We start from the raw sequence: 68,021 nt of genomic DNA, 5'->3' as shown, positions 1-68,021 counted from the left end.
GCAGGCCTTGCCAGACAAGCAGCTCGGAGCTGCAGAAGGCACTTGGTTGAGGCCTCCTCGGGGGCGGTTCCAGGGGCCAGGGCCACACCTGCCCCCGCGAGAGCATGGGTGGGACGCAGTCTTCCCTGTACACTCAGACCCTCCAGGTCGGGGACCTTCAAGGGCTGGTGGGTGCAGCCTGCTGAACACATGGAGTGATGAAGACCCCCTGCCTGTGATGGGTGGACTCTAATATTTAATGAGAAAACTTAATTGCTAATCAGGGCTTCCCAGACGGCTCAGCAGTAAAGAACCCGGCTGCCCGTACAGAAGATGCAAAAGCCTTGAGGTCCATCCCTGGGTCAGGAGGATCCTCTGGAGGAGGAAAGGGCAGCCCACTTCAGTATTCTTGCCTGGAGCATCCCAGGGACAGAGGAGTCTGGTCAGCTACACTCCATGGGGTCACATACAACCGGACACAAGTGAGTGACGGACCACACAGCATCCATGTATTTCTCACAAATCCATCCCCTGTTCATCACGTACACTGCGTCCAGCCTAAGCTGCCGTTTCTCTGCGCATCTCCGTATATCCACCTGCTGTAGGTATGTATGTAGCTATGATTATTTATCATGGATCCATCCCCTGTTCATCACCTACACTGCGTCCAGCCTAAGCTGCCGTTTCTCTGCGTATCTCCGTATATCCACCTGCTGTATGTGTATTGATGATCTTTCTATCTGCTCAGCTATATATCATCCATCTGTCTGTCTGTCTATCTACCACGCATTTCCCTTCCGTGTGGTGTCTGGAAGGAAACTCGAGCTCAATACGTGACTCAGTTTTCAAGGGTTCCAACACCCACCGCGCCAGTGCGTTCACATAGAAAGAATTTGACTGATTTGGGCAACGTGGTCTGGCTTCGGTTTACAGAGAGTCAAAAACAGAGCCCCAGTGAGTAATCCAATTCCTCTGTGAAACCCAGGCTTCCCTGGTGGCTCAGACGGTAAAGAATCCACCTGCAATGAAGGAAATGCGGGTTTGATCCCTGGGTCAGGGAGATCCCTTGGAGAAAAGAATGGCAACCCACTCAATGGAGAATGGCAACCCATTCTCCATTCTTGCCTGGAGAATCCCATGGACGGAGGAGCCTGGCGGGCTGTAATTCATGGGGTCACAAAGAGTTGGGCATGACCGAGCAACGAACACTTCTGACGCAGAGATCTAACTGTGCCCTAGTCCCGGGGGCACGGCAGTCGGCAGAGAAGCTGAGACAGCCCAAAAGAAGGCCCACGTTGACCCCTGGTGTCCCTGACAGTGGTGATGGGATGGGCAGTGGAGGGGCCGGTCTTCAGCTCCCACTGACGGCTCCGTGCGACCGCTCCATGTGGCCATCAGTGGTGCCACTGTCTCTTTGAGCTCCTGTAGAAAAGAGTCTGCTTCCCACACCGCCAGGACAGCCCTTGGGGAGACGGGGAAAGACATGTGCAGACACCACGGAACTATCTAGGCTCCTCCCAAGCCTGGCCCCACACATCCAACACCAAACTCCACGTCATGAGCGGAAGCCTCGCGGGCTCTGCGTGCCCTGCTTGCGGCGAAAGCCCCCCCAACGCCCGGGGGCCTCTGTCCTCGGAGAGCCTCACTGCCTCAGCCGCTCAGCACAGCAGCTGCAGTTCCACGCGTGGTTGTCATTTCCTGAAATGTGCTGGGATGTAACCTCTGGGGCACGCACGCGAGCCCTTAAAATAGCGCGACTTATGTGCTGCCAGATGCCAGCCTGTTGCCAGCTGCCCCCTCCCCAAGGCTCCTGGGGGGTGGGGGACATGGTGGCCCAGACGGCCGCCTCCTCAGCCTTGGGGGTGGTGGCCAGAGGACCACAGCGTCCGGGCAGCCTCGCCCGAACCACCTGCCACAAGACGCCAGGCGTGCTGTTTAGACAATCATCACGACGCCTGCTCGCAGCCAGGCTCCAGGCCGACGGGCTGTGCTCAGCCCCTGCTGTCCCTACTGCGGGGGCTCCCACGGCCAGCAGATGCCTGCTAAGTGGGCACCTTAAGAGCACAGGTGTCTGTCCTCCCCCAGCCCTGGAGACCACGCATCTGAGCTCAAGGGTGTCCCTGGGCTGAGCTCCGTCCAGAGGCTCCAGGGGAGGGTCCTCCCCTCCTCTTCCAGCTCCTGGGGCCTCTGGGCGTCCGTCCCTGGGCTGGTGGCCGCCTCCCTCCCGTCTCCGCCTCCGTCTCCACGTGGCTTCTCCTCTGCGTCCGTGTCTCTGCTCTCCTGTGTCTTATAAGGACCCCGTCCTTGGGTTTAGGGCCACCCCCACCCAGGAGGACCTCATCTCAGACCCTTCACTCCATCACAGCTGCAGAGACCCTGCTTCTTAATAAGGTCCCATTCTGAGGTTCTGAGGGGACATGAATGTGGAAGGAAGGGGAGGAAAGGAGGCCACTGAGTGCATCTGGGCCCCCGGGCCCTGTCGGTCCAGCCCATTGTCTGGGCTTCTCTGATGATCTTGCTTCCCCATCGGTCCGCACAAGGACAGCCCCGACCCCCTTTTGTATCAGGGACCCTGTGGACATCACATGAGTCCCAGCGAGACTTTGGTGAAAAGCTAAGTCTTACTACTCTAAACACCTCCCAGGAAGGCATGTCCCCTCCCCAAGGCCCCCAGCCCCTGCTGTACACCCCAAATCTCTCCCAGCAGTGTGTTCGGCACGGTGATCAAGGAAGAAACACACCAAGCACCTGGCTTTTGCCGCATAAATAAAAGACAGTCCCAATGTGTGTGCTTACCCAGGACAGGTCAACCACAGCGCACAGCCCAGGTCCCTTGCAGGCTGTGGATCTCTTCATTTTCAGCACAAATTGCCCACCCAACACTCTCCAGTGCCCAGGAATCCCTGCCCTGCCTCCCATGTCGGGATGGCCCAGCGTCTGATGGCCCAGGCTGTCCATCCTGTGAAAGTCCACCCTCGTCTCTACAAAGTGGGGCTTCCCAAGTGGCTCAGATGGTAACAAATCCACCTGCAGTGTGGAAGACACTGGTTCAATCCCTGGGTTGGGAAGATCCCCTGCAGGAGGAAATGGCAACCCACACCGGTATTCTGGCCTGGGAAATCCCACATAGGGGAGCCAGGCAGGCTGCAGCCCCTGGGTTTGAAAATAGTGGGACACAGGACTGAGCAACTACGCACACACTCTACTGTGTCAGCAGTTCTGTCTCCTCCAGGGCTCCATCTTTCCCTTGGAGTCCTTAGGAGACGCGTCAATATCTTGCATGACCCCCAGTGAAATTCGCTCAGTCACGTCCAACTCTCTGCGACCCCATGGACTGTACCCGCCGGGCTCCTGTGTCCACGGGATTCTCCAGGCGAGAATACTGGAGTGGGTTGTCACGCCCTCCTCCAGGGGACTGCCCCCACCCAGGGATGGACCCTGGACCTCCTGCACTGTAGGCGGACTCTTTACCGTCTGAGCTTGTGTGACCCGCAGCTCACACTCATTTCCCACAGGGACATCCGTCTTGTCCGTGAATGCTGCAGCAGGCGCCCCCTGCATTTCCACACCCCCTTGTACATCAAGTCGTAATCTGTGACCAAGCGCTTTCCCCCCTCCAAGACGGAGCCCTCACGGGGCCAGTGACAGGAGGATGCAGGGCCTCGCGCTGTAATGTGCAATTCCGCACTTGTGGGGATGTTCAATCGACTTCATTATTTCCTGCACTCTGGCCGTGCATCCTGCGGTTTCATTACCTGCCCCAGACACATTTCCATACTCCATCCATCACCCTGACCTGTTCACAGTGCTGAATATTCAGATTAAACCGCAGCTGTTTCCCCATGAATAAGGAATTGGATTCGATTCTCTCTCTCTCTCACACACACACACACACACAGACACACTGTCTCTTGGGATGGGAAATTGAGTTGAAGGTGGCGGAAGGCAAGTCAGAAAATTTTATTATCCAAATACCAAAGTCTTTTCTGTATCATCAAAAAACCTTGAAATGGAGCTGGCGGCAGGGAGGGGAGGGTGAACTGGCAGGGCTCGTCAGGGAGGGAATTCAGTGCAGACATGAAACCCTAACAGGAGCATTTGCTGACATTTTTGCTGCCACGCAGGTGGCAGTGAGGGTGGGGGAACCCAGGACAGAGGGGCGTCTGTCTGGGGCCTCCTTCGGCGTGTGACACAGGTGAGCAGTGGCTGGAGGAGCTGCGTGCTGAGAGCCGCTGCCAGCTGGCCTGTCTTCTTCCTGTCCTCTGGAGTGCCTGCCCAGCCACTCAGTCGTGTCCGACTCTTTGCGACTCCACAGACTAGCCCACCAGGCTCCTGTGTCCATGGGATTCTCCAGGACACTCTAACACGGGAGTGGGGTGCCATGCCCTCCTCCAGGGGGTCTTCCCGCCCCAGGGATCGGACCCGGGTCTCTTTTGTGTCCTGCACTGGCGGGCGGGGTCTCCACCACCAGCACGGTGTGGGAAACCCCTTACGGCTATTAGTGATCGGTACAGACTCTGCGCAAACAGCACTGCCCCCACTCCCAGGCCTGTCCTCTCTCCCTGCGCTTTCCTGCGTCACACCGTGGAACTGAACGCTGAGTTATCTAACTAAGTGATTCCCGTCTCCCACGCCATTCACCACCAGATCTCCGAGATCACGGGCTGCTTTATTCACCCATGTTCTTGTAGCACACACTCAGACGACCCAGTGCCAGCCCGTTTAGTTATGCCACGTCCCAGCATACCAAATCAGTTGTCACTAAATTAAAAGAGGAGGGACCGAGAGAGGCGGCAAGCTGAGGGCGAGAGGTTACAACTGATCACAACCGTGACAGACCCGGGATGAACAAAAAGAACACAGAACAGGGCAGGGCCAAAGTTCCTTAATAGGCCAGGGTCCTGAGTCCACGGTTACAACTGGTATACTGAATGGAGACCGTCCGTGGGTGTCTGGAAGTTTCACTGGAAACAGTACAAAACAGGGACACATATAACTTCTGTAAAACTCTTTCATGTGGATAAAAGGGCAGATTATTTGCACATGCCCCAATTCTTTTTTTTTTTAAGTTTTTTTATCTTATACTAAAATTTTACAATTTCCAAATATTATTTTAGAAATTGTTATTATTTTTCTTTAGTTTTATGCTATAATTTGGGATTTTGCAAATTTTATGCTAAAATTTGGCTGGAACAGGGGTGAGTTCATGTCATTTTTTCTATTTCATTCAACATTCTTATTCTTTGGATGCTTATCAAAATGCATACTAGCCAAAAAAGACTTGTTTTTTTAATTTTTGGTTACACCATACTGCTTGTGGAATCTTAGTGCCCCAACTGGGGACTGAAGCCACAGCCTCAGCAGTGAAAGCACCAAGGCCTTCCCACCGGCTGCCGTTGTTCAGTCACTAAGGTTGTGTCCAACTCTTTTTCACCCCATGAACTGCAGCATGCAGGCTTCCCTGTGCTTCACGATCTCCCAGGGATTGTTCAAACTCGTATCCATTGAGCCAGTGATGCCATCCAACCATCTCATCCTCTGCCATCCCCTTCTCCTGCCTTCAATCTTTCCCAGCATCAGGGTGTTTTCAGGCAACAGGTGGCCAAAGTATCTGAGTTTCAGCTTCAGCATCAGTCCTTCCAATGAATATTCAGGACTGATTTCCTTTAGGATTGACTGGTTTGATCTTCTTGCAGTCCAAAGGACTCTCAAGAGTCTTCCCCAACATCACAGTTCAAAAGTATCAGTTCTTCAGCGCTCAGCCTTCCTTATGGTCCAAGTCTCACATCCGTACTAGACTACTGGGAAAACCATAGCTTTGACTAGATGGACCTTTGTCAGCAAACTGATGTCTCTGCTTTTTCAGATGAGATGGCAAGTGTCCTTGGCTTCTAGAATCTTCCTCTTCACCCCCACCCTCTGCCCTGAGACCTCAGGCCACCCCTGGGAGGCAGATGCCGCCAGCAGGGCTTTCGCTCCTATCCTCAGCAGGGCCCTGCCCCCGCTTAGCTGTGGCTGTGCACTGCCCAGGCCCCACCGGCCTCGGGCTCACAGCACCTCTCTGTCCCCTGGGGCAGCCTCCCGCCCCACCGCACAGACTGAAGGAGGTTCTGTTTCCCTCCCGGAGTTTGTTAATGTTCCACTGGCAGACACACAGGCCTTGCAGACCCCGGGGTATAAAGCCGTCTTGTGCAGGGACTGAAAAATGCCATCCCCTCCTCAAATCCCCGCCAAAAAGAAAAAAAACAAAAACCACACGGATGAGTGGCAGCTCATTTACAGACCCAGAGTGAAAAGCCCGTTTGTGCTCTGAGAAGACATCTGTGTGTGATAAACGCAAACAGAAACATGTATTAATTTCTGCCTCCCTCCACCACTGACATGGGCTTCCCTGGTGGGTCAGATGGTAAAGAATCTGCCTGCAAGGCAGGAGACCAGGGTTCAATCCCTGGGTCGGGAAGATCCCCTGGAGAAGGAAATGGCAACCCACTCCAGTATTCTTGCCTGGAGAATCCCATGGACTGAGGAGCCTGTGGGGCTAAAGTTCATGGAATTGCAAAGAGTCAGAGACGACTGAGTGACTAACACTTCCACAGAACTGACAACCTGCACACACAAGCATCAGCTTCCCCAGGCTCAGAAGTAACTGCACAGAACGCCTGTGTCGTGGCCTTCTCGTGACCCAGGATACTCACGTTTCTATCTGTAGCCGCACAGCGTGGACAGAACATCGCCTGCCCTCTCGTGACCCAGGATACTCGCGTTTCTATCTGTAGCCACACAGCGTGGACAGAACATCGCCTGCCCTCTCGTGACCCAGGATACTCGCGTTTCTATCTGTAGCCGCACAGCGTGGACAGAACATCGCCTGCCCTCTCGTGACCCAGGATACTCGCGTTTCTATCTGTAGCCGCACAGCGTGGACAGAACATCGCCTGCCCTCTCGTGACCCAGGATACTCGCGTTTCTATCTGTAGCCGCACAGCGTGGACAGAACATCGCCTGCCCTCTCGTGACCCAGGATACTCGCGTTTCTATCTGTAGCCGCACAGCGTGGACAGAACATCGCCTGCCCTCTCGTGACCCAGGATACTCGCGTTTCTATCTGTAGCCGCACAGTGTGGACAGAACATCGCCTGCCGTATCGTGGGCAAAGGATGTTGAGGCCGCCAAGCCCTTGGCCGCTGCAGCCCCCCCCACCCCGCCCCCGCGGTGCACCCTGAGGCTTTGGGTGAAGAAAAGCAGAATTCTGGTATACCAGATGGCGCGCTCTGCCGTGTCTCACCATTTCTGAGCAGCCTCCCCAGTAAATGTGCGGTTCCACCCACGAGGGGGGCACTGAGAGCCCAAGGGGGGCTTCGGGCAAGGACCAGGGCTACGGGTCTGCAGCAGCTTCCACTTGGACGTCAGCATTTTCCCTTTCTCAGGACACACTGGCTCATCCTGTCATTAATCCCTACAGAGTGCAGTGGAATGGTATTTCCTCAGCTGTGTCTGACTCTTTATGACCCCATGCACTGCAGCCCTCCTGGCTCCTCTGTCCATGGAACTCTCCAGGCAAGAATTCTGGAGTGGGTTGCCATGCCCTCCTCCAGGCAATCTTCCAGACTTTTAGATCTTCCCACACATAGAAAAGCGCTAAATTCATTAACTTGTAATGTCTGGTTTTCTTTAAATTACTGTCATCGTTTGATGTTCTAACCTTTTTTGTTGTAAAAAGTCCTATATATCACGCCCCTTCCCTTACGTCTTATGAAAAGTCTCCCAGAAAGATGAGAGGATACTTCCTGAGCTTAAGTCTTCAGCAAGTCCTCAAATTAAAACACAATTCTCAGCTTTGAGATGGTGTATTATTTTTTTCGATCTCTGGGTCGGGACGATCCCCTGGAAAAGGAAATGGCAATCCACTCCAGTACTATTGCCTGGAAAATCCCATTCACAGAGGAGCCTGGTAAGCTACAGTCCATGGGGTCGCAGAGTCGGACACGACTGAGGGACAAAAGAAAAATAATTAATTTTTTCAGTAGACAAACACAAAGTTTGCAATCATTACAAACAGAAAATAAAATCACAGTTTAACACGGGTTATTTAGCCGATGGCTCAGAAGTAAAGAAGCCACCCCTGAAAGGCCAGCTTGAAAGCAGTTAGACGCCTCCAATGCATCACTAAGATTTAACACACTTAACGTTACAGGCTATGGTTTTTCCAGTAGTCACGTACGGATGTGAGAGTTGGACTGTGAAGGCTGAGCGCCGAAGAATTGATGCTTTTGAACTGTGGTGTTGGAGAAGGCTCTCGAGAGTCCCTTGGACTGCAAGGAGATCCAACCAGTCCATTCTGAAGATCAACCCTGAAATTTCTTTGGAAGGAATAATGCTAAAGCTGAAACTCCAGTACTTTGGCCACCTCATGCTAAGAGCTGACTCATTGGAAAAGACTCTGATGCTGGGAGGGATTGGGGGCAGGAGGAGAAGCGGACGACAGAGGATGAGATGGCTGGATGGCATGACTAACTCGATGGACTTGAGTCTGAGTGAACTCCGGGAGTTGGTGATGGACAGGGAGGCCTGGCGTGCTGCGATTCATGGGGTCGCAAAGAGTCGGACACGACTGAGCGACTGAACTGAACTGAACTGAACTGAACGTTACCGCGAACTTCGTGGTCCGCAGTGGCCCGTTTCATCTAAAAAAATTGCACTGGCCTCCGACGCCGCCTTGCGCTCGCTCCCGCGGCGCGCGTGCCCGGTCCCGCGCTCGGCGGGCACGCACTGAGCATGCTCCCGCCGTAGCAGCCCTTCGCCTCCAGGCACACGGCCGGGCCCCCGGCTCGCTCCCAGCGGGCACGCACTGCGCATGCTCGACCGTCAGGCCTCCGGAACACCGCCACCACAGACCCGCACTGCGCATACTCGACCCCACCCCCCCAGCCCCGCGCGTGCCCCTCCCGACGAGCTCTCACCGCGCATGCGCGCAGCCCCCCGGCGGTTGGGGGAAGCTCGGGCGTCTCGCTGGCGCGGGGCCACACCCACCAAAAGCCTAAGAACTAAAAGGCCTCGAGCCCGGTGCCCGCCACCACTCGCCCCCGTCCACAGTCCAGCTCCTGAGCGTCCTTCGGAGCGCACACGCGCCCGGCACAACGTCCGGCCCACCCAAGCGCCCCGCACTGCCTCGGGGCGTTGACGGGCGGCGCCGTGTGATGACGCCACGCGTCGCGCTGACGCACGGCTGAGGCGACCTTCTTTGGGCGGTCGTCCTGGCGCGCCCGTTTTGAAGCTGCCCTGAGTTGGGCGGGTCCCCCCGCGGTCGGACCGCCCGCCTCAGCCGAGACCCCGAGTCCGCGCAGCACCCCCGCGGCGGGGCTTCGCCTCACCCCTGGCCTCCTGAACTCCGGGCCTGCGACCCCCTCCAGGCCAGGCGTCCTCTTCCGCGAACCCCAGGCCCGCGACCCCAACCCGTGCCGGGCGCCGCCTCACCCTCCTGAACCCCGGGCCTGCGAAACCCACCCGGCCGGACCAGTTCCTCCCCTAACGCGGGGCTCGCGGTCCCCGCCGGGTCCCTGTCTCCTCACCAGACCCCGGGAGCCCCCCGGCCAGGTTCCAGTCTCTTGCGCCGGGGCCCTTGGCCCCCACTGGCTCGTGCCCTCAGGGTCTGGTCGCCGGCCCCGTGTGTGGTCCGTTCAGGCCGGCCGTGGGTCCCGGCTCCAGGCACCTGTGCGCGAGGAAGGAGGGCCCCAGCCCCGGAGATGCCGCCCGGCAAGGTCCTGCAGCCGGTCCTGAAGATGAAGGTGGACGAGCTGTTCTTGTGCTGGCTCAGCGAGTCCAGCACGCAGGCGATGCTCCGGGACTGCTTGCGGAGGATCCAGATGCCCGCGAGGGCCGAGAGGGGCGCGGGAGACGCTGAGCTGCCGGGGCCCCGGCTCGCAGCCGCTGCCCCCGACCCCGCCTGGAGGCCGCGCGAGTGCGAAGGCCCTGGGGCGCCCGGCCCGACCCCCGCGCCCACCGCGCTTCCCGTGGGAGCAGCCTCCAGTGCCCGGAGTGGGCCGCCGGTTCGAGGGCCTCGACGATCCGGAGGGACGAGAGTAGTAAGTTCCTCTTGCTTCTGCTGACGCCTGCGAAGGTAACTGGGGGGTTCCCACCGACATATGGCTGGGGGTGACCGAGGCAGAGTGTCTAGGCTGTCTCCTTCAGTGACCAGTTCAGAAGCCCAGTTCGTGACCGACTCTTTGTGACCCCATGGACTGCAGCACGCCAGGCCTCCCTGTCCATCACCAACTCCCGGAGCTTGCTCAGACTCCTGTCCATCCAGTCGGTGATGCCATCCAGCCATCTCATCTCCTCCCCTCGCCCCCAGAAAAGTCCTGCTCACTGAAAAGTACTGTCTTCAGCGTCTTCCACGCTGATCATGGTTTTGGAGTTTGTTGACAGCTGGTGTTAGCTATGCACGCATGGCTGGTTTTTTTCCTGCTCTGCTCAGTTAGTGAACCTTGACGTTTTATCCCAAATTCGTCTACCTTTGTCCCTGAGTTTGAACAACAGGGCTTCCCTGGTGGCTCAGATGGTAAAGATCTGCCCACAGTGCGGGAGACCTAGGTTCATTCCCTGGGTGGGGAAGATCCCTGGAGAAGGAAATTGTTACCCACTCCGATATTTCTGCCTGGAGAATCGCGTGGACAGAGGAGCGTGGCAGGCTACAGTCAAGGGGTCGCAGAGTCTGACGTAACTGAGGGACTAACAGTGTTTCTACAGTAAGGACAGTTGGAGAGCAGTGCATTTAGAAGTAAAGCGCTTCTGTGTTGGTTAGATGTAATAAAGCGTCTCCAGGTGTTCGTGGAAAAACGTTCGGGGAGACAAAAGGGAAAGTGTGGCGGGTGCATACTGTTCCCCTTGTGTTGTTGTTTAGTCACGCCGAGCTCTTCAGGACCCGGTGGACTGCAGCCCGCCAGACTCCTGTGTCCGTGGGATTCTCCAGGTGAGAGCACTGGCGTGGGCTGCCGTGCCCTTCTCCAGGGGGAAACAGGAGGGAAAGCGCGGTGGTGCATGTTGCTCCCCTTCTTGTTTTGTTGTTTAGTCACGCCGAGCTCTTCAGGACCCGGTGGACTGCAGCCCGCCAGACTCCTGTGTCCGTGGGATTCTCCAGGTGAGAGCACTGGCGTGGGCTGCCGTGCCCTTCTCCAGGGGAGCTTCCTGGTCTGGGGACTGACGCCTAGTCTCCTACCTCCCCTGCATTAGCAGCTGGGTTCTCTGCTGCCAGTGCCGCCTGCGAAGCTCGGATGCACTGAGGCTGCTGTAAATAGACAGGAAGCTTGTGTTGCTCACCTCCTGCCGGGCAGCTCCGTTCCCAACAGGCTGCAGACTGGTACCAGCCCATGGCTCAGGTGTTGGGGACCCCTGCTCTTGACGTCTTGCCTCAGCGCCCGCCCCCTCCCAAAACGAGGAGGTGGCTGTGAGAGGAGAGCCAGGGCTTGGAGAGCTGCCTGCTGCAGTGACAGTCCCCCATCCTCCCACCGCCCGCCTGGTGCTCTTTCTTGGGTCCCCGGAGTCTCACGCGGTGAGCCATCCACGTGTCACTAGGGTGTGGTCTGTGACACGGCTCCACAGACACCACTGGAAGGTGACTTCTTGTGTTTTGTGACCCCATAAATTGTGTGGGTCCCCCTGGGACTGGAACTGTTTACAGAAAATTTGAGCAGGGCGGCTTTGATGCCTGAGACAGACCTCATTTATGCATGGCAGGCAGAAAGCCACAGAGTGTGGGCGTGAAATTCCTCAGGCCAGAGTGGTGTTTCCCCAAGGGAGACACCAGCTTCTGCCTGGAAGGATGTGACGTGGCCTCGGTGTGGGGCTGGAATAGTTGGGGGGCCCAGGGGGGCGTCTGTTGAATGAAAGAAGTGCTGACCGGGGTGGGTAAGACTGAAGACCCCTTCTCCGGTCTGCAGTTTCCGTGACCAGATAAGAGTAAGTCACCATGAGGACCCGGTTTTTGTTTTTTTTGTTTTAAATATTTACTTATTTTTATTTATTTATTTGATTGCACCAGGGTCTTACCTGTGGCCTGTGGAATCTAGCTCCCTGACTGGTGATCGAACCCAGGCCCCCTGCTTTGGGAGCCCAGAGTCTTAGCCACTGCGCTACCAAGGAAGTCCCCTGAGGACCCGGTTTTGAGGAAAAGCAGAATGACTCTCTTAACCATCCCAAGAGGTTTCAAAAAGGAGTGACGGGGATCTGCCTGGTGGTGCAGAGGTTGACTCCACACTGCACAGAGGGCACAGGTTCCACCCGTGGTTAGGAAACTAACATCCAACATTCTGCTGTGGCCAAAAAAAACTGTTGATGGGCCTTGTCTGGGGCCTGAAGGTGGCTTTAAACACGTCTCGGTGAATGTGGAGTTTATGGCTTCAGTTGAATTTTGAGAAGCCAGTAACCCAAAAAGGACTGTTGTCATTGGGACAAAATGATAAGACTTCTTTGGCCCCAAGAAATGGATAATTAATGTTAGGAAAATGTTCCTCCATAAAATGCCATAAGAAGAGTTCTGAGTTTGTGTTCTCTAAGAGCTAATAGGAAGTGGAGAAACCTCATGTGGAGCTTTCCTGGTGGCTCAGTGGTAAAGAACCCACCTGCCCATGCGGGAGACGCAGGTTCGATCCCCGAGTCGGGAAGGTCCCCTGGAGGAGGGGCAGCCCACTCCAGTATTCCTGCCTGGAGAGTCCCATGGACAGAGGAGTCTGGTGAGCTACAGTCCATGGGGTCACAGAGAGTTGGACACGACTGAGCAAGTCAACAGCAACATAAGGGCTCTTTGTGCAGAATCTGCATGCAGCTCTTTTGTGAGACTTATGTTTTCGCATATTTCTCTTCAGTCTTTGTCCCGTTTTGTTGTTGGTTTAACATGTATTTTGAACACAAAAAGCTGTTAGTTTTTTTTTTTAATTCTCTGAATTTCATTCTTTCACGGTTCTTATGCATTGCATCCAGTCTACGAAATGTGTGACTCTCCCAGGCTGTCAGGGTTGTCTTCTGTCTTCCTCCTAAAACGTTCTTGGTTTTCCCTTTTGCGTTTAGAGTTCTGATCCATTTCTCTTAAGTTTCTGTGTGTGGTGTAAGATATCCAGGTAACCGGCGGTCTTTGAAATCTCTCTTTTCCTGCAGAGCTGCACTGTGAGTTACATTGTTGAAATTCAGTCAGCCTTGTGCATGTGGGTCTGTTTCCTGATCTCTGATCACGTGATCTGTGTTTGAAATCTCACTCTGCAGCTCTCTGGGGATGAACCTGTGGAAAGCAAGTGGCGTACGGCCAACCCTCGTCTTTTAAAACGGTGTGAGAGTCTCCGACGTCCTCTGACCTCAGGCTGTCCTAACGTGCTCATCTCCGTGTAGCCCTGTCCTAACGTGCTCATCTCCCTGTAGCTCTGAGTACCGGCTCGTCAGCCCCCACAGGAAAGCCTGTTGGAGTTTTGACCGGGGCTGCGCTGAGTCTGTAGATCAGTCTCGCACCACTAACACCTTAAAAATGTCGAGGTTCGTGCCCACGAGCTCTGGATGTGCTCCTGTCTGCCTGCGTCTCATCATTTTCCGTCAGTGACGTTGCCTGCGCTCCAGTGCTTTGCCTCCTTGGTGAACTTGATTATCTGCTTGTTTAGACATTGAGTGCTTTGCCTCTGTTTGTAGACACGGGGTGTCCAGTTGCCTGGTGATTTGACTTGACCTTCCTCAGTACTGCTTTAGTCCTGGTCTAGGGTCATGGTTTAGCCCTGGTCGACGGCTCTGGTTCAGTCCGGGCCTCGTCCCTGTTCAGCCTGGATTCAGTCCACGTTCAGTTTGGTCCACATTCAGTTTACGTTCAGCCCGTGTTCAGTCCGGCTTCAGTGCACGTTCAGCCCACGTTCAGTCCAGGTTTAGCTCCCTCACCTCCTGGGACTGCCTTCTGCCCTGGGGGAAGGTGTGGGGTCCCCATGAGGAGGAGGAGGGGCACAGGGTCCCATAGGAGGGTGATGCAGGGTCTCATGAAGAGAAGAGGAGCTTTGAGGCGGCGCCCTGGTGAACAGCATCAGGTGGCCCGCGTCCTCCCGGTCCCCGGCACGGGCAGAGAGTGTCCGGGCCGTGCAGGGCATTTCTGCAGCGTCCCTGCTGGTGGAGAGGGGCTGGCTTAGTTTTGGAAGGCGAGGTGCTTTCCCGGCAGCTTTCACAGGACTAGGAAAGCTGTGCACACAACTCCTCTCATCTTGCGCGCGGCCCCGAGGCATCAAGGGCTCTGGGCCAGGGCACCCGTCCGAGGTCTCTTCTCCAGCTGCAGGGTCCCGTGCACCCCCCACTTCTCCCGGAGCGCTCCCCACGGTCAAGTGCCCGGCCCTCCTCCCGGACCCTGGCCGAATGCTGCTCCCGGCCCGCGGGGCCTCGTGCTGTGTCAGGTGGGCCCTGGCCCCCAGCTCTCGGGTCCTTGTGCCGAAGACGTCCAGGCTCAGTCCTCATGAGGACCTCTCCCTTCTCGTCTCAGCGTAGGGTCGGTCTCTTCCTCGTGCCCGACCCTGTGCGACCCCACGGGCTGCAGCCCGCCAGGCTCCTCTGTGCAGTGGATTCCAGCAGGGGCCCTGGAGTGCCTCCCTGCTTCCTCCTCCAGGGCATCTTCCTGACCCCAGGGATCGAACCCAGGTCTCCTGCCTCAGCAGACGGGTTCTTCACCCTTGAGCCACCTGGGCAGCCACTGTGGTCTCAGGGAGACGCCTGCGGAGTAACTGCTGCATTTTAAGGCTCAGAAGCATTTGCGACTCCTTTTAAAATTTATTTAGCTTTACTTGGAGGACAGCTGCTTTACAGTATTGTGTTGGTCTCTGCCGTACATCACCATGAGTCAGCCACAGGTATACACATGTCCCCTCCCTCTTGGACCTCCCTTCCACCTCCCTCCGCATCCCACCCCTCTAGGTTGTCACAGACCCGTTCTCTTTTCAACACCCCGTCAAGTGGTGTTCCAGAGCGGCTGCTCTGTGGGTGTTCCCTGGCCGAAAGCAGCCCAGGGTTCCAGCGACCCATCCCCGGCGGGCACCTGACCGGCCCCTGTCCGTAACACGGCTCTCTGGTGGCACCTCTGTGGCTTCCTCACAGTTTCCCTGGTGACCGTGGTCTCAAGCCTTCTTGTCCTCATATGCCTTCTCCACTGGGGTGTGTTTTCAGAGGCTCTTCTGTTTTACACACTGGTTGGTTGCTTTTTCTCATTCAGTTGGCAGGTTCTGTGTCTGCTCTGGGTACAGCTGCTCTGTTTATCACTGTGGGATTTGCAGGCTGTCTCTGTAGCAAGTGACTTGCCATATATTTCATCTCTTCCACCAGTTCTGCATGAGTGCTGAGTTGCTTCAGTCATGTCTGAGTCTCTGTGACCCTGTGGACTACAGCACGCCAGGCTTCCCTGTCCTTTACCATCTCCCAGAGTTTGCTCAGATTCATGTCCATCGAGACAGTGATGCCATCCGGCCATCTCCTCTGCCGTCCCCTTCTCCTCCTGCCGTCAGTCTTTCCCAGCATCAGGGTCTTTTCCAGTGAGTCAGTTCTCTGGATCAGGTGGCCAAAGGATTGGAGCTCCAGCTTCAGCATCGGTCCTTCCAGTGAATATTGAGGACTGATCTCCTTGAGGATGGACTGGTCGGATCTCCTTGCAGTCCAGGGGCCTCTCAAGTGTCTTCTCGAGCAGCACAGTTTCACAGCCTCAGTTCTTAGGCACTCAGCCTTCCTTATGGTCCAGTTCTCACATCTGTACATGGCTACAGGAAAAACCACTTATACTGGAAGTTTGTATGTCTCAACCGCCACCTTCATCCTCACACGTGCCCCCTTCCCCTGGAAACTGCAAGGCGGACCTGTTTTCCTCTGCGTTGGTTTCTGAAGCATAGTTGACCTACAACACCGTGTCAGTTCCTGGTGGAGAACATGCCTGTTGGTGGTGCTAAGTCACTCAGTCTGTGTAACTCTGCGGCCTCGTGGACTGTAGCCCGCCAGGCTCCTCTGCCCGTGGCATGCTCCAGGCAGGAGTCCTGGAGTGGGGTGCCGTTTCTCCAGGGGATCTTCCCCTCCCAGGGATCGAACCTGAGTTTCCTACATTGGCAGGTGAATTCTTTGCCACTGAGCCATCTGGGAAGCCCAGCACAGAACACAGTGATTTGATGTTTCTGCACGTTCCAACAAGTCTGTGATCTCTCACTGTACAAAGACATCACGTCATAACTGACCATGTTCCCGACACTGTACTTTCAAGCTTTTTTTGAATCTTGATGTGGACGACCTTTTAAAGTTTTTAATGAGTTTGTCACAATATTCCTTCTGTTTTATGTTTTGCTTTTTGGCCCCCAGGGCATGTGGGATCTTAGGTCCCTGATCAGGAATCGAACCCTCACCCCCTGCATTGGAAGGGGAGTTGTAATCATTGGACCCCCTCCCAGAGAAGGCAGTTCCCCTCACCTCCCGGCCTCCATGACGGTGAGAGGGCGTGGCCTCCCGGCCTGTCAGTCAGGACCCCTGGGGCGGTTCTGGGGGTGGGAGCACGCCCTGCCCCCCCTGGGAGGACCAACGCACCGGAGGGACTGGCCATTCCTCGGAGGGACTGGCCATTCCTCGGCTGCACTTCCCGTGGCGGGGCGGGGCGCGGCGGGGCGCGGCGAGAGTGATCGGCAATCGGCAGGCGACTGGCGGGCCGCGCCTGTCAGGCAGTCTCCGAGCCCCCGGTGCCCGTGCTGACACCCTGAAATGAGAAGTCCCGAGCACGGCCCCCCGGCGTGCTGTTGGGGGCCTTCCTGCGTGTTGTGAGCGGGTCTGACACGGCAGGCCTCGGGCACCCTGACCTCACACCACGTGAGGTCACTCTGCCCCAGACCGTCCCCGTGTCTGCAGAATTGGGGGATATGGGGGTCAGCTGCTGAGTCCCAAGTCCGTGAGGGGAATGGGAGGACGGAGCGGGGCCGAGAGAGAGGCAGAGGGCAGGCATACGACAGGGGGGCTCCTGAGCAGGAGTTTGGGGCAGGTGACACTGCTGCCGGAAGAGGCTGCATCCGTGTGGGGACACTCGGGACGAGCGGAGCACGGAGACAGGGAGGACGGACGGTGCTGGGGAGGGGGCGTGAATCGGCTGAGCCCAGGGACTCCAGGGCAGGGCCTGGGGGAGGGACCTCCCTGGCTGTCCCGTGCTGACACCTTCGCCTCCAAGGCAGGGAGTACAGTTTGATCGCTGGTCTGCGAGCTAAGATCCCACATGCCCCAGGGCCAAAAACCAGAAACGAATCAGACGGAATGTTGTAACAAATTCATTAAAAACTTTAAAAAGTGGGCCACATAAAAAATAATGTTTAAAAAACTTCAAAACTGTACAGTCCCCAGGACAGCAAGCCTGCTGAGTGACACCGCAGTGGTGGCCACACGGCGTTGTGCCTTTGTCCGAATGAACCCTCAGGGTGTGCGGGACCAGATGCACCCTGGGGAGACTGCGCTTCTTCAGGGCAGCCTTATCCGCGTGGGTTCCTCACCGCAGTGATGTGGGCTCCTATCTCTTAACAGAGGCAGTACCCGGCTCCGGGTGTTCCTGACAGGGGAACCTGGGCCCTGCAGGCGGTTCTGGACTTTCTGCCCTCTGTTTCTGTAAGACAAACACGACTGGAAAAAAGCAAGCCCCAAACCTGAAGTCCATTAGAGAGGCAGGAAGAGGGTGGGTGGGTGAAGAGGCTCCCGAGAGGCCATTTCCCCAGACAGCTCTGTCCGGGGGCAGGGAAGGGCGAGGGGACAGGTGTCCCTGGGGTCCTACGATGTCAGGGGTGGCATCCTCAGGCCAGAGGTAGACTCGTGTGTGTGTGTGTGTGTGTGTGTGTGTGTGTGTCGGGGGAGGGGGCGAGGGGAGCGGGCCTGGCTCTGCGGGGAGTCCACCCCCACGTCAGGGCCCGGGTTCCGTTTGCAGGGTTCCCAGTAAACGACGGTCAGAGTTGGATTCTGTCCATCCCCATGTTCCGGTTCTCATCACGCTTTGCACCCGTGTACACCCCGGAATGCGGTAGCACCCTCGCTTGCACGCGCACCCCGAGTTTCCACGGGAGAGCAGAGTGTTTCCTCTGCAGGTTGAGTGTACATCTTCCCAACTGGTGGTTCAGAGCGTAGAGAACGCGCCGCCAGTGTAGGAGACCTGGGTTCGATCCCTGGATGGGGAAGATGCCCCCTGAGAAGGAATTGGCCGCTCACCCGGATATTCTTGCCTGGAGAATCCCACGGATCCAGGAGCCTGGCGTGCTACAGTCCATGGGGTCGCACAGAGTCAGAGACGACTGAGCGACCAACACTGTGACTGTTTGTTTTTTCCTACACTCCTAAGTGCGCGTGGGTGGTGACCTCCAAAGCGCTTCTTTGCCGCCAGTTGCCCGAGGGAACAGCTCTTGGGCCGCAGGCGGGCTGTGGGCCGCTTGCTCTGTCCTAGGTTCCAGCTTAGTCCTGGGCTGGCGGCCGGCGTCTGGAGAGAAGGCCAGGTCCCTCCCTGGGGAGCCCGCGGGTGGCGGCCCCACAGCGGCGGGCCTCGGCGGCCTGTCTGCGGGCTGAGCCGAGCAAGGGTGCGCGGGGGCGGGGGGCAGCCGCTTCCCTCCGCGCGCAGCGAGCCGGCTCGGGGCGGGCGCCCTGCCTCGGGCCTGCCCCCCCGGAGCGCAGCGGGGCCCTGGGAGGGGCCGCCCGCCGCCTTGCTGGCCGCGCCTCCCCAGCCCGCGCCGTGCGCGCCCGCCCCACCGGAGGAATGCGCGCGCCCGGGGCCCGGCCCCCAGAGCGCCGGCCGGCGACGCATGGAGCGCGCTGAGCCCGGCCGCCCGGACCGCCCTGAGCCCGCCGGCCCCGGCCAGCCGCAGCCCCGCGAGCGCACCCGGCCCGGGCCGCGGCGGCCCACGCGAGCCGACATGCGGCTCCGCGACCTCTCCCTGCGCCAGGACCCCGACCTGCGGCAGGAGCTGGCCTCGCTGGCCCGCGGCTGCGACTTCGTGCTGCCCTCGCGCTTCAAGAAGCGGCTCAAGGCCTTCCAGCAGGTGCGGGCGCGGGGCTGCTGCGTCCACTCAGCCCCGGAGAGGCCGGCGCGGGGGGCTGCCCGTGCTGGGGGGTGGGGGCTTCACCTCCGCCAGGGAACCGCGCCCCTGCGCGCGGAGAGCAGGTGTGCGGCCCGTGGAAATTTGTTGGGACAGCCGCTCTGAAGAGAGGCGCCCACAGCTCCTTTCTGGGAGTTTCAGCCGCAAGGACCGCGGTGCCTGGAAAACGCCTGCGGAGTGGGTTGAGCGCGCTGGGGAGGCTTTAGCCCCGGCTCCGCAGGCGCGCAGGCAGCCTCCCCGCATGGTCGGAGCGCGGCGCCCGCCGCTGTAACGCAGCGCGCTCAGGACCGAGCGCGGTTCGCCGCGAGCGCCTGTGGAGTTTGAGCGCTTTGGAGGGAGCGCGTCTCTCGGCGGTTTCAGCAGGCACTCGGCTGTTAAACCTCTCGGTGCTTCTCCCCCGCGAGCACGAAAGCAAAGCCGGTGCCTCTGCCGGTGCCTCGTGCGTGGTTTATAAAGTCGAGTAAGGGGACCGGGGCATGTAGAACCCGCGGCCACCCTGGGGTCTTCTGGTAACGCAGGTTCGGCTGTCTTAGGGATGTTTGGCACTGTGAATCGCTTGTATTTTCTCCCAGGCGAGGAGTTAAGGTCATCTAGCCTCAAGAAAGCAAAAAGTCACCGAATTACATGCTGGCCTGTCTGGGGTGGGAAAAGCTTGCTTCCTGTTGGTCCTTTAAATCGAGTTTTTCCCCATCCTGGGACCATGTCTGAGCTTTTAGAGAGCTAGTTGGTCTTCTTTTTTTCTGTCTGACGGCTGTCTTTCTAACGTGTGAGCTTTGGTCTGCGAGTGGGTGACGCTTGTAAATTGGTGCCTCGTTTGGGCAGGAAAGTCTGTTCAGACTCAGAGCGTGCGATCAGATGAGGCTGGTCTCCTTTTACAGATGGAGCAGCAAGTCTGCCGGTTGCTGTTTAAGTGGTACACAGTAGTGCTGGGGTGTCCCGGGATCGGGGAGCCCTCCCCTGGTGGTGGCCAGGCCTTGATGTTCTTGGGTCGGGGGAGGGGAGCCCCGGCTACAGGCAGGAGCTTCAGGAAAGCCTGATTTTCCCAGGACAGCTGTGCCTCTTATCGAGTCACTCAGATTTCAGAGGAAGCAGTTTCAGATTACAGAAAACACATCCCAGCGATCTTTCCTGGGAATGAAGGTGCCTGCCCTGGGCAGTGAGTGCTCCTCAGTGGCGGGCAGTGAGTGCTCCTCAGGGGCAGGCAGCCAGTGCTCCTCAGGGGCGGGATTCAGCTCCTGAGGGGGAGTGTCCTGGGGAGAGTTGGGGAGGGGAGTGCCCCTGGCTGACTTCATGGCTTCACCTCTCGGTGTTTTCGTGTGGACTCCAGACATGCCTTGGGGGATCTGCAAACATCATGGTGTGTGGAGATGGGGTGTGGAGGGGGATGGTGGGGTGTGTGTGGAGATGGGGTGAGGAGGGGATGGTGGGGTGTGTGTGGAGATGGGTGTGGAGGGGGATGGTGGGGTGTGTGTGGAGATGGGTGAGGAGGGGAGGGTGGGGTGTGTGTGGAGATGGGTGAGGAGGGGATGGGGTGAGGAGGGACATGATGGTTGGGGGGTGGTGAGGACTGTGGCGGGGGTGGTGGGGGTGCGTAGGCGTGGAGGGCACGTGGAGATGGACTCGGTGCTTCACACGCATGCACCTGCAGCCTGGTGCGGCCGTGCTGGGTTCAGGGCCACGGGAAGGTGTGCAGTGTGGCTCTCGTGTTTGGGGGGCTCTCCTCTTCCTGCAGAGCCTTCTTCCTGTCCACCCCGTGCATGTGGACGCCTGGGCCAAGCGCTTGCTGAGCAGCCCTCAGGCCCCCAGCTTGTCCTCCACGGTGGCCCTCAGCGCGAGTCCCAAGCCCACGAGGACCCCGCCCGGCTGTGCCACCGCCCCGTCCAAGCTGAGTGCTGGCCTCCGTCCCCGGGCCTGAATCTGGGGTGCAGCACGCCGCAGGACGGGCTCCCCCGCTCCCCTCCGCCCATCCCTGGGTCTGGTCCCGCTCTCACCCGCCCAGTTTCCCTGTGGGCCCTTCAGGTGGACGCAGGGGCCCCACGGAGGGGAGACCGCGGCGCCGTGACAGTCCAGGCTCCCCCCCCCCCACCGCGGCTGACAGCCTAACCTGCAGACTCCACCCGTGTCAGACCCCGGGGGGTCACATCACTGTGCGGGGTGCCCCTGAGTGTGCCCCCTTGATCCGCACTCCGGGGACCTGGGGGTCAGACATGGTCCCCCCGGTCCCGGAGACTTGGGCCCTCGGGCTGCTCCCCAGCTCCACACCCCAGCCCTGCCTCCCGGCTCCGTGGGCCGCACAGCCCTCTGCCCAGGGGCGCACACGGTCTCATCTTCATTTTGGCGCCTCTGCCTATACTTGGACCGTTTGCGTGTCCATCGGTGGGCCTTTCGAGGTCCTAGTTGGCCCTCCCCAGCCTCGCCAGCCGGTGGGGAGGGTTCCCAGGCTCGGAGGAGGAGAAGCTCCGGCCTGCAGGGCCTCCCAGCCTGGCGCCGGCCTCCGTAGGGTGCCTCGGCCGCCTGTGTCCCCACACCCGGGTCTCCCCTCCGATGGGGCCCGCGTCTGGCCCCGCCCCCGGCCCCCGCTCCGCTCGCCCCGCGCCCCTCCTGGGTGCATAGACCCATGGTCATCCCCGCCGGCCCGGCGCGCGCCCTCCGTCCGCGGAGACGCCGGCCGGCTGAGGACGCGCTCGGAGAAGTCGCGCCGGGAGGGGGCGCCGGGCTGCTCCGAAGGCGGGCACTGTCCCTGGTGCGGCCGCTCCCGCCGCACAGGGACGCCCCGCTTCTCCACGAGGCCGTGTCCTCAGTCCTGTTCGGGGCCGCCGGCTGCACGTGTCCCGAGGGCCGCGGACGTCTCGGTCTCCGCAGTCGCGATGAGTCAGGGAGCGCGGGTGTCCGCACCGCCACAGAAGTTGCCGCCGGGCGCAGGGGCTGCGCTGACGGCCGCGGCGCCCGGAGGCAGGGAGGCGCCCCTGCTCTGCGGGCTGCTGAGGGGGCCCAGCCCCACTTGGGAGGCTGTGTGTGTGTGTGTATGTGTGTGTGTGTGTGTCTCTCACACACACAGACGCACGGCTGTACCCCCTCCGCCTTCGTCGCGGACGTCCAGCCGGCCGCACCGAGCTCAGGGCGCTGTCCTCCGCCGCTTCTCTCCGGCCCTGGGGAGCCCCGCTCGGCCGGAGGCGGCGGCCCCTGAGGCGCCTGTGTGCTGGCGAAGGGCGCCTGTCCCGCAGCTGTGCCGGCCGCGCTATTTATGGCCCAGAGATGACTCTGTAAATCTCCCCTGTCCGCACCCGGCGCTTCTGTTTCCCGGCCCTGCCTGCCGGCGCCGCACTTCCCGGGTCCGGGGCTTGGTGGGCGCTGAGGCCACCCGGGGCAGCGGTCAGCTCGGGGTCGGCGGCGCGGCCCTTGGTGGACCCCAGCGCGGTGTCCTGACCCTCCCTCTGGAAGTCCAGGCCCCCAGCCCACTCTCCGGGCATGAACACAGCGGTGCCCGCCTTCTTTCCATCGCTGCTGGCCGCTGTATCTCTTTCCACTTAAGTTTCAGCTGTTGTGTCCCGAGACCTTACGCGTGTGTCTTATAAATAAATCTTACTTTTTTTCTTCTGTTTGAGCTTTTTGTTTCTAAAGTTCCCTTGACCTGAGTTTACTTTTGACTGTGCTGGGTTTTGTTGCTGCGTGGCCTTTTCTCTAGTTTTGGTGACCAGGGGCTGCTCTCTACGTGGGATGTGCAGCCTTCTCATGGCGGGGACGCTCCTGTGGCGGGGACGGGCTCTCTACGTGGGATGTGCAGCCTTCTCATGGCGGGGACGCTCCTACGGCGGGGACGGGCTCTCGGTGCAGGTGGGGAGTTGGGCTCAGTAGCTGTGGCTCCCGGGTTCTGGAGCCCAGGCTTAGTAGTGATGGCGCACCGGCTTAGCTGTTCTTTAGTATGTGCGATCTTCCTGGACCAGGCATTGAACCCACCTCTTCTGCGTTGGCAGGCAGGTTCTTCTCCACTGAGCCACCAGGGAAGGCCTCCACCCTTTGTATTCTTAACTGGAACATTCAGTTCACTTACATCTGTTATGACTTGAAATCCATTCTGCTTTATTTTGTATTTCTCTGTGTGCTCTCCTTTGCCGCCTCTCTTTAAAAAATCTGTTTCCCTTTGGAGTGTTTCCCACCAGGTAACTGCTCAGCTGACAGTACCATTTTTGTAGGAGCTGAGCTAATCCATGTCTTTATCGTCCAGCTCAAAACTCTTCACACGCTTCCGTTCTATCTCCCTTGTGTTTTATGCTGTCATCTTCGTGGGAGTTTTCAGAAAGAAGTAAACCGGTGTTCTTATGACTGACTTCTCTGGTGGATGCGTGTGAGTTAGCCAGGTAGGCACTGCTCTCCCCGCCCCCCGCCCCGTCTTGTAATTCAGATTTTCCATCTGGGGGCTCTTTGCTCCCCACTGACGTGCACGCCTCTGCGTCGCCTGGGCCAGGTGTCTGTCGCACGCTCGCTCTGGCTCTCTGTTCTTTTCGGGCCTAAAAGTGGCTCAGTGTCCACGTCATGCGACAGCCACCTTCTCACAGGTGGAAGGGGACAAGGTGGGCTCTGCCTTCCTCTGGCTTCCAGGCTCTGTTCTTCTGTTGAGAGCTGGATGGAGTTCCTGCTGTTTGTTTCTTTGAAGATTTCCCCTCATCTGTCTCGTTTCCCGGGCCTGGGCTGCGTTTAAGCACCTGCTGGCTGCCTTTGGGTCTTCTGGCTTTGTCCTCCTGTGTCTAGGTGTGTTGAGGGCTCACGGGCTCCTGAGGTCTCTGACGGGAGGGTGTGTCCTGGGTCCTGATGACCCCGTGACCTGGGGTGACAGGGCCTCTGAAGGGGATGAGGTCTGACGGGAGGCTGTCCTGGGTCCTGGTGACCCCGTGACCTGGGGTGACAGGGGCCCTGTTGCTCTGTCCCTCCCCAGGTGTGACCCCTCCCAGCCCCCCGGCCCTGGAAGGGCCAGCGGGCCACTGCGCCCGCCCACAGGCCACCCGATGAGGTACCGGGTGGACACTCCACGCCACCCAGTGGTAGGTGCGTCGGGAGATGCCTGGCTGACATCAGCTGTGGCTGAGAGCATGCTGTTGGCTCCTGTGTGGTGCCCGCTGCTGCCTGTGCTGGGAGGCAGAGCCCTGGGGCCCTGTGTCTCCTGAGGGCTGTGCTGGCTGCGGCTGAAACCTCTGCGGGGCAGGGCGGGTGTGGACGCAAGTGGTCACAGGTGCCACCTGCCACCGAGGGACAGCCCGCCGCGCCTCCTTTGACCTCCCGCAGGACACGGGGAAGGTTCTCTCAGCAGCCTGGGCCGTCAGCCATCCTGTCCAGGGGGCCAGAGCCGAAGCAGGATCAGGGAGGCGGGGCAGTGTGGATCAGGCCAGGGGCCACGTGTGGCGCTGCATGAGGGCTGTGTGACCTCCCGTGTCTGCAGTCAGCCCGCAGTGATGGTCTGCGTGCCCGGTCAACAGTGGGTCAAGTGGGCTCGGGGTCGGGGGAGCCGTGGATCAGACCTGCCTCCCATCATGGAAACAGAGGGAGGGGCTGGTCACGTGCCCAGGCCCTCACTGAGTGTGGCTCCAAGGAGGTGCCCACGTGCCCAGGCCCTCACTGAGCGCGGGTCCCGAGGAGGTGCCCACGCGCCCAGGCCCTCACTGAGTGTGAATCCCCAGGAGGTGCCCACGTGCCCAGGCCCTCACTGAGCGCGGATCCCAAGGAGGTGCCCACGTGCCCAGGCCCTCACTGAGTGTGAATCCCCAGGAGGTGCCCACATGCCCAGGCCCTCACTGAGTGTGGCTCCGAGGAGGTGCCCACGTGCCCAGGCCCTCACTGAGTGTGGATCCCCAGGAGGTGCCCACGTGCCCAGGCCCTCACTGAGTGTGGATCCCCAGGAGGTGCCCACGTGCCCAGGCCCTCACTGAGTGTGAATCCCCAGGAGGTGCCCACATGCCCAGGCCCTCACTGAGTGTGAGTCCCCGGAGAGGCCCACGTGCCCAGGCCCTGAGTGTGACTCCCCAGGAGGTGCCCACGTTCCCAGGACCTCAATGAGTGTGGGTCCAGAGGAGATGTCCACGTTCCCAGGACCTCAATGAGTGTGAATCCCCAGGAGGTGCCCACGTGCCCAGGCCCTCACTGAGTGTGGATCCCCAGGAGGTGCCCACGTGCCCAGGCCCTCACTGAGCGTGAATCCCCAGGAGGTGCCCACGTGCCCAGGCCCTCACTGAGCACAGGTCCTGAGGAGGTGCCCACGTGCCCAGGCCCTCATTGAGTGTGAATCCCCAGGAGGTGCCCACGCGCCCAGGCCCTCACTGGGTGTGAGTCCCTGGAGATGTCCACGTGCCCAGGCCCTCACTGAGCGCGGGTCCCGAGGAGGCGCCCACGTGCCCAGGCCCTCACTGTGGTCTTCCTCAGGTCCAGACGGGGAAGGAGGAGCCGCTGCCCCCCGCCGCGAGCCGGAGCGTCCCCACTTTCTACTTCCCCCACGGCCGCCCGCAGGACCCGGTGAACGTGGACGCCGTCATCGCCAAGATCGAGAGGACCTTCGCCCAGCTCCCGCGCGAGAGGGCCGCCATGGAGGACATGGGCCGTGTGGCCAAGGTGAGTGTCCCCGCGGGCACGTGGGGGCCCTCCTTCGGGCGTGGGCAGGCCCAGAGCTCGGCTTCTGCGTCCGCTCTCTGCGGCCCTTGGAGCCTGAGGCCTGGAGGGCTTGTGCTGAGCTCTGGCCTCGCTATTGGAGGACTCAGACGGCCTGCGTGCCGTTCCCCGGGGCCTTGTGACCTTTGAGGGACCCTCCCCACGGGCTCAGCTCAGGCCTTCCCGCGTGTCTCCTGTCCAAGGGATGGGTGTCCACAGTCCACGCGCTGCGTGTGTGATTCTAGACTGACCCTGAGTGTGACCGAGGGACCCGTCACGGAGAGTGCGGCTCTGGATCCTCCGTGTGGACGCCCAGTCGTTCTGGCGTCTGCTCTGGCTCTTACAGGAACGCGACACGGTGCCCTCGGCCGTCCCTAGGGGCCGGCTGGCTGTTGTAAGGGGCCCGGGGTCCCTGTGCCCCCTTGCTGTCTCACTCTGTGTGGGTCCGTCACTCAGTCGTGTCCGGCTGCTTATGACCCCGTGGACCGCAGCCCCCCAGGCTCCTCCGTCCGTGGGAATCTCCAGGCAAGAGTACTGGAGCGGGTGCCACTTCCTCCTCCAGGGTATCTTCCCGTGTCAGGGATTGAACCCGCGTCTCCTGCGTTGGCAGGCTTGCTGAACAGCACAGGCCCCTGCTTCACGCCAGTCAGAGGCCCCAGCTTGCCTGCTGGTGTCGTGCCCACATGCGGGGTCCCCGTGCTCCCAGCACCCCAGCTCTCGCTGTCGTCGACAGCTGTGGGCGGGCACCTCCTGCGCCTTTTGATCCTCCAGGGGTCACGCTGCGGCACAGGCTGCTTGTGAATTACACGTTGGTTCTTTGGGACGGTGCGGTGCCTCTCCTCTGTCTCGAGTGCTACGGGCGATTTCTCTTTTCTCTGTGTCCCCTCCTCGCCCCCGCCACCCCGCCCCTCCGCCTCCCTCCTCTCCTCCTCTCCTCTCCCCTCCCCGCCCCTCCCCTCCCCACCCCTCTGCCTCCCTTCTCTCCTCCTCTCCTCTCCCTACCCCTCCTCTCCGCCTCCCTCCTCTCCTCCTCTCCTCTCCCCTCTCCCCTCCTCCTCTCCTCTCCCCTCCCCTCCGCCTCCCTCCTCTCCTCTCCCCTCTCCCCTCCTCCTCTCCTCTCCCCGCCCCTCTGCCTCCCTTCTCTCCTCCTCTCCTCTCCCCGCCCCTCTGCCTCCCTTCTCTCCTCCTCTCCTCTCCCCACCCCTCCTCTCCGCCTCCCTCCTCTCCTCCTCTCCTCTCCCCTCCCCGCCCCTCCCCTCCCCTCCCTGCCCCTCCCCTCCCCTCCCCACCCCTCTGCCTCCCTTTTCTCCTCCTCTCCTCTCCCCACCCCTCCTCTCCGCCTCCCTCCTTCTCTCCTCTCCTCTCCCCTCTCCCCTCCTCCTCTCCTCTCCCCTCCTCTCCGCCTCCCTCCTCTCCTCCTTTCCGTTCCCCCTCCCCGCCCCTCCGCCTGCCCTCCTCTTCTCCTCTCCTCTCCCCTCCCCTCCCCTCCGCCTCCCTCCTCTCCTCTCCCCCTCCCCGCCCCTCCGCCTCCCTCCTCTTCTCCTCTCCTTTCTCCTTTCTCCTCTCCGGCTGCTAACTCTCTGTCTGTCGTGCACGTCCTGAAAAGTTCTGCTGGACTGTGTGCTGAGTGACTCCACGTGCTCCCCTTCTGCCTTCAGTTTTCAGCAGTTGCCTTTTTCTCTTTTTCCAAAAGCTTTCTTGAGATGGAATCCACGTGCCCCACAATTCACCATTGAAAGTGTACAGCTCGGCCATTCTCAGTGTATTCACAGAGTCGTGCAGCCGTCTCTACAGTGAGCTCTTATCACCCGAGAAAGAAGCCTTGTGCCCCGTGGTTGCCCTTGCGCCTCCCCTTCCCCCACGTCCCTAGGAAAGCGCTAGTCTGCCCTCGGTGTCTGTGGGTTTGCCTCTTCCTAACCCCTGTGTGAATGGAGCCACCCGCTGTGTGTCCTTCTGTGCTTGCTTGTCTCGCTGAGCGCCCTCCGCTCAGGGTCCATCCATGCGGTAGCCTGTGTCAGAGCTGCCCACCTCTTCATTCACTGAGTTGTCTTCCAGTGTGTGCACGGGCCACACTGTGTTTATCCATTCATCCATCTCTCCACCCATCATCCATCCACCCACCCATCCACCCACCCATCCATCCACCCATCATCCATCCATCCATCCATCCACCCACCCACCCATCCATCCACCCATCCATCCATCCACCCACCCACCCATCCACCCACCCATCCATCCACCCATCATCCATCCACCCATCATCCATCCACCCATCTATCCACCTGTCAGTCCATCTACCCATCTATCTCCCCACCCAACCATGCATCCATCATCCATCCATCGATATACCCACTTATCCATCCATCTGTCCATCCAGCCATCTCTCCATCATCCATCCATTCATCACCCAACCACCCATCTATTCAGTCATCCATCCATCCCTGCACCCACCCACCCACCCATCTACCCATCCACCCAACCACCCACCCATCTACCCATCCACCCACCCACCCACCCATCTACCCATCCACCCACCCATCCACCCATCCATCCACCCACCCACCCATCTATGCATCCATCCATGCACCCATCCATCCATCCGTCCACCTATCCACCCATCTATCCATGCACCCATCCATGCACCCATCCATCCATCCATCATCTATCCATCCACCCATCCATCCACCCATTCATCATCCATCCATCCATCCATCACCCATCCATCCATTCAGCCATCTCTCCATCATCCATCCATTCATCACCTAACCACCCATCTATTCAGTCCTCCAGCCAGCCAGCCACCCACTCACCCATGCACACACTTATCCATTCATCCATCTGTCCACCCATCCAGCCATTCATCTGTCTATCCATCCAACCCCCTACCCATCCATCCATGTACCCACCCACTCCCCTCCCCCAGTCCCTGCAACCATGAATCCGCTTCCTATCTCCGTGGATTTGCCTGTCCTGGACATTGCCTATCAGTGGAATCAGACGCTGTGTGTCCTTCTGTGTTCGCATCTCTCACTGAATGGCGTGTGTTCAGGGTCCATCTGCAATGTGGCCTGTGTCCAACCTGCCCTCCTTTTACCATTCCTTTCCATGCTTCCCCTTCAGGAGCGCTCGGGCAGCCCTGCCCTCCAGGAGCGCTTGGGCGGCTCTGCCCTCCACAGGCGCTCGGGCGGCTCTGCCCTCCAGGTGCGCTCCGGCAGCTCTGCCCTCCACGGGCGCTCGGGCGGCTCTGCCCTCCACGGGCGCTCGGGCGGCTCTGCCCTCCAGGAGCGCTCGGGCGGCTCTGCCCTCCACGGGCGCTCGGGCGGCTCTGCCCTCCACGGACGCTCGGGCGGCTCTGCCCTCCACGGACGCTCGGGCGGCTCTGCCCTCCAGGAGCGCTCGGGCGGCTCTGCCCTCCACGGGCGCTCGGGCGGCTCTGCCCTCCACGGACGCTCGGGCGGCTCTGCCCTCCAGGAGCGCTCGGGCGGCTCTGCCCTCCACGGGCGCTCGGGCGGCTCTGCCCTCCACGGGCGCTCGGGCGGCTCTGCCCTCCACGGGCGCTCGGGCGGCTCTGCCCTCCAGGAGCGCTCGGGCGGCTCTGCCCTCCACGGGCGCTCGGGCGGCTCTGCCCTCCACGGGCGCTCGGGCGGCTCTGCCCTCCACGGGCGCTCGGGCGGCTCTGCCCTCCACGGGCGCTCGGGCGGCTCTGCCCTCCAGGAGCGCTCGGGTGGCTCTGCCTTCCACGGACGCTCGGGTGGCTCTGCCCTTCACGGGCGCTCGGGCGGCTCTGCCCTCCAGGAGCGCTCGGGCGGCTCTGCCCGGTGGCCCTTGTGCGCCATGGTGCTGCGGGCGCTCCTGTGCTTCGGGTCTGTGCGGGTCGGCGTGTTTGCATTTCTCTTGGGTCGAGGCCCAGGGAGTGGAATGGCTGCTTCAGACAGTGGCGCTGTTCCCCTTTCTGAGGAACCTCAGGACTCTTTTCCACACTTGCCCACCTGTGCTGTGTGAGGGTTCCAGCGTGTTCCCTTTTCTCCCAGCGCTTGCTGTGTCTCTGACTGAGGACCAGCCCTCCTGGGGTGAGGGCAGTGCTTGCCTCCCTGTGGTTTTGAACTGCATTCCCTCCTGGCTGTGGGCTTCCCCGGTAGCTCAGATGGTACGGAGCCTGTGCAGAAGACCTGCTCAGGCATATCCCCTGCAGAAGGGAATGGCAACCCGTTCCAGTGTGCTCGCCTGGAGAGTTCCCTGGACAGAGGAGCCTGGCGGGCTACAGTCCCTGCGATCACAGAGTCAGATACGGCTGAAGCGACTACCGCTTTCCTTTCTGACTGATGCTGAGACTGTCCACGTGCTTGTTAGCCGTTTCTATATAATCTGTCCGACAGTGTCTCTTCAGATCCTTTGACTGGTTTTCAGTTGAGGTCTGTCATTTCATTGTTGACTCATAAGCATTCTTTGTGGTCTAGATACAATCCCTTATCGGATATATATACTGTGTAAACATTTCCTCCCGTTTTCTGGGTGGTTTCTTTCACCTTTTTAAAAATAGAATTGGAGCTGAGTTGCAGTGTTGCAATGGCTTCTGCTGAACAGCGGCGCGCGTTGTCCGGATGCGCGCATCCTTCCCGTTATGGCCTCTCACGGGCAGTTGGGCGCAGTGCCCTCTGCCATGCAGCAGGGCGTTGTGTGTCCATCACGTGTGTGTGTGTAGCACAGTCTGCATCTGTGGATCTCAGACTCCCTGTCCGCCCCTCTCCACCACACCCCCTCCCCCGTCCCGGCGGCCCCAAGTCTGATCGCTGTGTCTGTGAGCCTGTTTCTCAGATGAGTTCGTCTGTGCCATATTTTAGCTTCCTTATAGGAATGACACCATTAGGTGCTTGTCTCTGGCTGGCTGACCTCACTCAGTGTGATCACCTCTCGGTCTGTCCGTGTTGCCGCCGACGGCATCGCAGCGCTCTTTGTGGCCCAGCAGGGCTCACCGTGTCTGTCCACCTCTCTGTCCATCTGTGGTGACGTTCAGGTGCTTCCATGGCTTGGTGTTGTGAACAGTGCTGCCCTGAATGCTGGGCTGCGAGTATCTTTCTGAATTAGGGTTTTCTCTGGGTATCTGCCCAGGAGTGCGATTGCTGGATCATATGGCAGCTCTGTTCTTAGTTTTTTGAGGAACCTGCAAACGTTTTCATAGTGACTGCACCGATTCATGTTCTTACCAACAGTGTAGGAGGGTTCCCGTCTCTGTACACCCTCTCCAGCATTTGCTATTTGTAGACCTTTTCAGTGATGTCCATTCTGAGCGATGTGAGGTGGTACCTCATTGTAGTTTGGATTTGCATTTCTCTAATAATTACCAGTGTTGAGCATGTTTCTATGTGTCCATTGGCTATCTGTATGTCTTCTTTGCAGAAATGTCTATTTAGACGTTTGGCCCATTTTTCAATTGTTTTGTTGTGGAGTTGTGTGAGGTACTTGTCCATTTTGGAAATCAGTCCTTTGTCAGCCATATCGTTTGCAAATATTTTGTCCTGTTCTGTGGGTTGTCTTTTGTTCCTTTGCTGAGTAGGAGCCTGTGAGCTTGATTAGGTCCTGCTTGCTTATTTCTGCTTGTATTCCTGTTGCCTTGGGAGGCTGACCTAAGGAAACGTGTGGTGCCTGTGTTCTCTACTGGGAGTTTTACGGCATCATGTCATAGGTTTACGTCCTTAAGCCATTTTGAGCTTATTTTTGTGGGTGGCATGAGGGTGTGTTCTAACTTCATTGATTTATATGCATTTCTCCAACTTCCCCAGCACCACTTGCTGAAGACTTTGTCTTCTTTTCTCCATTGTATATTCTTGCCTCCTTGGTCAAAGCATAATTGAGCGTACTTGTGGGTTTATTTCTGGATTCTCTGTTGCAGGCCCTTGATCCAAGTGTCTGTTTCCGTGTCAGTACCACAGTGTTTTGAAGGTGGGAGGAGAAGGGGACGACAGAGAATGAGATGGTTGGATGGCATCACCGACTCAGTGGACATTTGAGCAAGCTCTGGGAGATGGTGGAGGACGGAAGCCTGGCGCGCTGCAGGCCATGAGGCCGCAGAGCCGGACATGGCTGAGCTGCTGAGCGGAGATGGTGGAGGACGGAAGCCTGGCGCGCTGCAGGCCATGGGGTTGCAAAGAGCCAGACACGGCTGAGCTGCTCAGCGGAGATGGTGGAGGATGGAAGCCTGGCGCGCCGCAGGCCATGAGGCCGCAGAGCCGGACACGGCTGAGCTGCTGAGCGGAGATGGTGGAGGACGGAAGCCTGGCGCGCTGCAGGCCATGAGGCCGCAGAGCCGGACACGGCTGAGCTGCTGAGCGGAGATGGTGGAGGACGGAAGCCTGGCGCGCTGCAGGCCATGGGGTTGCAAAGAGCCAGACACGGCTGAGCTGCTGAGCGGAGATGGTGGAGGACGGAAGCCTGGCGCGCTGCAGGCCATGGGGTTGCAAAGAGCCAGACACGGCTGAGCTGCTGAGCGGAGATGGTGGAGGATGGAAGCCTGGCGCGCCACAGGCCATGAGGCCGCAGAGCCGGACACGGCTGAGCTGCTGAGCGGAGATGGTGGAGGACGGAAGCCTGGCACGCCGCAGGCCATGAGGCCGCAGAGCCGGATCGCCTGAGCTGCTGAGCGGCAGTAGCGGCAGCTCACACTGTTCTGCTCCCTCTGGCTCTGCGGCGCTGAGGCCTGGGGCCATTATGCCTCCTGCCTTGTTCTTTCTCTTCAGGATGGCTTTGGCAGTTCTGGGTCTTTTGTGATTCCACCTCAGTTTTAGGGTTGCTTGTTCCAGTTCTGTGAAAAATGCCTTGGCTAATTTGATAGGGATCACGTTAAATTTGCAGATTGCTTTAGATAGTATGGTCGTTTTACCCATATTAATTTTTCCAATCCAGGAGCTTGGAATATTTCTCTGTTTCTTTGAATCATCTTTGATTTTCTTGATTAATGATTTTTTTAGTTTCTCAGCATGTAAATCTTTTACCTCCTTGGTTGGCTGAATTTTTTGGGATACAGTTTAAAAAGGAATTTTTCTTTTACTTTCCCTTTCCGCTATTTCGTTATTAGTGTGAAGAAGTGCGACTGATTTCTGTATGTGAGTCTTGTGTCTTGCTGTCTCGCTGAATCCATTTGTCAGTTCCAGCAGTTGTTGTGTGTGGAGTCTTTAGGGTTTCCTATTTATGGCATCATATCATCTGCCTATAATGACAGTTTTACCGCTTGCCTTCCGATATGGATACCGTTTATTTTCCTAATTTACGTGTTTTTAATTGAAGGGTAATTGCAGTATCGTGTGGGCTTTCGCCATCCATCAGCGTGGAGCAGCCGTAGGTATACATGTGTGCTGGAGCCTCCGTCTCATCTCCCACCCCCTCCCACCACGCCAGGTCCAGCTTGAACACCATTTATATCTTTTCCTTGTCTGATTGCTCTGGTTAGGACTTGCAGTCCTATGCTCAATAGAAATGGTGAGATTGGACATCCTTGTCTTGCTCCCCAAAGGGAAGGCTTTCGACTCTCCACTGTTGAGGATGGTATTGGCTGTGGATTGGTCAAACGTAGCTTTTGTTATGTGGAGATATGCTTACTCTAAACTCACTTTGGTGAGAGTTTTTGTCATGAATGGATGTGGATCACGCACTTTTTGACTGTGTTGACATGGTGCCTCTCGTTGACTGATTTGCGTATGTTGAGCCTTCCTTGTGGACTTGGGGTGACCCCACGTGGCCAGGGCGTATGGTCTCTTCCATGTGCTGTTGGATTCGGGTCCCCAGAATTTTGTTGAGAGTTTTTGCATCTGTGTTTATCAAAGATGTCGGCCTGTAATTTTCTTTTCCGGCAGTGTTGGTTTTGGTATTTGGGTGATGCTGTCTTGTCTTTAAGAGTATTCCCTCCTCTTCAGTCTTTGAAGCAGTTTGAGAAGGATCAGTACGAGTTCTTTGTGTATTTCTCGATTTAGCTGGTGAAGCCGTCTGGTAGTGGATTTCTGTTTGTACAGAGCTTTCTGATGGCAGGTTCTGTGTCGCTCCCAGTGCTCTCTTTGTTCGCATCGCCTGCTTCTCTGGGACCCAGTTTCGGTGGGCCGTGTGTTCTTAGGGCGTCGCCTTTCCTTCTAGGCTGTTGGATCGCCTGGTGTACAGTTCTTCACAGTGCTCTCTTACGGACGTTTGTGTTTCTGTGATGTTGGCTCATATGTTTCCTTTTTCGTTTCTTGTTTATTTGGATTTGCTCTCTCTTCTTGGTGAGCCTGGTCAAAGGTTGGTCAATTTTGTGTACACTTTCAGAGAATCAGCTCTTGGTCTATTGTATTTTTTTTTAAGATCTCTATCTTGTTTATTTATTTTCTGTCAATGGAAACAGTAACAGACGTTATTTTCTTGGCCTCCAAAATCACTGTGGACGGTGAGTGCAGCCTGGAAATTCAAAGACGCCTGCTCCTTGGAAGAAAAACTAAGACAGACCTAGGCAGCGAATTAGAACACAGACTCGCTTCTTTGCCGACAGAAGTCCATCCAGTCAGAGCTGTGGTTTTCCCAGCGGTCATGTACAGATGTGAGAGCTGGACCGTAAAGAAGGCTGAGCGCCGAAGAATTGATGCTTTTGAACTGTGGTGTTGGAGAAGACTCTTGAGAGTCCCTTGAACAGCAAGTGGATCAAGGCAGTCAATACTAAGGGAAATCAGTCCTGAATATTCATTGGAAGGACTGATTCTGAAGCTGAAACTGCAGTACTTTGGCCACCTGATGTGAAGAGCCGACTTATTAGAAAAGATCCTGATGCTGGTAAAGATTGAGGGCAGGAGGAGAAGGGGACGACAGAGGATGAGATGGCTGGATGGCATGACCGACTCAGTGGACATGAACTTGGGCAAACTCTGGGAGGTGGTGAAGGACAAGGAGGCCTGCAGTTCATGGGATTGCAGAGTTGGGTGTGACTGGGCAACTGAACAGCAAAGAGCTGACCTCCAGTGGAGTGTTAGGGTTACATGTATGGCAAAGTAAATCAGTCACACCTAGACAGGCGTCCATTCTTTTTCGGATGCTTTTCCCATTTAGATTATGACACGATGCAGAGTGGGGCTCCCTGTGCTCTATACAGTAGGTCCTTGTTGATTCCCTGCTCACATGCTAGTAGTGTGTGTATGTTAATCCCAAGCTCCCGTTTCATCCCCTCCCCTTCGGTAGCCACAAGCTTGTTCTCTGTCTGCGAGTCTGTGTCTGCTTCATAGATAAGCCCTTGTGTACCCTTTTTCTGACTCCACATATCAGTCACGTCATGTGACCTCTGTCTTCATCTGTCCGGCTTACTTCACTTAGGATGGCGATCCCTAGGCCCATCCGTGCTGCCGCAAACGGCGTCTCTTCATTCTTTCTTACGCGCCACGGACGCCCCGCCGTGCCTGTGTTCCGCATCTCTGTGTCCATCCATCTGCCCGTGGACATTCAGTTGCTTCCATCTCTTGGCTGTTGTAAATAGAGCTGCAGTGAGCACCAGGGTGCGTGTGTCTTCTTGAATTAGATTCTCATCTTTTCAGATATATGCTCAGGAGTGGGGTCGCCGGGTCGTATTGTGGGAGTGGGATCTCTGGGTCGTATTCTAGGTCTGTTTTTGTCCTTTTGAGAACCCCCATCCTGTTCTCCAGGGTGACTGCACCGCCTTACATTCCCACCAGCAGTGTAGCAGGGCCCCTTGTCTCCGCCTCTCCAGCATTTATTGCTTGTAGACGTTTTCGTGACCGGGGTGGAGTGCTGTCCTGACCAGCGTGAAGCAGCCCCTCACTGCACTTTAGATTTGCCTTTCTTTGGCAGTCAGTGATGTCGAGCGTCTTCCCATGTGCTTGTTGGTCATCTGTACTGTTTTCTTCCGAGATACGCCTGCTCGGCTCTGCGGGCCACTTTATTTTATGTTCACTATTTATTTGATTGTGCCAGGTCTCAGTTGTGGCCTGTGGGGTGAAGTTCTCTGGCAGTAGTAAAGTCGGTTGTGCAGTCATGCCCAGCTCTGTGCCATCCCATGGACTGCAGCCAGCCAGGCTCCTGGGTCCGAGGACTTTTCCAGGCCAGAATACTGCAGTGGGTTTCCACTTCATCCTCCAGAGCTCTTCTGACTGTGTTCTCATTGGATGTAAAATATGTGTGTTTATTTATTTGGGGCTTCCTGGATGGCGCTAGTGGTAAAGGAAACACCTTCAGTGCAGGAGAGTTGGGTTCGATCCGCGAGTTGGGAAGATCCCATGGAGTAGGGTTTGGCAGCCCACTCCCGTATTCTTGCCTGGGAAATCCCATGGACAGAGGAGTCTGGTGGGCTGCGGTCCGTGGGGTCGCAAAGAGTCGCGCGCGGCTGAGCGACTGAACAACAAATGCGAGTTTGATGACGGGAGCTCTGTAGCGCAGCCTGAAGCCAGGCGCCGTGACTCCTCCAGCCGTTTTTCATTCTCAAGATTGCTTTGGCTATTTGGGGTCTTCTGTGTCTCCATACAGATTCTTAAAGCTTTTGTTCTAGTTCTGTGAAAAATGCCACCGGTTAATTTGATAGCAGTTGCAGCGAATGTATAGATTACCTTGGGCATTATAGTCATTTTGACAGTATTGATTCTTCTAATGCAGGAATGTCGAATCTGCACATGTGGCCGTTTTTCGCTGCAGGGTTATTTATCTCTGATCCATTTTGACGACTGACGCTAGAGCTTTACTTCTCTTTTCTCGGATGGGCGTCCGTCAGCTTCGTGGCGTACTGCCGTCTTTTGCTTACCTGTGTCATCAGGCTCTGCTCACATCTTCATTGCTTTCTTACACATTTGTCTATTGTCAGTTTTTCTTAGATTCTTGAATCAATTAATTTTGTTTTCCAGTCAGCTTTATTGAGGTATAATGGACACAGAGTAAGATTTCCCCATCATAGGTGTACAGTTTTCCACAATGTAAATGTTCGCCCCTGTGGACCCATCTCTTCACTCTTGTAAGCAGTGCTGCTGGGAACGCTGGGGTGCATGTATCTTTCTGAATAGAAAGAAGTGCTCATCTTTTCCAGATATCATGGTCAGGAGTGGGACTGTTGGATGACATGGTAATTCTATTTTTAGACTTATATAGGGAACGCTAAAGGCTTCCCAGGTGGCTTGGTGGTAAAGAACCCGCCTGCCAGTGCAGGAGACATGGGTTAGATCCCTGGGTTGGCAAGAAGCCCTGAAGGAGGAAATGGCAGCCCTCTGCAGCATTCTTGCCTGGAGACTTCCATGGACAGAGGAGTTCAGCAGGCTGCAGTCTGTGGGATTGCGGAGGGCCAGACAGGATCCAGTGGGCTGCAGCCCGTGGGGTTGTGGAGGGCCGGACAGGATCCAGTGGGCTGCAGCCCGTGGGGTTGTGGAGGGCCGGACAGGAGTTAGTGGCTGAATCACAGCGGGAACACCAGCGTCCCCAGGCTGCCTCGTGTGCCCCTCTTGCTCCAGGTCCCTCCCCGTGTTGCTGGCCAGCTTCCTGCACTCCCCGATTGGTGGTCGGGCCCGAGGGCCTGGCTGGGGCGTGTGCCCCCACCTTGTGGTGCTGCGTGCAGGGGTCTGTGGGGCAGGACGGGCTTCTGCGCCCGGCTGCTCTGAGGGCAGCTGGGCTGGCCTGTGTGTCTTGGCGGCGGAGCTCTGCCCCTCCGCTGCGCAGCCGTCTGGGGCCCGTATGGTTTCTGTGTGTCTGCTCTTCCGGGCGGCATTTGACCCGGGCCCCGTGCTCCCTCACTCCCAGCCCTTGTGCTGCCGTTGTTTTGCTTGGTCAGGAATGTCACAGGGGGACCCGTGGGGGCTGTCTCTGGTTTCTGGGCACAGCTGTGGGATTTGTCCCCAGTGTTCACTGCCGAGTGGCATCCTGCGCGCGCGTCCCTCCGTGTGTGTTTGCCGGTGCATGAATGTTTGGTCGTTCCCAGCGCCGTCTCGTGAACATAGCCGCTGTGTGCGTTTGCATTCCCGGGATCCCAGCGACAGCTTTGCGTCTGTCTGAGGTAAGGAATGCCTCTGTTGAATTCCTGGGTCATCTGCTGACAATATGTTTAATTTTACATGAAGTACAAAGCTGTCTTCCGGCGTACCTGTGCCTCGGGCACGTCTAGCGAGCGGTGAGATGCCAGCTCTCGGTGTCTGCAGTTTTCAGCCTCACTGGGGTGAGTGTGTGTGTGTGTGTACGTGTATGCATGCTGAGGTTACACAGGGATGTGTGGGTGTCTGTGTGTGTGTGTGTCTGTGCTGAGGTCACACTGGTGTGTCTCTGTGTCTCTGTGTGCTGAGGTCACACTGGGATGTGTGTGTGTGTGCACGCTGAGGTCACACTGGCATGTGTGTCTGTGTGCACGCTGAGGTCACACTGGGGTGTGTGTGTGCACAGTGAGGTCACACTGGCATGTGTGTGTGCACGCTGAGGTCACACTGGGGTGTGTGTGTGCACGCTGAGGTCACACTGGGGTGTGTGTGCACAGTGAGGTCACACTGGCATGTGTGTGTGCATGCTGAGGTCACACTGGGATGTGTGTGCGTGCACGCTGAGGTCACACTGGGGTGTGTGTGTGTGCACGCTGAGGTCACACTGGCCTGTGTGTGTCTTTGTGTGCTGAGGTCACACTGTGATGTGTATGTGTGTGCATGCTGAGGTCACACTGGGATGTGTGTGTGTGGGCATGCTGAGGTCACACTGGGATATGTGTGTGTGTGTCTGTGTGCTGAGGTCACACTGGGGGGTGTGTGTGTGCATGCTGAAGTCACACTGGGATGTGTGTGTGTCTTTACGTGCTGAAGTCACACTGGGATGTGTGTCTGCATGCTGAGGTCACACTGGCGTGTATGTGTGTGTCTTTGTGTGCTGAAGTCACACTGGGATGTGTGTGTGTGTGTATGCATGCTGAGGTCACCCTGGGATGAGTGTGTGTCTTTCTGTGTTGAGGTCACACTGGAGTGTGTGTGTGTGTGTGTGCATGCTGAGCTCACACTGGGGGGGTGTGTGTGTGTGTGTGTATGCATGCTGAGGTCACACTGGGGTGTGTGTGTGTGTGTGTATGCATGTTGAGGTCACCCTGGGATGAGTGTGTGTCTTTCTGTGTTGAGGTCACACTGCAGTGTGTGTGTGTGTCTGGGTGCTGAGGTCACACTGGGGTGTGTATGTGTGTCTTTGCTGAGGTCACACTGGGGTGTGTGTGTCTGGGTGCTGAGGTCACACTGGGGTGTGTGTGTGTGTGTGTCTTTGCTGAGGTCACACTGGGGTGTGTGTGTGTGTGTGTGTGTGTGTGTGTGTGTGTGTGTCTTGGTGCTGCGGTGGCCTCTGGCTGCTTCTGTGAGCAGTGCTGCGTGAGCATGGGGGGCATGCGCCCCTTCCAGACACACGCTCAGCAGTGGGATGGCTGGCACCCGTGGCGGCTCTCTCTGTACTTTTCCAGGAGCCTCTGTGGTGTCCTCCACGGTGGCTGTAACCGTGTACAGGCCCACCAACAGGATGGGAGGGCTCCCTCTCCTGCACGCGCTCTGCAGCGTTCGCTGTGTGTCGATCTGTGGGCGGTGGCCATTCTGATGGGTGGGAGGTGAGCCTCTCTGAGGCTTTGATTTGCACCTCTCTGATTATCAGTGCTGAGCATCTTTGCGTGTGCAGCGTGGCCGTCTGTATGTCTTCTTTGGAGAAAGGTCTTTGTAGGCCATCTGTCCGCTTTCGTTCAGTCGGGGGGGGCGTCCTGGCCGCCTGCTGGCTGCTGCACCGGCCCCCCTGCAGCATAGAGGTCTGTGAGCCAGTGTCCGGGTCCAGCTCTTGAGACCGTCGTGCGGTCCCGTCGGCTGGTGTCTGGTACGTGTTTCCTCCGCGTCTCCCTCTGCAGTCCTGACCCCGTTCGTGCTCTTTGCTTCAGGGCCCGTCAGTGCACAGCTCGTGGGCCTCAGGGGTCACCCTGAGCCGGTCACTGAGCTATTTGGCTTTTTCCTGTTGTTCACTCGCTCAGGCCTGTCTGACTCTTTGCAACCCCATGGAATGTACTCTGCCAGCTTCCTCTGTCTGTGGGATTCTCCAGGCAAGGACAGTAGTGTGGATTCCCTTTTCTCTCTGCAGGGGATCTTCCTCCAGGAGTCGAACTCTGGTCTCCTGGGATTGTTGGAGTGTTCCCGTGTATTTTGGACTCTCCTGGTCTTGCCCGCATGAGTGGGGTGTTTGTAGAATTGTTGGTAAAGGTGTTCACATCTGCTGGTGTCTGTCCCAGGATTTGACCAAAGCATTGAGGGCGAAACTGAAGCCCATCTGCAGTCCTGCCCCCGGGAAATACAGCAGTCCGAGCGCCTCCGCTGTTCCCGTGCGTCCTGCCCCCGGGAAATACAGCAGTCCGAGCGCCTCCGCTGTTCCCGTGCGTCCTGCCCCCGGGAAATACAGCAGTCCGAGCGCCTCCGCTGTCTCCAGACCTCTTCAGTGCCTCCTGCTGTTCAGTTGCTCACTCGTGTCCGGCTGCTTGTGGCCCCACGGGCTGCAGTACATCTTCCCTGTCTGTCACTAACCCCAGAGCCTGCTCAAACCCACGCCCGTCAAGTTGGTGATGCCATCCAGGCATCTCATCTGGTGCCATCCCCTTCTGCCCCCGCCTTCAGTCTTCCCAGCATCAGGGTCTTGAGGGCTGGGACTGTGAGCGATGTGGTCCCTTTGACCCCTGAGACATGCGGTGTTGCAGGAGCGTCCTTGTCGCGTCCCAAGTGTTTCACAGTCTCCTCTGTCGTGTACGCTCTCCCCACGGGCCGCGAGATGCTGAGACTCTGGGCTTGGGGGTGTGTTCACCTCCTCTGTCCCGGTTGCTGACCGTCAGGCTCCAGTCGGGGGATGAGGTGCACAGCACATCCTCAGGAGCAGTGTCTGCGTCCCCATCGCCTGTGTGACCGAGGGCGAGGGGCTGCCGTGTCCTCAGAGACATGCTGGGCTGTGCAGGGCATGCCGTCTGCACACAGCGGCTCTCCCTGCCTCGTCGTTGCTGGGCCTCCGTGGGGGCCAGGACGAGCTCACCCGGGTCCCCGCCCCTCCCGCAGGCCTGTGGCTGCCCGCTCTATTGGAAGGGACCGCTCTTCTGCGGCGCTGGCGGTGAGCGCACCGGCTCTGTGTCCGTCCACAAGTTCGTCGCAATGTGGAGAAAGTGAGTCCCGAGAGGGGGTCGTCCCCAGCTGTCCCCCACCCCGGCTGGTACTCCAGTGGCCGGGACTGTCACTCTGAGGGAGGCCATGCCTGGGGGTCCCGGCGGCCGGGACGTTCACGTCTGGGGGAGACCGTGCCTGGGGCTCCTGGCACAGCTGCCATGTCCCTCCTGGGGCCCGAGTCTGGGCGGGGGCCAGTGGACGTGCGGGGGTCAGCAGGGGTGTGCTCTGTCGCCCAGGGTCCTGCAGAACTGTCACGACGACGCTGCCAAGTTTGTGCACCTGCTCGTGAGCCCCGGCTGCAGCTACCTGGTGCAGGAGGACTTCGTGCCCTTCCTGCAGGTGCGTGCCCGTGGCCGGCCCCGTGCCCCTCTCCCGTGTGTCCCCGCTGTGCACCGCACATGCCGCCGTCCGTGTGTTGCTGCCTCGCGCAGGGCATACCCCCCACCGCACCTGCCCACCACACGCATGTCCCACCTCTGCTGCACACACCCGCACCCCTCTCAGAGGTGCTTCCCTATGTTTACACCCGCGTGTGGGAGCCTGGCTCTCTGCCCCTGGGGGCCGCCTCTGCTGTGTGGGAGCCTGGCTCTCTGACCTTGGGGGGCCGCCTCCCTGGGCTGGCCCCGTGCAGCCCCTTGGGAGCTGTGTGAGCAGTGGGACCGAGTGGACAGCTCCAGTCCTGAGCCTGGGCGCCTGGACTCAGACAGGCACCGCGCCGTTGGGTGCCAGGCTGTCTCAGGCCAGGTCAGGGTTTGCAGGACGCTCACTCCAAATGCCTTTCCGCTTCCTTTAAGCACAGTTTGTTCAGGGCTTCATGGTCCGTTCTCTGGAGGAGAGTTTAACGTGACGGCTGGCCCCCTGCACGTTCCACTTAAAAAGAGGAACAGGCAGAGTTAGGCAGAGGATGTGAATGAGAGCTGTGTGGAGGGCTCCTGGGATTCTAGTCCTTTATCACACGAGGACGTGTCACAGACTCCTCAGAGCGTGGGACGCCCTCACACGGTGGTGTTTGCGTGTTCATACGTGTCCGCTCACCCTTGGTGTGAGAGGCCGTGACAGCCGCCTCTGTTCAAAGGCCCGTCCTTCCTCAGACGTGGCCCCACAGTAGTCTTGCTCTGACGTGATTTCATGTGCCTGTGTGTTCGAGGGGACTCCACGGGGGCGGTTCTGGGCCTGCCTATGCGACCCTGGGGTTCTGGTGGACACATGGGTTCTCGGCCAGTGGGCTGCGGGTGGTCCCGCGGCGCGTCCCAGGGCCGGGTGCTGTCCCCCCGCAGGACGTGGTGAACACACACCCCGGGCTGGCGTTCCTGAAGGAGGCGGCCGAGTTCCATTCCCGCTACATCACCACGGTGAGTGCGGCGCCCGCGGCCCCCACTCCGCGCTCTCACCAGGCTCACGTGTCTGTGGGCCTTTTCTCTGGGGCTCGGAGGGGTGAGCGGTGTGGCTCACACGGGCCCCGCGCAGGGCACGGCGCCGAGCCCCAGGGTCGGACGGGGCGCAGGTCTCGGCAGGCGAGGGCCCGTCCGAGACCCTGCCCTCTGCCTCCCGGGCGGCAGGGTTTCAGGTTCAGAGCATCAGGCATGGGCCCTGCCTGTGGCCCGGGGCCTCAGAACCACAGCCCAGGCCCCGCCCCTGCCGTGGGCCGGGGTCACCTGGGGAACCGCACCTGGGGGAAGGGCTCCTGCCCACACACATGGCTTGGCTCAGGGTGCAGGTGGGTGGCGGGTAGCCCCCGGGCACGCGGGCTGGGAGCACGCTTGTCCTGTAGCACAGAGTGCACACACGTGTGGGCGGGGTGGACACGTGTGGGCGGGGCGGACGCATGCGGGGCGGGGCGGGGCCGCGGGCGGGGCGGGGCGGGGCGGGGGTGTGGATGCCCCAGACCCCCTCACACAGACACTGCGCACTCTGCTCCCCGACTAACAGTGACGATCCAGACTGAGCCGGCTGTAGACACTGCTGCGTGCCGGGGGCTCCTAAACACATAGGGGACGGGGCGGCCTACAGCGGGGGTGGGGAGGGGCTGTCTCACAGGGGCCGGGGAGGGGACATCCGTGGATGGGGACGGAGAGACGCCCTGGGTGGGGACAGGGGAGGGGGCGTCCTGGAGGAGGGGACGGAGTGGGGGGCGTCCTGGAGCAGCACAGAGGAGCGGGCGTCCAGGTGGGGCCAGGGGAGGGGGCGTCCTGGAGGAGGGGGCGGGGCGGGAGTGGGGCATCCTGGAGGAGGCGACTGGTGGGGGGTTATCGTGGAGGAGGGGCAGGGGAGGGGCGTCCTGGCCCAGGGCAGTGCTGTCCGGACCACAGGGGGCCCTGTGCCCTGCCGGGCCTCCGTGTGCAGGGGCGGGGGCGTGCTCTCGGCTTGGAGCTCATGCTCTTCTCCCGGTCGGTCAGGTGCTCGCGGAAGGGTCGGAGCGGAGCTTTAGGCCACGCTGTGAGGGCTGCCCGCCTTCAGAGCTGCTGTCCCCGCCCCATCCAGCTCGAGGGCGGCCCTCTCACTGCGGGCTGCGGGCTGCGGACTGCGGCCGAGGGCAGCTCCCGCCGCACTGGGTCCCCCTGGGATCCAGCGGGCCTCCTTCCCGACCCTCCGCCGTGTGCGGGGCGGCCGCCCTCTGCTGGCGGCTCGTGGTCCTGCAGCTCACCCTCCCGAGTCCCTGGGGAGGCAACCCGGGAGGTCACCGGGCTGCGGGCGCGCTCACACCTGGGCCTCCCTTGGAGCCCTGCAGCGCCCACATCGCTGTGCCGGGCTGATGGGCCCCGTCCGTGCCCCGCAGGTCATCCAGAGGATCTTCTACACCGTCAACCGGTCCTGGTCGGGCAGGATCACCTGCGCCGAGCTGCGAAGGAGCACCTTCCTACAGGTGCGGCACGGGATCAGGGCGGGACCGGGACCCACCGCTGCCGCCCGCGTCCCTCGCCCAGGCGCGCCCCGCCCCTCCCCGTCCACGCGTCCATCCCGGTCCACCGTCCACGCGTCCTCCCATCCCCGTCCACCGTCCATCCGTCCTCCCATCCCCGTCCACCGTCCATCCGTCCTCCCATCCCGTCCCCCATCCACACGCCCACCCGTCCATCCCTCTGTGCACCAGGTACCTCCCACCCTGTAGTCCCTCCATGCTCCTCCCCTCCCCCGTCCCCCACCTTCTCCCCTCCGCGTCTGTGACCTGGCCTGGCCCGGGTGCACCCCTTACCCGGTGGCCCCTCCCGGCCCTCACACGAGCTTGCCCTGCTCTGACCCCGCCTGCCCACGACACGGGGTCTGGGCCCGTCCCCACTGGACGGGCTGTTTGCGCTCCGCGCCCTGGAGCCCCCGCTGGCAGTTCTGTGGTGTGTCCGGCAGAACGTGGCTCTCCTGGAGGAGGAGGCAGACATCAACCAGCTGACGGAGTTCTTCTCCTACGAGCACTTCTACGTCATCTACTGCAAGTTCTGGGAGCTGGACACGGACCACGACCTGCTCATCGATGCGCAGGACCTGGCCCGGCACAACGACCACGGTGAGCGGCCCCGCCCCCGGGGGCGCGGCAGGGCCGGGACTCGGCCGGGCCGGGACTCGGCCGAGGGGCGCTGCGCGGGCTCCTGGTCTCTCCAGAGAGGCCACGGCTGCCCCACACCGCCCGACCCCTGCCCTCGGGGCCTGCACCCGCACTCCCGCCGGACCTGCTGGGGCACTTGGGAGATGGGCACACACCGCGGACACGCCCACGTGGCGCTGGGGGCGCCCTCAGGCGGGCGTGGACCGAGATCTCCCGCACCTGGCGGCTCCCCATCGGAGCCACTGTCACTCCCCCAGCTCTTCCCACCCCCCGGTCTCCTCTGTGTCCCTGAGAAGGGGGGGGTCACCCCGCCGTCATCTCAGGCCGGATCCCCTGATGGGCTCAGTGGGGGCCAGTCCGCGGGTCAGCGCAGAGCTCACAGCGCCAAGCTCACACACTGCCTGTCCCCGCAGGGGAGACGCCTGTTCCCACAGGGCTCGGTGTCCCTCCCCTCCTCCCGTGTGTGTCCCTGAGGAGGGGGGCATCACCCCTGCCGTCATCTCAGGCTGGGTCGCCTGATGGGCTTGGTGGGGGCCAGTCCGAGGGTCAGCCCCGAGCTCACAGTGCCTGTCCCCGCAGGGGAGACGCCTGTTCCCACAGGGCTCGGTGTCCCCCTTCCTGCCGTGTTGCTGCTGCTGCCTGCTGCCAAGCCTTCTAGCGCCTGCCTGTGGGGGCACGGTGCCATCTGGAGACCGAGTCCCAGCTCAGGGCCCTGAGGCCACGGCGGGTGGGCTGGCAGCGTCAGGCCTGGAGTCGGCCTGGTGAGAACAGCAGAGAGACACGCTTCCTGGGGAGGCTTCGACTCCAGCCTCCGGCTGTGACCAGAGAGCCCTTGTGGGTCCTCATGACAGAGAGGCTGGAATAGCTAAATCCGAGCTTCCTTGCATTTTAGGAGCAGCAGTGAGGAATCCCGTATAGATAGTTTTTTAAAAATTTTATTCCTTTTTTAATCGAAGGATAATTATTTTACAAAATCGCGTTCGTTTCTCCCGAACCTCAAGGTGAGTCAGCCAGAGGTACACACAGGTCCCCTCACCCCTCTAGGTTCTCCCAGAGCCCCGGTTTTGATTCCCCGAACCTCCCTTTCCAAGAAGCCAAATCTTCAGGGCACGTAAAATGGGCGGAAGTCGCCTGAGTGGTGGGTGCCTGGCTTTGCCAGCGGTTTCTTTAGAGCTGTCGGTTTCGGTGCGCTGGGCCTCCAGGTAACGGCGCCCACGAGTGGGGCTCCGAGTCCTCGGGGCGCTCGTGTTTGCGGTCAGTGCGGCCTGCATGGGCCCCTGAGGTCGGCCCCCCAGGCCAGCCTTCTGCTCCTTGAATAGCTCAGGCTGGCCCCTCAGTGGCCCCGCGATCCTGGTGCGCGGGCGCCTGAGCGTGCGTGCGCGGGCGCCTGAGCGTGCGTGCGCGGGCGCCTGAGCGTGCGTGCGCGGGCGCCTGAGCGTGCGTGCGCGGGCGCCTGAGCGTGCGTGCGCGGGCGCCTGAGCGTGCGTGCGCGGGCGCCTGAGCGTGCGTGCGTGGGTCCCTCTCAGTTCCACTGTTGATCTCGACCGTGACCCCCGCTGTGAGATCAGCACAGGCCTTGGTGGCCGGGACGCGCTCATCAGGCCCTGAGGCGCCCACCTCGTGGCCCAGGGCTGGTTCCCACATCCCCGGGGCCTTCTGTCCACCCGTGTGGTTCTCACGTCCAGCGGCTCTCGTCAGCCGCTTTTGGGGGTCTGTCACCAAACAGGGCCGCTTGCTGGGGTCTCGTTTGTCCTGGGGACACGAGTGACCCTGGGCACGGTGGTCTTGCCGCCGGGACAGGACACGGGGCAGTTTCGAGTACGGCCCCCGGAGTGCCCATGGGCTGTGTCAGCTCGGGTTTTGCACGCGCTCGCCCTCCTGTGTGGAGAGGAGCGGGCTGGGGCAGAGCTGACGGGTCCAGAGTGGTTTTCTGCCCTCCTGTCTCCAGGCGTGGGAGCGCGTCTGAGTCAGCTGTCCTGATTCCCTGGGGCTGTTGTCACGTGCGTGGGGGGCCCTCAAAGAACAGGAAGTCACCCTCCCAGTTGTGACGCCGGAGGCCCTAAATGAACTTGTTTATGAGGGCCCAACACCCACGCGGCCCGTGAGGGTTACCTGAGGCAGCTGTAACAGACGACTACGGATGGGGGCTCGACACCCGTCCTCCCGCAGCCCTGGGGACCACAGGTCTGAGGTTAGGGGGTCCCAGGGCTGAGCTCCCTGCAGAGGCTCCAGGGGAGGGCCCTCCCCGCCTCTTCCGGCTTCCGGGGGCTCCGGGCGTCCCTCCGGCCTGGGCTGGTGGCCGCCTCCCTCCCGTCTCCGCCTCCGTCTCCACATGGCTTCGCCGCTGCGTCCGTGTCTCTCCTCTTCCGTGTCTTATAAGGACCCTGTCCCTGGGTTTAGGGCCACCCCCACTCAGGCGGACCTCATCTCAGACCCTTCACTCCGCCACCTCTGCAGAGACCCTGTTGTCATATAAGACCCAGTTCCCACGCTGGGAGGCAGGACGTGGCTGTCTCTCTTTGGAAAACCTCGTTCAGCCTCTGACACCGTCCAGTCTTTCCTCTCAGAGGAGACTTTTACTGAGGCAGGATGAATGGGGAGGAAAGGATGTTTTGTCTTTATTTCGCCATTTTTGTGGTTTTCTGCCTAAGTAGGGGCTGAAGAGTGTCCCCAAGAGTAATGTACTTGAGTTGTGAGCCCTGAGATTTCAGGAGGCGGCTGTCTTTGCACATAGTCTTTAAACAGGGGATGAAGGTGAAATGAGGTCGCTAGGCTGGTCCTGATCCCACAAGACTGGGGTCCTGATAAGAAGGGGAGCTCGGGACACAGACGCACTCGGGGGTGAGCGTGTGAGGACTCGGGGAGGAGGGAGCAGCCCTGCCCACACCTGGGGCTCCGACTCCAGCCTCCAGGACGAGGGGAGGATTACCACGTGCTGTTGAAGCCACCCTGTGTGTGGTGATCGTCTGACAGCCCCGGCCTTCTGCTGTGTCTTCCTTGAACATGGTTGGCACGCATCTGGGTTCTGATCACAAGCGCGTTGTGTTTGGAGGCAGAGCCCATGCATGAGTGAACGTGCGTCCTGCCGTCCACACTTCTCTCATTCCTGGAGCTCCGGGGCCAGTGCCTGCCTCTGCAGCTTGGACTGAGGCTCAGGCCCTGGGCCTGGGTGGGTTTCCCTGGCGGCCCGGCTGGTCTAAGAACCTGTCTGCCGGTGCAGGAGGTGCAGGAGACTCGGGCTCAGTTCCTGGGTTAGGGACATCCCCCTGGAGAAGGGAGTGGCGACTCACTGCAGTACTCTCGCCTGGAGAGTTTCACGGACAGAGAAGCCTGGTGGGCTACAGTCCACGGGGTCGCAAAGAGTCGGACACGCCGGAAGCAACTTGGGACACATCTCTGTTCACCCGCTCGGTCACGTTCCACTCTTTGCGACCCTGTGGACCGCAGCACGCCAGGCCTCCCTGTCCATCACCATCTCCTGGAGTTTATCCAAACCCATGTCCATCGAGTTGGTGATGCCATCCAGCCATCTCATCCTCTGTCGTCCCCTTCTCCTCCTGCCCTCAATCTTTCCCAGCATCAGGGTCTTTTCCAGTGAGTCAGCTCTTCGCGTCAGGTGGCCACGGTATTGGAGTTTTAGCTTCAGCATCAGTCCCTCCAGTGACTATTCTGGGTTGATTTCCTTGAGGATGGACTGGCTGGGTCTCCTCGCAGCCCTAGCAGCTCGCACGTGCACACACACCGACACACACAGCCAGGACTGGGAGGCGGTGGGCAGTGTCCAAGGAGGCGTGTGCAGGAAACCCAGGCCCCCAGGGTCCCGTGCAGCCAGACCTGGGTCTCCAGGTTCAGCCTGGAGCCTGCCTGGCCGCGTCCACAGCCGCCGCGTGGGGCACCAGGACCCCCGTGTGGAACTCACGGCCTGACCCCTCTCTTGCAGCTATTTCCACCAAGATGATTGACCGGATCTTCTCCGGAGCCGTGACGCGGTGCGTGCCAGCGGGCTCCCAGCAGGGCTGGGCTGGCTTTCCCGGGCGCATCCAGCCCTGCCTGTCACTCCTGACCAGGGTGGCCGTGTTCTGAGGCACCTGAGGTCGTGCCTTAGGAGCTCGTGTATAGGGTTTTGCCATGTGAGGTCACAGGTAACGGGGACACACGCCATTGTCACAGGAAGTCATGAGTAAGAGAGACACGTGTGCCGCTCGTGTAAGGTCGTATGTAAAGGACGCACATGCCTTTGTCATGTGCGGGCGTGTGTAAAGGACACGTGATCATTACACGTGTGATGTCATAAGTTACGGGCACACAAAGCACGCTCTTGCCATGTGACACCGTGCGTGAGGGGGACACAGGGCCTGGGCATGCAGGCTGTGAGGGGCCCTGAGCTGGGCATGTCCTTCTGCCCCCACCCCCGCCCCCTGCTCCCCGTCCCCTTGGGCTCTGAGAGGCCCTCCGCTGCGCCCGCACGTACTCTCAGGCGCCTCCGGGTGGGGTCCAGTCTGGGACCGGCTCCCTGCAGGGCTCTGGTCACCCCTGCACGTGGGCAGGGACTTGGGCCTCAGGCTGCTCCTCCCTGACGCTGCCCTCGTCTCTTGAATCCAGAGGGAAAAAGGTGCAGAAGGAAGGGAAAATCAGCTACGCGGACTTTGTCTGGTTTCTGATCTCCGAGGAGGACAAGAAGACCCCCACCAGGTGGGTGTCGGGGCCTGCGCTCTGTCCAGGCTGTTGGGACCCTCGCAAGAGGAGCCCAGTGGTTACCCACTGGTGAGGGCGCCCCCCTACGGCCCATCCCTGTGAGGGCGTCTCGGAGGGGCTCATATGAGGGGGTGGTCCCGGGGGTGGGGTCTGTCCCTCCCTAACCCTGGTGGGAGCGGGCTTGGGTGGACGGCCGTCCCAGTGGACGTCTGGCCCTCCCGGCCGCAGCATTGAGTACTGGTTCCGCTGCATGGACCTGGACGGGGATGGGGCGCTGTCCATGTTTGAGCTGGAGTACTTCTACGAGGAGCAGTGCCGGCGGCTGGACAGCATGGCCATCGAGGCCCTGCCCTTCGAGGACTGCCTGTGCCAAATGCTGGACCTGGTGAAGCCCCAGACTGAAGGTGCTGTGCGGGGCCGGGCCCTGGGGAGGGGGCGCCCCTGGGAAGTGGGGCCCCAAGGGGGAGGGGGACACCCAGGGTGTGGGGATGCCCTGGGGAATAGGGTTGCCCCCGGAGTGGGGAGCTCCGGGGGGGATGGGGCTCAGCCTGGGGGGGTTCCCCAGGGTAGTGGGGGCCCCTGGGGGAGGGGGACACCCAGGGCTTGGAGATGCCCTGGGGAATAGGGTTGCCCCTGGAGTGGGGAGCTCCGGGGGGGATGGGGCTCAGCCTGGGGGGGTTCCCCAGGGTAGTGGGGGCCCCTGGGGGAGGGGGACACCCAGGGCGTGGAGATGCCCTGGAGAATAGGGTTGCCCCTGGAGTGGGGAGCTCAGGGGGATGGGGCTCAGCCTGGAGGGGTTCCCCAGGGACGTGGGGCACCCTGCGGTGGGGGACACCCCAGGGGAGGGGGACAGCCTGGGGGGATGCCCTGGGGAACCTGGGTGCTCCTGGGGAGAGGGACACCCCAGGGGGTGGGGAACCCCAGAGTGGGGGCAGCCCCGGGGGTGGGAAGCCCCAGGGGAGGTGTGTGCCCGCCCTCGGGAGGGTAGTCGCGTCCAGGGCAGGTCAAGTGTGGCCTCGTGTGACAGCACCGTGCACGTCCGGTCACTCGGGGCGGACGCGAGCCTCGTGGCCCCGCCCTCCTCAGCCCCCGCGAGTGACCCCCGGGGTGGGCATGACGCTTTCAGCCCCGCCCTCAGCCCTCGCGAGTGACCCCCGGGGTGGACATGACGCTTTCAGCCCCGCCCTCAGCCCCCACGTGTGACCCCTGGGGGTGGACATGACGCTTTCAGCCCCGCCCTCAGCCCCCACGTGTGACCCCTGCGGTGGACATGACGCTTTCAGCCCCGCCCTCAGCCCCCGCGAGTGACCCCCGGGGTGGACATGACGCTTTCAGCCCTGCCCTCAGCCCCCGCGAGTGACCCCCGGGGTGGACATGACGCTTTCAGCCCCGCCCTCAGCCCCCACGTGTGACCCCCGGGGTGGACATGACGCTTTCAGCCCCGCCCTCAGCCCTCGCGAGTGACCCCTGGGGTGGACATGACGCTTTCAGCCCTGCCCTCAGCCCTCGCGAGTGACCCCTGCGGTGGACATGACGCTTTCAGCCCTGCCCTCAGCCCTCGCGAGTGACCCCTGCGGTGGACATGACGCTTTCAGCCCCGCCCTCAGCCCTCGCGAGTGACCCCCGGGGTGGACATGACGCTTTCAGCCCCGCCCTCAGCCCCCACGTGTGACCCCTGGGGGTGGACATGACGCTTTCAGCCCCGCCCTCAGCCCTCGCGAGTGACCCCCGGGGTGGACATGACGCTTTCAGCCCCGCCCTCAGCCCCCACGTGTGACCCCTGGGGGTGGACGCCATCCTTGCGGCCCCGCCCTCAGCCCTCGCGAGTGACCCCTGGGGGTGGACGCCATCCTTGTGGCCCCGCCCTCAGCCCTCGCGAGTGACCCCTGGGGGTGGACGCCATCCTTGTGGCCCCGCCCTCAGCCCTCGAGTGTGACCGCTGAGTCTGGACTCGACCTTCACAGCCCCGCCCTCACCGCGCGCGTGTGGTGAACTGACGTGGGGACTGAGTGTGCCCCGGGGCTGGGGACGGTTGCCGTGTCCCTCGGCCATGTTCCTGTGCCGTGCTCTGTCATACTCCACCGGGACCCCAGTGCGGGCGGTGCGGGGGCCCCCTGCACAGGGCTGCCCTTCTCAGGCCCGGTGCCGTGGCCCGGGGATTGCGTTGGTTGATCTGGGAGCCAGGGTGCTCGGTGGGTACATCCCAGGGCGCCTGGGATGCCTGCCAAGGTCACAGGAAGTCTCTGCCTCCAAGTGGAACACCTGGGTGTCCTGTGTCCTGGGAGCCCAGTCTCGGGTGTTGCCCTGTGGACTCGTCCTGGGGCCTCGTGCCTGGGCCCTCTTGCCCGGCCCAGGCTTCGTCCGGCTCCGTGTCCGTGGTCTAGGGCAGCTCGGGTCCCACCCTCTGGGTTAGGCGTGCGGACCCCTATATCCCCTGACGAACCTCCAGGGACACACAGGGCTCTGGTCCCCCAGGCACCCGCCAGGCTTTCTCCACACCGGCAGCACTCCTGTGGCCGGGCTGGCGGCAGAGTGCACGGTGCTGTGCCGTAAGGCGTGTGGCTTTGCACACGTGAGTGTGCTCATGACATGCCCATGTGCCCATGAGCTGCCCTGCGTCCAGGAGCCCCACTCCACACGCCAATGAGCTGCCCCAGGGGCCCATGAGACTCCTCTTCGCTTCCCCCGCGGCTGCCCTGAGCGCTCACGCCCTGCGCCCCCCACCCCACCCACCCACGCTCCCAGCTGTCCCCTGAAGTCCCCTCCGTGCACCCCTACCCACGCGCTCACACCCGGGCCCCTCCCGCAGGGAGGATCACGCTGCAAGACCTAAAGCGCTGCAAGCTGGCTAACGTGTTCTTTGACACCTTCTTCAACATCGAGAAGTATCTGGACCACGAGCAGAAAGAGCAGGCGTCCCTGCTCAGGGTGAGGGAAGGTGACGGGGGAGGCCCGCGGGGGACGTGCGGGGGAGGGGGCGCCAGGCCGCTCCTGGGCGACACCCTACCGTGCTCTGCAGGAGAGTGAGAGCGAGGGGCCCGAGCTGTCGGACTGGGAGCGCTTCGCTGCTGAGGAGTACGACATCCTGGTGGCCGAGGAGGCCGCGGGGGACCCCTGGGAGGACGGGTGAGCGCACGGGGGGCGGAGAACTGGGTCCTGGGAGGAGGGGTGGCCGGGAACGGGGGCAGGGAAAGGGCTGCCAGCTGGGGCAGGGAGGACACCACCTCTGGCTGCCGCTTCTGGGGGAGGGTTTCCAAGGGACTGTGGCCCTGCCGCCGAGGGTGGGGACACTCTGACTCCGAACTGTGCCTGGTTCTGCCCCAGGTGCCCGGCCTTAGCGCCCTGAGTCTGGGAGCTCTTCCTGCTGAGTCAGGCCCTCCCCCAGCCCACGGAGGGTCCCACCAGGGCCCCTGTGAGGCACCTGTCAGGGCCGCATCTACCCTCTGGGGGTGGCACCCGCAGGCCCCCAAGGGGTACAGATCCCACAGAGGGGGACAGGGTGGGGAGCCAGCTGGGCGGCTAAGCTGCTGAGCACACAGCTGTCCAGTGGGCCCGCTGTCCTGTCCCCGGGTGTCAGGGTGTTGGGTGCACACAGCTGCTCAGCGGGCCCGCTGTCCTGCCCCCGGGTGTCAGGGTGTTGGGTGCACACAGCTGCTCAGTGGGCCCGCTGTCCTGCCCCTGGGTGTCAGGGTGTTGGGTGCACACAGATGCTCAGCGGGCCCGCTGTCCTGCCCCTGGGTGTCAGGGTGTTGGGTGCACACAGATGCTCAGCGGGCCCGCTGTCCTGCCCCCGGGTGTCAGGGTGTTGGGTGCACACGGTGGGCGCGGAGGGCGGGCACTGTCCTCACGGGCCCCTCCCTGCAGATACGAGGCCGAGCTCAGCCCCGTGGAGCAGAAGCTGAGCGCCCTGCGGTCCCCGCTGGCCCAGAGGCCCTTCCTGGAGGCCCCGGGTGGCCTGGGCACCGTCGAGCTGTACGAGTACGAGTGTGGGGGCGACGACCTGCCGCCCTCGTGACCCGCGGCTCCTCGGGGCCCCCGTGGCCCGTGGGTGGGGAACGCGGCCGAGCAGCCGTCGGCCTCACCCAGCGCAGTTCGTCTCTCTGTGGTGCGTGCATCTTTATTTGGCACAGAAGCGGCTGCAGACGGCCCCGCGGTGCCTCTCCAGTAGGCAGGCGGCCTAGGCCCGCTGCCCTGTCCAGGCGCTTGGAGGCCCCCGTCAGCGGACGGTTCACCCCGGTGGGAATCCGGCGGTGCTGTGGTGGGTCTGCCCGGACCGTCCCCGCGCTGACCTTGGGCCGGCTGTGTCGGCAGGAACATTCCAGAAGCCACAGCGCCCGCTGTCCCACAGGGCCCCTGCAGGGATGCCGCCCCGGGCAGGGCCGAGGGAGCACCCAGGTCAGTGCGGCCCAGCATTTCTGTGTACGTGTACAAGATGTGTAAAGTTCCCTTCTATTTGCTGTGCAGAGCGGTGTAGAGTTTTATGAGATCACGTTTGTATTTTGAAATAAAGAATTTAAGGATTTTCAGCCTGAGGCTAACTTTGAGACAAGACAAGACACGGCAGCAGGGGATTCTGAACGCAGGTCACAGATGGACATGGCACGGATGTGGGGGTCCCCGCAGGGAGACTGTGGGGTGTGCAGGGCCCCCCGGACACGGAGCCGCCGGGCACGGGTCACAGGCCGGGGCCCCAGGGCCGTGCAGCCTGCACTCTGGCCACGGCGGTCCCTGCATGGCCCCGGGGCGGCCGGCTCCCCTGCGGTCACTTCTGTGCACGACAGGGTGCGAGCCTCCGCTGCCCACACCGCGCTGTGAGACCAGATGTCTGGCCTCCACGCCGCTCCGCCCACCCCCGGGTCCAGCACTGCTCCGGGCCTCACGGGACAGCATCAACCCGAGATTCCAGGGGAGGGTGGGCTCCCACGTGTCCAGTGGAGGTGGCCGAGGAGCATCCCCCAACCAGGCCTTGGGCAGGTTGTCTCAGGTCCTGGCACCCAGCAGACCTCGAGGAGGGTCCCTCCCTTCTGCAGCTGAGCCCCCGTGCCAGACACAGGCCCTCCTCCCTTCTGCAGCTGAGCCCCCCTGCCGGACACAGGCCCTCCCAGAGTAGGTGGGGCGGCAGGAGCTGGAGTGGGGGTCCCTCACACTAGACCACACGGGCCTGTCTTCCTGGCCGCCCCACCGTCCGGAGGGCGGACTCCACAGCCATGTGGTCCTGGGAGAGTCTCCAGGCGTCCCTGGGAGACGGGCGTGGCCACCATCTCCTCAGAGCTCAGACAGGCCGGGCCTTCCCCTTGGCCACCAAGACCCTCGAGGGACCCACCTCGTCTCCGACTCATCCCACTGAGCGGCAGATGCGGGAGGTCAGCAGAGAGGAGAGGAAACTCAGAACGTAGAGAAAAAAAACCTGGTGAGACCTGTCGGCCCGGGGTTTAGAGATTGAAGAGATAAGAACCCACCCGTTGCAAAAGTAAGACTGGAAAAGCCATGGGGGAAATGCCTGCGAGAAAGGACAGCAAAGTCCCATCCTGTCAGGAGGTAGCGCAGCGGTCTCCTGACGGCGCTGCTTCTGCGGGGGCGGGGGCGGGGGCGGGGGCGGGCGACAGTGACCGGCAGAGCCCGTCTGCCTTCTACCTGCACGCCATCCGCCCTTCCTCCTCCTTCCACCCTCCCGACTGCTCATCAAGACGCCTGCCCCCAACCAGCCACCCATTAGTCCCTGCGCCCATCCATGCGTCTGTGCGGTCAGCCATCCGTATCTATGCGCCCGCCGGTCCACACCTCCCCCGCTACCTCTGTCCATCCACCCATCCTTCCTTCCGTCTGCCCACCCGCGCACCCATTCCTGTGTGTACCTTTCTGTCCATTTACCCGTACAGTGGCCCACGCCTCCATGTAGATGTCCATCCCACCCAGCCCACAGTCCATCCGTTTCTCCATCCCCTGTATCCATCAGAACCCCCGGGGCCCTACTGGGAAGGCCCACGCGGCATCTGGTACCTCTGAGGGTGGGTGAGGGGTTCAGCATCAGATACCCACGGCAAAGTTCGGGGCCAGTGGAGATGACCTTCGACCTCTCAGGCTGGATTTGGGAGCCCCCAGGGCTGCACCGAGCCCCCCACCACCAAGGCAGGCTCTGGGGTCCCCAAGAAGAAAATGGAGCCCCAGCTGCAGGGTTGAGGCATTCCAGGGGTAGAATGGGACCCCAAAGCAGGGTTCAGGACCTCTGGGGACCCCAGTAACACTTCCCACACAAGGCGGAGTCTTGGGCTCCGGGGGTGCAGTCCCAGATTCGGGCCACCCAGGCAGACGTCATACTCCCCAGAGTCAGGACATTTCAAGGCCAAATTTGGGGCCTATGAGCCACACTTGGACATCACCACATGGTTGACACTGAAATCAGATTGATTATATTCTTTGCAGCTGAATATGGAGAAGCTTTATACAGTCAGCAAAAACAAGACCAGGAGCTGACTGGCTCAGATCATGAACTCCTTATTGTCAAATTCAGACTGAAATTGAAGAAACTGGAGAAAACTACTAGACTATTCAGGTATGACCTAAATCGAATCCCTTATGACTATACAGTGGAAGTGAGAAATAGATTTAAGGGACTAGATCTGATAGACAGAGTGCTTGATGAACTATGGATGGAGGTTCGTGACATTGTACAGTAGACAGGGATCAAGACCATCCCCAAGAAAAAGAAATGCAAAAAACCAAAATGGCTGTCTGAGGAAGCCTTACAAATAGCTATGAAAAGAAGAGAAGCGGAAAGCAAAGGATAAAAGGAAAGATATAGCCATTTGAATGCAGAGTTCCAAAGAATAGCAAGGAGAGATAAAGCCTTCCTCAGCGAACAATGCAAAGAAATAGAGGAAAAGAGCAGAATGGGAAAGACTAGAGATCTCTTCAAGAAAATTAGATTCCAAGGGAACATTTCATGCAAAGATGGGCTTGATGCTGTGAAAGTGCTGCACTCAATATGTCAGCAAATTTGGAAAGCTCAGCAGTGGCCACAGGACTGGAAAAGGTCAGTTTTCATTCCAATCCCAAAGAATGCTCAAACCGCACAATTGCACTCATCTCACATGTTAGTAAAGTAATGCTTAAAATTCTCCAAGCCAAGCTTCAGCAACACGTGAACCATGAACTTCCAGATGTATAAGCCTGATTTAGAAAAGGCAGAGGAACCAGAGGTCAAATTGCCAACATCTGCTGGATCATGGAAAAAGCAAGAGAGTTCCAGAAAAACATGTAATTCTGCTTTATTGACTATGCCAAAACCTTTGTGTGGATCACAATAAAGTGTGGAAAACTCTGAAACAGATGAGAATACCAGACCACCTGACCTGCCTCTTGAGAAACCTATATGCAGGTCAGGAAGCAACAGTTAGAACTGGACATGGAACAACAGCCTGGTTCCAAATAGGAAAAGGAGTACGTCAAGGCTGTATATTGTCACCCTGCTTATTTAACTTATATGCATAGTACATCATGAGAAATGCTGGGCTGGAGGAAGCACAAGCTGGAATGAAGATTGCCGGGAGAAACTTATAACTTCAGATAGATGACACCACCCTTATGGCAGAAAGTGAAGAGGAACTAAAGAGCCTCTTGATGAAGGTGAAAGAGGAGAGCGAAAAAGTTGGCCTAAAGCTCAACATTCAGAAAACGAAGATCATGGCATCTGGTCCCATCACTTCATGGGAAATAGATGGGGAAACAGTGTCAGACTTTATTTTTCTGAGCTCCAGAATCACTGCAGATGGTGATTGCAGCCATGAAATTAAGAGATGCTTACTCCTAGGAAGGAAAGCTATGACCAACCTAGATAGCATATTAAAAAGCAGAGAGGTTACTTTGTCAACAAAGGTTCGTCTAGTCAAGGCTATAGTTTTTCCAGTGGTCATGTATGGATGTGAGAGTTGGACTGTGAAGAAAGCTGAGCGCCGAAGAATTGATGCTTTTGAACTGTGGTGTTGGAGAAGACTCTTGAGAGTCCCTTGGACTGCAAGGAGATCCAACCAGCAGTCCTGAATATTCATTGGAAGGACTGTTGCTGAAGCTGAAACTCCAATACTTTGGCCACCTGATGCAAAGAGCTGACTCATTGGAAAAGACCCTGATGCTGGGAAGGATTGAAGGCAGGAGAAAGGGCATGACAAAGGATAAGATGGTTCGATGGTATCACCGACTCAATGGACATGAATTTGGGTGAACTCTGGGAGTTGATGATGGACAGGGAGGCCTGGCGTGCTGCGGTTCATGGGGTCGCAGAGTCCGGACACGACTGAGAGACTGAACTGAACTGAGCCACACACATCCCCAGGGCAGAGTTCAGGATCCGGGGGGACCTATGTGGACCCTCCAGGACCACAGTCGAGTCCCCAGCGTACACTTCAGAGCCGTGGAGCGGGTGCAGAGCCCGAAACACGGTTCAGGGTACCCCTCGGGTCAGATTCCAGGCCCCAAGGCAGTAGCTGGGACCTCTGGGTTAGGGGGCGCACTAGGACGCACAAGGCAGAGCTTTGGGCTCCCGAGGGCGGAACTGGACCAGCAAGCCCAGACCGCTGGCCTCGGGGGCCGGCTTGGGTGCGCGGCGCGGCTCGGTTCCGGCGCTACACGCCGGGGGAAGGCCGCAGCAAGCATCCCCAACAGAGAGTCGCGTGCCTGACGGCAGCGCCGGAACCCGCCTCCCGGCCGAGACTCGCGCACAGCAATCAGGCGGTGGCGGCGAGTGCCCGAGCGACCAATGGGCAGCCTGTAAAGGAGCTGGGTCCGCCCCGAGGCCCCGCCCTGTTGACCTTGGTGGCCAATGGGCAGCCGGCAAGGGGTGAGGCCCCGCCCCGTTGATCCGGGGGACCAATGGGAAGCCGGTACAGGAGCTGGGTTCTCCCCGAGGCCCCGCCCTGTCGACCCGGGTGACCGACGGGCAGCCGGCTAAGGAGCTGGCTCCGCCCCGGAGGCCCCGCCCTGTTGCTCAGACGTGCGCAGGATGTGGGCCTTGCGGGCCGCCGTCCGCGGCGGCGCCTGGCTCTCTCGTGCGGTTCGCGGCTGCCGGCCCCCGAGGGCCGCGCTGCTGCCGCCGCCGCCCCGCCCTGAGCGCGCCCTTGCCGCTGTCCGCGGAGGCCTGGGGTGCTCGGAGGGGCGGGAGGGTGGGAGGGGCGGCCCACGTGCGGGTGGCCGGAGAAGCCGGGCTGACGGGGAGGAGGAGCCCGAAGATGCGGAGGAGGAGGAAGACGAGGAGGAGCTTCTGAGGAGGGACCCGCTGCTGCCCTCGGGGACACAGCGCGTGTGCCTGGTTCACCCTGAGATCAAGTGGGGGCCCGGGAAGCCGCAGGGGACCCGAGGTGACCGAGAGCGCGGGGTCGGGCGCAGCGAGGAGGCGCGAGCTTAAGGGGCGGGGAAGTCGGCGCTTCGGAGGCGGGGCTTCTGGGGCGGGACTCGCGGGCTGAGCTCATAGGTCGGGGACGCCAGAGGCGGGGCTTCTGGGGGCGGACCTCGAAGGCCGGAGCTCATAGGTCGGGGCTTCTGGGGGCGGGGCTCCAGAGGCGTGGTTTCTGGGGCCTGCCTTCGACGCTGCAGCCGGTTAGGCGGGGCTTCTGAGGCGGACTCGGCGGCTGAACCGCCCATTCCCTCGCTGGCTCCGGGAGCCGCACTCCACCCCGCCACCATGGGCCTGGAAACCCTCATTCTGGGCACAGGCTCCCTCCTGCTTTGCACGCAGCGAGCCCCTTTCCCTTTGAGCCACTCCTGGGTGTCGCTCTGCCCTGCTCCTCCGGGGCCTCCCCATCCATAATGCAAACGATCCCAGCAACTCACGCGGGGTGCCGGCGGGGTGCCCCTCGGCTTTAACCCTTTTATGGACCCACTTTCTGCGCCGCTAAATACTAAGCCCGGAGATGGTGCACAAGCTTCTGAAGCAGAAACGGGAACCGGTTGAGCTCTGAGCGGCGGGGAGGGGGCGCTTGTGGTCGCAGAATGGAGGGGACGGGCTCCGGAGGGAGGGTGACCTCCTGTGAGGCTGGCCACCGAGCTTCGCGTCTCACTGCAGAACAAGCCAGAGCCCCGCACAGTTGTGCTCCGGGCCATCGGCCCCGGCCTCCCAGCCCCTCCAGACCTGCGCCAGCCCTGTCCACCCCATCAGGGCTCAGAGCCACGCGGTGGCACCAATGCCCACGTGTCTGTTGTCCATCAGCTGCCCTGCGAGGGATCCGCCGGAGGAGAGACGAGAACAGGGCAGGTCCTGGTCGCCTTTGATCCACGGCCTGCGTCCCCACTCCTCCGGACTCTTGTCCTGGGTGGGTTCTGCCTCCCACCGGCCCCATTATTCTGACTCCTCAGGGCCACAGACCTTGGGTGGGAGCCTCCTTGCTCATGCTGGGCTCAGCAAGGGCAGCCACTGAGGAAAGCTGGAACTAGGCTCTGGTCACCCAGGACATGACACCCTCCCAGGACGGGACTCAGCCCAACCCCACATACCGGACGGCAGGCTCTGCGGGCCCTGGGAGCTTCACAGGAGATGCTGTCTCAGTTCAGTTCAGTCGCTCAGTCGTGTCCGACTCTTTGCGACCCCATGAATCGCAGCACGCCAGGGCTCCCTGTCCATCACCAACTTGGGGAGTTCACTCAGCCTCACCTCTATCGAGTCCATGATGCCATCCAGCCATCTCATCCTGGGTTGGCTCCTTCTCCTCATGCCCCCAATCCCTCCCAGCATCAAGAGTCTTTTCCAATGAGTCAACTCTTCGCATGAGGTGTCCAAAGTACTGGAGCTTCAGCTTTAGCATCATTCCTTCCAAAGACATCCCAGGGTTGATCTATGCTGTCTAGTGGGTCACAAAGGACCCTGAGTCCCCACAGGGCAGACCTGCCCGATGCCAAAATGGCCGGGGGTGGGGGGGCTGTCCCTGCATTCCCTGCTCAGCTCTGGCTCCCCTCCCCTCCCCTCCTGTTCCCTCCCTGATCCTCCATCCCCACTCTTGACCATCCACCCAGAACAGATCTCCGCTTCAAGGAAATGCCCATTCGGGTGCTTTCTGGGAACCTTCATGTGGCCAGGAAGCAGGAAGCCATCCCAGCCTGGGGGCATGTGGGCCAGGACCCTGGGCAGGGCTGACCCGCCCGGAAGTGGCCCTCACACCGGCCCGTCTCTCCCCTAAGCCGAGTGGCAGGTGGCGGAGGCGCGAGCGCTGGTGTGCACGCTGGACGGCTGGTCGGTGGTGGCCACGATGGTGGTGCCCACCAAGACGCCAGACAAGAAGCTCATCTTCGGCAGAGGGACCTTGGAGCAGCTGACGGGTGAGTCCATCGCACGTGCCATAGCCCCCTCCTAGAGTGGTGCAGGCTTGACCATCCCTCTGTGCCTCATGGCACGTGGTTGATGCCATCCAACCACCTCATCCTCTGTCGTCCCCTTCTCCTGCCCTCAGTCTTTCTCAGCATCAGGGTCTTTTCCAGTAAGTTGGTTCTTGGTGTCAGGTGGCTAGAGTATTGGAGCTTCAGCTTCAGCAGGTATGAGACCTATTTTCCTGGAAATGGACTGTAGCCTGGGTCCTCCCTGACCCATGCTCCATGCCCCCTCAATACAGTGCTCGGAGACCCAGGGGATGTCCGGGGGACACAGCCGATCAAAGCGCAGGGTTGGTCCTCAGACGCTCGTTGCGGGCACACCAGCCTCTGACCGGGGGTGCTCTTTTCCTAGAGAGGATCAGAGGGTCCCCGGAAATCACCGCCGTCTTCCTGAACGTGGAGAGGCTGGCCACGCCCACCAAGGTACCGCAAAGCAGCGGGTCAGCAGGTCTCCAGGAGCCTGGGCTCACGGCTCATCCCCTCCCTCCCTCGCTCTCTGGTGTTTCTAGAAAGACCTGGAAGCCGCCTGGCGCGTGCCGGTGTTTGACCGGTTCACCTTGGTTCTTCACATATTCCGCTGCAACGCCCGCACCAAGGAGGCGCGACTGCAGGTGGCGCTGGCCGAGCTCCCTGTGCTCAGGTGCGAGCAGGACCCGGGCTAGGGCAGACAGACCCCCCCCACCACCGAGACCCTCTCTAGCGACCCCCACCCGGGACCTTCTCTAGGGACCCCCCTCCACGGAGACCCTCTAGGGACCCCCCAACCAGGACCTTCTCTAGGGACCAACCCCCTCCACGGAGACCCTCTAGGGACCCCCCTCCACGGAGACCCTCTAGGGACCCCCCCTCCACGGAGATCCTCTAGGGACCCCCCCCAACTAGGACCTTCTCTAGGGAACCCCCCCTCCATTGAGACCCTCTAGGGACCCCCCAACCAGGACCTTCTCTAGGGACCCCCTCTCCACCGAGACCCTCTAGGGACCCTCCTCCACTGAGACCCTCTAGGGACCTCCCCAACCAGGACCTTCTCTAGGGACCCCCCGCCCTCCACCAAGACCCTCTAGGGACCCCCCCCTCCACGGAGATCCTCTAGGGACCCCCCCAACCAGGACCTTCCCTAGGGACGCCCCCCCCCCCCACTGAGACCCTCTAGGGACCCACCCTCCACTGAGACCCTCTAGGGACCCCCCTCCACCGAGACTCTCTCTAGGGACCCCCGCAACCAGCACCTTCTCTAGGGACCCTCCCAACCGGGACCTCTCCAGGGAGCCCCTTCTAGGGAGCCCTCCCAGGACTGTCTCTAGTTTCATTTATCTAGCCATGTTTCCAGGTGTGCTGAGGGTGAGATGCGGTGGGTAGGGCTGCAAGCTTGTGGCCGCGGGTCCCATGTGTACGTGAGCAGAGACATGTCACCCAGGGAGGGGCCCTCTGTCCTCGCCCGTGATGGCCCATGTGGGAGGGGGCCCCCAGCGATCCCTCCTCCAGGAACCCCACCCCCACCCTAGCCCCCTGCTCTGTCCTCGCCCCATGTCCTGTGGTGGACACACTTATCTGCCCATGTATTGAGCCAACCGTTTCCAGCTAGGTCCCACGTGAAAAGCAATGTTGCCCACCTGGGCGGACGCGGACGGAGCTCTCGCTACACCATGGGGTCAGGTATGTGTCTGAGGGCTCCTCACAAGATGTGCAGAGAGGGTTATCGTGGCCACCACCCCTACAAAGGGGAAAGTGTCCCCCACAAGTCCTGAGAGGGCCTCTCTGTGGTCACATTGAGAAAGGGTGGGTATCAAGGGGCCCCAGGGATGAGCTCCGTCCAGAGGCTCCAGGGGAGCATCCTCCCCGCCACTTCGGGCTTCCGGGGGCTCCGGGTGTCCGTCCCTGGGCTGGTGGCCGCCTCCCTTCCGTCCCTGCCTCCATCTCCACGTGGCTTCTCCCCTGCGTCTGTGTCTTATACGGACTCTGTCCTTGGGTTTATGGCGGCCCCTACTTCAGGTCCTTCACTTCATCCCCTCTGCAGAGACCCCGTTTCCAAAGGAGGCCCCATGTGTAGGTCCTAGGCATGAGGACGTGGAAGCATCTCTGGGGCACTGCTCAGCCCACTGTGGCCATCATGCGGACTCTCCCCTCGGCCTTTCCCTCTCAGGGATCAGGGGGAGACCAGGTGACCCCAAAGGGCAGTAGGGCTGGGTTAAGGCCGCCTTCCTCCGGACAGAGCCGTCTCCCAGCAGGAGGTGCCAAGGCTGTTTGTGCCGGGGGCGCAGGCTAGGGGTTTTGTCCCCGGGGTCCTGACACCTGTCAGACCCCCACAGGCCGCCCCTCCTCCCCTCCGCCCGCCCCACCCACCACCCCCGGCTCTTGCCCCCCTACCCCGGGCCTGCTCGCCGACTCGCCGTCTCGGGTGTTTTTAGGGGAGTCCTTCCTGCAGGTGCAGCAGCGTCTCCTGAGAGACAGGGAAACCAAGATCCAGAAGGCCCTGGAGAGACTCCGCCGCAAGAGGCGCCTTCTAGGGCAGCAGCGGAGGCGGAGGGAGTTCCCGGTGGTCTCTGTAGTGGGATACACGAACTGTGGTGAGGGGCGAGTCAGGGGTGGCGGCCAGGGCATGGCTGCGGGCCAGGGCGCCAGGGCATGGCTGGGGCAGGGGCCTCCCCAGGGAGTAGCTGGTGGGCGGGGCCTCCCTGGGGCGGGGCTTGTGGATGGACGCGCCCTGGGGCCAGGGTTGTGGGTTGGATCTCCCTTAGGCTGCATTGGTGGGCGGGCCCTCCCTGGCACTGGGCAGGGCTGTATGGGGCTGATGGGCGGGGCCTCCCTGGGGCGGGGCCTCCCTGGGGCGGGGCTGTGCTGGTGTGGGGCCTCCCTGTGTTGGTTGGGCCTCATTCGGGCGGGGCTGGTGGGTGGACCCGCCCTGGGGCCAGGGTGGTGGGTGGGATCTCCCTCAGGCTGCACTGCTGGGCGGGGCTGCCTGTGTCTACATTCCCACCCCTGGGCAGGCACGTAGCATCCGCCCAGCTGCACCATCATGCCTCTGTATGAGGACACCCCCATCACAACTCATGGTCCAGGACCCCTCCCTCTGTCTCCGGGAATGCGTCCTCATCTCACACCTGTGACCACTGTGTACACCATCACTCTTGTGTATAAGCATACCGCATCACAGCTCACATGGTCCAGGACACCTCCCTCTTTCTCCAGGGACGCCTCCCCATCTCACAGTCACATGTGACCACTGTCTACACCATGCCGCTTGTCTGTCTACACTAACCCTCCCACCCAGGCCCGATTTATCTTACCCGGAATCCTGAACAATAGCAGCTGTGTTCTTCAATGACTGGTGCCTGGCACCAGGGCCCTGCAGAGAACTCCGGGCTCAGACACCCTCCTTGCTCCCATCCCACCGTCCAGCAGCCTGAGGTCAGCAGTGGACGTTAGGGGACCCGAGACGGCCTGAGACGCATGTCCCCTTGACCCCGACTTGCAGGGAAAACCACGCTGATCAAGGCCCTGACCGGGGACGCTGCCATACAGCCCCGGGACCAGCTGTTTGCAACGCTTGACGTCACGGCCCACGCAGGGCGGCTGCCCTCTGCACTGACGGTCCTTTACGTGGACACCATTGGCTTTCTCTCCCAGCTGCCCCACAGCCTGGTCGCGTCCTTCTCGGCCACCCTGCAGGACGTGGCCCGTTCGGTGAGTGGGGAGGGCCAGGCTGGTTCTCCGTCAGATACCAGCACACGGGGAGGGGGGATGGCTCGCTCCTCACGACAGCGCAGGGCTGTGTCCCCTTACACCAGACATCACAGGGACCAGATGCTCTCAAGCCCCTGCACTCAGGGACCTAGGCCTGACTGTACAATTTTTAAGTTTTGCTTTTTATTTATTACCATTTATTTTTGGCTGTGCTGAGTCTTCATTGCTGTTTGGGCTTTCACTAACTGTGGCGTGTGGGGGGGCCTCTCCTTGGTCGTGGCGGGTGGGGGGCCTCTCTGTGGTTGTGGCCGGCGGGGTGCCTCTCTCTAATTGTGGCTGGTGGGGTCCTCTCTCTAATTGTGGCGGGCGGGGCCTCACTCTATTGTGGCAGGTGGGGCGCCTCTCTCTAATTGTGAATGGTGGGCGTCTCTCTCTAACTATGGCTGGTGGGGGCCTCTCTCTAACTGTGGCTGGTGGGGGCCTCTCTCTAATTGTGGATGGTGCGGGCCTCTCTAACTGTGGCGGGCGGGGTGCCTCTCTCTAATTGTGGATGGTGGGGGCCTCTCTGTAATTGTGGCGGGCGGGGGCCTCTCTCTGGTTGTGGCGGGCAGGGCGCCTCTCTCTCACTGTGGCGGGCGGGGGTCTCTCTCTAATTGTGGCTGGTGGGGGCCTCTCTCACTGTGGCTGGTGGGGGTCTCTCTCTAACTGTAGCGGGCGGGCGCCTCTCCCTGGTTGTGGCGGGCGGGCGGCCTCTCTCTAATTGTGGCTGGTGGGGGCCTCTCTCTAATTGTGGCTGGTGGGGGCCTCTCTCTAATTGTGGCTGGTGGGGGCCTCTCTCTAACTGTGGCTGGTGGGGGCCTCTCTCTAACTGTGGCTGGTGGGGGCCTCTCTCTAATTGTGGCTGGTGGGCGCCTCTCTCTAACTGTGGCTGGTGGGGGCCTCTCTCTAACTGTGGTGGGCGGGGGTCTCTCTCTAATTGTGGCGGGCGGGGGCTTCTCTCTAATTGTGGCTGGTGGGGGCCTCTCTCTAATTGTGGCTGGTGGGCGCCTCTCTCTAACTGTGGCTGGTGGGGGCCTCTCTCTAATTGTGGCTGGTGGGCGCCTCTCTCTAATTGTGGCTGGTGGGGGCCTCTCTCTAACTGTGGCCGGCGGGGCGCCTCTCTCTAATTGTGGCGGGCGGGGGCCTCTCTCTAACTGAGGCGCAGCGCCTATCCCGGGTGGTGGTGCCCCGTTTTCTCGTTGTGACACTGCTCTTGTTGCCCAGCAGGGGCTCTAGCCTGCGGTGGTCAGCAGTTGCAGCGTGCCGGCTCATTAGTTGTGACGCACCGGCTTAGCTGCTCCGCGGTGCGTGGGATCTTCCCGGCCCAGGCATTGAACCCTCATCTCTTGCCTGGCAGGTGGATTTCTTACCAGTTGCCAGGAAGGTGACCAGGGAAGCCCTGCAACGGTAGTTTTCTCAGAAGGAAATGCTGATTAAGAGGGGCTTCCCTTTCTGTGTTGGCGGTATCCAGGGCCCAGAGACAGTGAATCCCAACAGAGCCTGGCGCTCACTCAGCAGGGGGCGGCAGGGCCCAGGGCCAGGCAGCTCCCAGGTCCCAGCAGCCGAGGCCGAGGGCGCCATGCAGCTGTCAGCTTCATCCTCCAAGGTTCCTGAAAATGTAACATTTCTGACATGAACCTGAAGTAGAAGGGAACTTATTTCATCAAAAAGAGAACCTAGAAGTGGATCCCTTAAACCAGACAGAGCACCTCCTTTCCGTGACAGAATTACCCTCTGTTGTCACTTCCTTTTATCTCTGTTTTCCCAATGCATGAGGGACCTGCGTGTAAAACATGAAACGGGGAAAGACCTTTAAAATGCGAGCTTGAAGGTTTCACAGAAAGGTGGGCCAGTCCAGAGCTGTGAACAGGGCAGTGTGGCTGGGCTGGCTGGTGGGGGGAGGTCAGTACTGTGGGGCGGGAGACTGGGGGGACAGAGGTTTCGGGGTGCCGAGCAGTCTCTGGGGTCCAGGTGCACAGGGAGTGGCAGCCTCTCCGGAAACCCTAACGAGGGGGCTGGTGGGGGGGGCTGCTGCGTGCACCACAGAGCCACCCTGTCATCTCAGGTCTCAACCACCTCTCAAGGTATAGGCCCCCATGGTGGGGAGCTCTGCCCTCACCAGGAGGAGCAGTGTCCTGGGGCTGGCGGGTCCTCCGGGGCTGGGGGTGGGAGCCCCTGACCCCAAGATCTGACCACCTGGCCCGCCTGATCCTCAGGATCTGATCGTCCACGTCAGAGATGTGAGCCACCCCGAGACGGAGCTGCAGAAGGCCAGTGTCCTGTCAGCCCTGGGAGGGCTGGGCCTGCCAGACGCCCTCCTGGAGAGCATGGTGGAAGTCCACAACAAAGTGGACCTGGTGCCCGGGTGAGCCCCCCATCCCTGGAGTCTATGGTATGAGTCCACAACGAGGTGACCTGGTGCCCGGGCGAGCCCCCCATCCCTGGAGTCTATGGTCCGAGTCCACAGCAAAGTGGACCTGGTGCCCGGGCGAGCCCCCCATCCCTGGAGTCTATGGTCTGAGTCCACAGCAAAGTGGACCTGGTGCCCGGGCGAGCCCCCCATCCCTGGAGTCTATGGTCTGAGTCCACAGCAAAGTGGACCTGGTGCCCGGGCGAGCCCCCCATCTCTGGAGTCTATGGTCCAAGTCCACAGCAAAGTGGACCTGGTGCCCGGGCGAGCCCCCCGTCCCTGGAGTCTATGGTCCGAGTCCACAGCAAAGTGGACCTGGTGCCCGGGCGAGCCCCCCATCTCTGGAGTCTATGGTCCGAGTCCACAGCAAAGTGGACCTGGTGCCCGGGCGAGCCCCCCATCCCTGGAGTCTATGGTACGAGTCCGCAACGAGGTGACCTGGTGCCCGGGCGAGCTCGACATTGCTGAGTGCGCTGTGCCGGCCGCCTGGACAGGTACACACCCGTGGAGCCCGACGTCCTGGCCGTGTCTGCCCTCCTGGGGCTCGGGCTGGATGAGCTGATGGCCAGGGTGGAGGACGCCATCCTGCGAGCCACGGGGAGACGGACCCTCACCCTGCGCGTGCGGCTGGCGGGACCGCAGCTGAGGTGCGTGGGGCGGGCCTGGATGGAGGGGTGGTAGCGCCGATGATCACTGTGCTCCGTGGGGTGTCAGTCATGTGAGCGGGCAAGGCCACGGTGCTGGGTGGCTTTGTCACCCCCGCGTCCCCACGCTCACCACATACGAGCAGGGGTCTGGCCCCGTGTCCATGCCTCGAAACGCACCCGCACCCCCAATTACCTCACCCTACCCTGGGAAGGCTGGGTGGGGGTTCAGGCTCGGTCAGGGGCTCCATTCCCATCAGTTGCGTCTCCCTCCCGGCACGAGCAGGCGTATGGCCCTGTGTCCACTCGCCAGGACTGTGGGAGACGCTGGCCTCCCAATCCTGGGAAGGCTGGGTAGGGGTTCAGACACTGTTGGGGTCTTGGTTCCCACCAGTCGTGTGTCCCTCCCACTAGTTGTGTCTCCCACCAATCGCATGTCCCTCCCACCAATCACGTCTCCCTCCCACCAATCGCGTCTCCCTCCCACCAATCGCGTGTCCCACCCACCAATCTTGTGACCCCACCCCCCCGCCAATGGTATCTCCCTTGCAGCTGGCTTCACCAGGAGGCCACGGTGCAGGCGGTGGACGTGATCCCCGAGGCCGGGGCTGCCGACGTGAAAGTCATCATCAGTGACTCTGCTTACGGAAGGTTCCAGAAGCTGTTTCCGGGGTGAAAGGATTCCCCCCTCCCCAAGGATGAGGGCGCTGCACGTTTCAGTCCCAGAGACAAGCACGTGTGTTGGGCGTTCGCCCCCAACCCCACCGTCCCCACCCCTGCTAGCCTGGTGGGGACGGGACCCTGTGGGACTCTTGAGTGGTTCTG

General features: G+C 60.5%; 2 protein-coding genes across 14 annotated transcripts in view; both read left to right on the top strand.

Moving 5' to 3' along the window:
• Positions 1–9,173: 9,173 nt before the first annotated feature.
• LOC138930118 (serine/threonine-protein phosphatase 2A regulatory subunit B'' subunit beta) lies at positions 9,174–53,590 on the top strand. Of its 6 annotated transcripts, none has more exons than XM_070289678.1 (15): positions 9,174–10,061; positions 10,880–10,948; positions 11,048–11,116; positions 25,479–25,664; positions 40,727–40,830; positions 41,068–41,170; positions 42,109–42,183; positions 43,608–43,694; positions 44,174–44,330; positions 48,310–48,358; positions 48,972–49,061; positions 49,293–49,468; positions 51,874–51,992; positions 52,084–52,190; positions 52,929–53,590. In XM_070289678.1, the coding sequence occupies exons 1-15, from the start codon at positions 9,723–9,725 to the stop codon at positions 53,077–53,079; spliced, it is 1,881 nt and encodes a 626-aa protein (XP_070145779.1). In that variant the 5' UTR covers positions 9,174–9,722; the 3' UTR covers positions 53,080–53,590. The 6 variants fall into 6 exon arrangements, with proteins under 6 accessions (XP_070145779.1, XP_070145782.1, XP_070145780.1 ...); XM_070289681.1 differs by having other exon boundaries at positions 9,197–10,096; XM_070289679.1 differs by lacking the exons at positions 10,880–10,948; positions 11,048–11,116 and having other exon boundaries at positions 9,202–10,061.
• Positions 53,591–57,945: 4,355 nt separating this feature from the next.
• LOC138431491 (putative GTP-binding protein 6) overlaps positions 57,946–68,021 on the top strand; it is a 10,170-nt gene continuing 94 nt past the window's right edge. Inside the window, exons 1-13 of one of the 8 annotated variants that reach the window (XM_069573607.2) lie at positions 58,048–58,417; positions 59,266–59,368; positions 60,231–60,368; positions 60,772–60,842; positions 60,929–61,059; positions 61,750–61,809; positions 62,005–62,075; positions 62,437–62,580; positions 62,828–62,986; positions 63,895–64,103; positions 66,359–66,507; positions 67,047–67,199; positions 67,749–68,021. The exon at positions 67,749–68,021 is cut by the window's right edge and continues 94 nt beyond it. In XM_069573607.2, coding sequence (XP_069429708.1) covers positions 60,299–60,368; positions 60,772–60,842; positions 60,929–61,059; positions 61,750–61,809; positions 62,005–62,075; positions 62,437–62,580; positions 62,828–62,986; positions 63,895–64,103; positions 66,359–66,507; positions 67,047–67,199; positions 67,749–67,872 — 1,341 coding nt within the window. In that variant the 5' untranslated portion in view covers positions 58,048–58,417; positions 59,266–59,368; positions 60,231–60,298 and the 3' untranslated portion in view covers positions 67,873–68,021. Of the gene's footprint in view, positions 58,418–59,121; positions 59,369–60,230; positions 60,369–60,771; positions 60,843–60,928; positions 61,060–61,749; positions 61,810–62,004; positions 62,076–62,436; positions 62,581–62,827; positions 62,987–63,894; positions 64,104–66,358; positions 66,508–67,046; positions 67,200–67,748 lie in introns of all 8 variants that reach the window. The other 7 variants (XM_069573608.2, XM_069573603.2, XM_069573609.2 and 4 more) reach the window with 7 other exon arrangements.

The sequence above is a fragment of the Ovis canadensis genome, chromosome X (assembly GCF_042477335.2).
Source record: "Ovis canadensis isolate MfBH-ARS-UI-01 breed Bighorn chromosome X, ARS-UI_OviCan_v2, whole genome shotgun sequence".
NCBI classification, from domain to species: Eukaryota; Metazoa; Chordata; class Mammalia; order Artiodactyla; family Bovidae; genus Ovis; species Ovis canadensis.
This window is presented reverse-complemented; position numbering and strand designations above follow the sequence as displayed.

Excerpts from the sequence above, each read along its gene's own strand:
- LOC138930118 (XM_070289678.1), top strand. The coding sequence starts at position 9,723 with ATGCCGCCCGGCAAGGTCCTGCAGCCGGTCCTGAAGATGAAGGTGGAC. Across the intron at positions 48,359-48,971 it reads TTCTCCGGAGCCGTGACGCG|AGGGAAAAAGGTGCAGAAGG; the intron begins GTGCGTGCCAGC and ends TCTTGAATCCAG. Across the intron at positions 51,993-52,083 it reads AGCAGGCGTCCCTGCTCAGG|GAGAGTGAGAGCGAGGGGCC; the intron begins GTGAGGGAAGGT and ends CGTGCTCTGCAG.